Source organism: Salvia splendens, chromosome 14 (assembly GCF_004379255.2).
Source record: "Salvia splendens isolate huo1 chromosome 14, SspV2, whole genome shotgun sequence".
Taxonomy (NCBI): Eukaryota; Viridiplantae; Streptophyta; class Magnoliopsida; order Lamiales; family Lamiaceae; genus Salvia; species Salvia splendens.
In genome coordinates, this window is record NC_056045.1 from 22,766,276 (window position 1) to 22,827,223 (window position 60,948).

The following is a 60,948-nucleotide window of genomic DNA, read 5'->3' on the forward strand; positions in this document are numbered from 1 at the left end:
CTTCTTCGGCCTCCCGTCGTCGATCTTCTTCAAGTGATTGTTGCAATATTTGACGCATTTGTTCAAAAGGATCCATTAGTTTGATTAAATTTGGGAGAAGGAAAGCAGAGTTGATTTGAGATGAAAATTGGGGTGGAAATAGAGAGGAATAGATGTGTGTTTGTGATTGAAATGAGTATGAAATAGGAGTATTTATAGAGTAAATAAATAAATAAATAAAAAATACAAAACGGATATAAAAAAACGGTCACATTACCGTTGCAAAAAAATATATATTAAATTTTCGGATTTTTTAAAAAAAATTGAATTATTGCGTCACCGGGACGAAGCCCACTCGCGGGGCAGCGAGTGGGCTTCACGCGTCGAATGAGAGGCCGCCACGTCGCCTCGGCGCGTGGCGGAACGTTTCGTTCCGCGTTCCTCCGGAACGGAACGCGACACGGCATAGGAACGGCATGGGCACGGAATGACGACGGAACGGAGCCTGCAACGCGTGCCGCCGCGGAACCGTTCCGCCGGAACGGCATAGGAACCGCAACGGCATAGCGTTGCGGGTGCCCTTAGTAACCCATGAATTACGACAACTAACCAACAAATAATCAAATCTGCATGATTATCTCTGAATATATGCATGTGTGTCTGTATATGTATCCTTAGAGAGAGCTTTATTTTCAGAATAGTGACTTTATTCGTTGCTGCAAGGCGCTAGCTAGGCAGCCTTGATTCTTACAAAAGTGAAAACCCAAAGATTCTTTGTCTGCAAGGTAATGAAATTTTATCTTAATAGGAAGATTGATGTAATAATGAATTTTTATGTCATATTTCATTAGTTTACTCCAACTGATTATTTATTTGTACTATCTCGTGTCCATGAATATCGTGTGCAATAATTTTGTTAAGATTCAAATTAATACTATAGCATTAATGCTAACAATAAAAGTAGTATGAATATACTAAAAACATTTATTTCTCCCAGTATTATTTATTAATCCACAGAACCAAGAATTTAGTAATTTCAAAAAGTGGAGAATACTAACATTATTCCAACTTTCAAATATATATTTTCTGATTGGTGAATATAGTAAATATAATAGACATAGAGATAGTCGACTTTTACGACTTGGAAATTTTGGATTGCGCCTGTCTTTCAAAATGATTGCAACATTATTGATGCTATCATCATGTTTAAAGAAAAACTTTTATAGCCTTGTTTATAAAATTTTATTTGACTACTATATCCCTATTTTTTTAACATTTGATATTATACTGATTATTTTATAGAGTGATGCTAAATGACCATATTATGGCGGGCCATAATCAGATTTTTAATTTGAAAACTGAGTCATTTAATGCACTTAGAAAGTATCAAAATTTTCAAGACTATGCTACCCCTTGCCTTAATTTATCCAACAACATTTTCCTTTGCCTTCAATAAAATGTACTTACGTACGCTTTATACTTAATATTTCTTTCCTTATTTTTCAGATTTTTAATTTTAAAAAGAACTAACAATATTAAGTACATGCAGTATAACATAATATTATAACTTAAATATTTAAATTCCTTTTAATGTACATGTCTAAAGTGTAGTGTCATGTTTTGCACTAATAATTAAATAATAGTAATACTAATAATATATGATAAATTAATATAAATCTAATGATATAAAGTAAAATACAAAGTTAATATTTGAAATTAATGATGGTTTAAAAGATAATGTTATGATAGTATAATAAAGTCTAGGACAATAGCAATAACATTAATAATAATAATAATAATAATTATTATTATTATTATATCACATTTAATTGTTTAAAATTATATTAAATTACAACTTTCATATGATTAGTACCCTGTCATATTTTGATGGTATCAATTACTTTTAAAAATATAAAATAATAATTTTATAGAATATACAATAATTATTAATATGTGTACTAAGTATATAATATAAATATATATAATTATAATGACTCTTGTTTGGTCCATTTTTATTATAAATGTAAAAAGTGGACATCTTAGGTGAGCCAAACTAAAAAAAATGTGTACATCTTAAATGAGAAGAAGGAGGTAGTACTAATTAATGCATTTAGTATATGTACTAATCAGTATATAACATTATAGTGTTATATTATCGCTCATTTAACGGTTATATCTCATTTATATATTTTCAATTGATCAGTGGTTTTTAATTAAATTCTATAATCTTGGAATCATTTATATATTTTCAATTAGAATATTTCTAAGGACAGTAGTACAATTTTTCAAGATTCTGATTCCCAATTTTTTTAAGATGTTATTTTTTCTAGTTTGATAATTTTCCAATCACAGGAAAAGAAAGTTGATAGAAATCTTATTCCTATGATTCAATTATTTAGGAATTTTTTTTGTCAACTTTACTTTTCCGTTAAACAAACATGACCTTGGTATAGTATATTATTCTTAGAGGTGATTCAATTAAGGAGGTGGAAATGGAATAAAAAAATGGTAAGATGTTTCTAATTAAAAGTAAGATCACTAATATATTATGGAAAATGAATATTTTTGTACTTTGTATTAACTTTTTAGTTTATATATTCACATTTTAAATATTTTTGATATTAAAATTTATTTTTAAACCATTTGTCAAACTATTTTCCTTTGTTTATAAAATTTTTGGTTCAAATTTAATATTATAATCAATTAATATCTAATATCAATTTACATATTTATAATTTTTAAATCCTATTGATTGATAGAATGTCCAATCGTTTATTTTTCCCAACTGATCTAATGAGTCCCCAACCAATCAATTTGAATCAATCAATTTTATTTCTAATTGATTTATCAATTTAAGTTAAATTGATAAATCTAAGCTTAGATCAACCATATGTCTAGTTATTTGATCGAATCTTCAATTTTTCCCACTATTTGCCTAATCTAGCAAGTTTTGGTAATAACTTATAGTAATAAGTAGATTATCAATTTATAAAAATTCATAATATTACAATATGTAAAACTATGATATTTCATATTATTAATTATAATAGCATCATATACGGTATATTATTTGCAACATTAATAATTCATAATATTATTAATCCATAATAATAACTTTATACAACAGTAATACAAATACATATTATTAATATTAATTAATATATTACACCATATTATAATATATGGATTAGTAGTTCATAATAATAATTCTATACCCCATAATATATTATGGTTATTGATATTAATGCGTATAATAAAATATGTACTGTATAAATTTACAATTTAAATATTTTAACTAATGACATTATGCAATAAGCGTACATACTTCATTGGTTCAAGATTAATTATGCATGACTCTAAATATCCGATAATAATTATTTTTGGGAAGAGAGTTGTAATTAATAGAGAGAGAGATTGATTTCAAATAGTATAAATTTGAAATGCAATGTAAATTCGCTCCCCAAAATTAAAGGAAAAGGGTGATTATGTAAAAGTACTAAAGAACTATCTAAAACTATTATTTTATTATATTATAATTTCCAATTATTTACAAAAATGCCACCGTGTGGCCAGCCATATTGTGGCCGCATAGCATTATTGTATTCTATAATACTAATATACTCTATGTTTATCTATTTGTCTATTACTTTGTCTAAATAAAAACGAATATTCTTACAAGTGTTCATTGTACATTAATTATTCTTACCTATTTTAATTTTTGAGGATAGTATAGTTATTCCTCTTAACTGTGTGTTAAGAGTTATCTAGTTTATATTTATTATTTCGTTTCTCTATTTTATAGGCGTGTTAAATCATTTTAATAAACTTGATATAAACCATTCAATTAAATCAATTGTAGTCTCATCTCCTACTGGCTACTGTGTAGTTACATAAATGTACCCATTATATAGATAAGGCGCTCTTTCAAGTAGGGAAATAAGCAAAATAGATTAGGTAATATATAACGAATTAAGTAGCATATGATACAACATATTTCCATTGTCAGAGCATAGCCAATTAATTTACAAAGGAAACTGACAATACCTAAGACCAAAACACACACACACATGATAGATAGAGAGTGTTCACGCGTATCCAAAAGGTGTCTAATTAGTGACACAGTAAAAAATTAAATACAAAATCAAAAATTCCTTCGAGTTGTTGTCTTCATATATATCACACTCGTCCCTTCCACTCTTTACGTGATTCTTGGTACTGCATAAATCTCTCTCTCTCTCAAACTTTAGAAACTTTTATGGGTTTCTGGGACATTGAATTCTTGTTTGGGTTTTTGGAAATGGAAGGTGAGAATGATTTGTTTGTGGAATTGAGTGCGCATGGAATATGGCGTCTTTTAAGAATCTTGTCCGATTTTGTACAAAAATACAAAACATGAGATATTCTTTCCAAACTATTACTACTACATTTGAGAAGGAAAACTATCTAACGTCGTCACGAGGATACGTAGTACTACTAATGTTTATAAGAGTCATATAATGAATTTTATTTCATAATACTCCCTCTGTCCGCTATTAAGAGTCTCATTTCTTGGCGGCGCGAGTTTTAAAAAATGTTAAGAAAAATGGATAGAAAAAGGTTAGCGGAATATGAGTCACACTTGTATATACGAGTATTAGTTTTAAATGAAATGTGAGTGGAATGAGTTAGTGGATGGTGAGACCCTATTACCATTTATAGTAAAAGTGAACCGAGACTCCTATTCGCAGATGGGCAAAAATGAAAAAAACGGGACACCTATTCACGGACGGAGGGAGTACAAAATTATTTTTTTGGTTGATAAACGAATACAAATGTAAAGACAGTGAACCCGAGACCTTTAACCATTCTACCATTAGGTCAACGCACGCACACTTTTAACACATTGGACCAGTTTAATATTCGCATCCATCCCTTATGTTTTTTTTTTTTTTTTTTTTTTTTTTAAAAAAATTAACTTCATATATTTATATCATATATATGAAGGAGGAAATTACAAATCAACTCCTATAACAAGGAGGAAAGACAAATTACGTCACCCTTATGTTTAACTAAGATTGTTTATTAGCCATTGGATCTGAGATTCGGATGATTGATATTATGGAATCTGTATTTTAATATATATTCATGTAGAAGGTAATTTAAGATATAACAGAAATGTGTAAATACAAATGTGTTAAGATCTAAAATTTCTCAAATATTTAAAGATTTTTTAATCATAAAAAAGAAATGTGTCAATACGAATACAAAAATATACTCCAACATTGTTTTGAATTTACATCATTATACCATTGAATTCACATAATTAAAACATTGAATCCAAGGCATCAAAACGCAAATTGCTTGAACTAAGTCAAAACTCGCGAGAACTAGTTTATTACCATTGTTCTCTCATCACTTAATTCATTACACAATATGTTCCTCAAATATTAATTCCAAGAAGAGTAAAGATAAATTAACAAAAATTGTATATACAAAATACCCTTCAAATTTAAATTTTGATAAGACTAATTTAATTTGATTTGGGAGCATCATTAACTACATATATCTATGACTAATTTAACCCTATTCTTATTAATTTATATTGTTTAAAAAATATGTAGTAATTGAATTTATTATTAAAATATTCACCTTTATTATTATATTCATAATAATATTTTAGATAGAATATTTATTCATAGTATTTTGTTAAAGAATAAGTATTTATTCATTTTATTTAAAATATCACAATGATGTGAAGCTAAATATATTGTTCCCTTTCTACAAAGTAAAAATTGAGCTAAATACTCTTTTATTTGTAAATTCTATTTTATTATGTCATATATATTTTTAAAACCATTGGTATTTTACGTATTGATTTTTAATTTTGCAAGTATTTACATATCAGTTGATCTTTCAAAGGGAAATAAATTATTAGTTTACAAAATAAATAAATAAATGTGCCATTTAAATTCTTTAATATTATATTTATTTGTCATAAACATTTTTTATATTTTTTAAAGATTTTTTATAATATTTCTTTATTTTATATATATATATATATATATATATATACATTGATAAGATATCATATATTGAAATCTTTATGTAATTAAGAAACTATAAATATTGAGTGATTTTATGAGGATGTATGACATTGCTATGAATATTAATTAATCATATAATATAGGTCATTCGATGATGGTAGATTGTTGGACTCAAGCACATATAATACAATCTTCTAATGTATAGCTATTGGTGAATAAATTGATAAGATCATGAAAAATTAAAATTATACGATAAATCACTATAATATTTTAACTACTGAATTATTTTAATATTAATTCCATAATTAATTTTTTAGTGTGTTAAAAAATATCGCAATATGGATGGTCCGATGATAGCAACATGTGGCACCTAACATGTGACATATCCTTTATACGTATATAACTACCAGATATATTGATACAGTTTATTGAAATTATATAAATAAATTTTAGACTCATATTATAAAATTATTTTATAATTAATAGTATTTTGTTTATAGTGCATCAAATGATAATATAAGAGGTAATTCGATGATAGAAGGTTGTCGCACTCAACGTCCACCTATGTCAGTGACATATTCTTCAAGTGTATTAGCAACTAATATTTTCAAAACATATAGTATTAGATAATTACTTCATTAATATAATTTCAATTTTCAACAATAGTATAAATGATCATGTATTTTTTTTTATATTTCTCCATGTGCTATACTACTATACATAAAATATTTGAAATACCAAGCTTCAAATTAGATTCCAAATCACAAAATTTAAAGTAGTTGAAAAAAATGAAATTAAATATAATGTACATGAGAGATCCAAATTTAAAATGATATAATTTAATTAGTTATTAATATAAGGATAGTTAAAAAAATTGATGAAAAATTAGTTTATACTACTAAATTGTTTTATGGATAAAACACGTTAAGTAATTGAAAGAAAGGGTAAAAATATAATGCACTAGCAAAATTAATACAAAAATAATTTTATAATATAATTTATTATCATATTATTTTTTAATTTTAAAATTTAATTTAATAAATTTAATTTAATTATCAGTATATTCACTGTCTTTTTTTATTTTGTTTTTTGTATTTGTTTTAACCTGTTTTCATATTTTTTTTGTTAAAGTTAGAAAAAACATAATGTAAAATATTTGTTTAAAATTCTGAAAATAAAACATTTTTGTTAGAAAAAAATATATGTTTATTCTTTTTGAGTTTTGGTTAAAAGTATTATATTCATTCTTGAATTAACATGAGGGGTTATAATGTAAAACTAAAGTACAATTAAAATAGTTAAGTTCCTTAATTTTTGCATATGATAGAAAATGACAAAAATACCCTCAATTTGTATATACAATTTTGTTAATTTATCACTACCCAAGAAGAGTAAAGATAAATTAATTAATTATAGTGGGCGTTGAGATTATTAATTACTAGCCATTTAATACAACTAAATTTGATAATTTTGAGATTATTGATATACGTGACAATTTTGTTAATTAATTAATTGTCACATAGTATCTTAGTAGAACTAGCCATTTAATACAACTAAATTTGATATTTATGTATTTAAATAATAAAACTCTGACAAAAGAAGACATACGGGCAGCTCTTTTTTGAAATGAAGCCTCTACAAACTCCGGGGCCGGATGGGCTACATGCACAATTTTTTCAATCACAATGGGGAGTGGTTGGAGACTCCATATGTCGGATGGTCATGGGAGTATTCCAGGGAGCTACCCTTGAACCTGCCCTCAATAGAACCTCTCTGGTTCTCATTTCAAAAGTCCAAAGAATCGGAATTTTTAACGGAATTTCGGCCTATTAGCCTGTGCACAGTTCTTTACAAGCTCATCACAAAAGATCATTGTTAGGAGGATGGCTAATTTCATGAAATATGTGGTTTCTCCGAACCAAGTAAGCTTTATTGCTGGTCGAAGTATAACTGACAATGTGGTTATTGCTCAAGAATGTGTCCATTCCATGAATAAATGTAAAACTCAAACCGGGTGGATGACGATTAAAGTGGATCTAGAAAAGGCATATGATAGAATTCGGTGGGAGTTTTTGGAGGATTGTATGATGGATCTGGGGTTGCCTCAACAGCTTATTAATTTGATCATGGAATGTGTGTCCACAGCCACAATGCAGGTGATATGGAATGGTTCTCCTACGAGCGTGTTCAAACCTGAACGGGGTATTCGTCAAGGTGATCCCCTCTCGCCTTATCTGTTCGTATTGGGCATGGAAAAGTTGAGCCATAGTATTAATAAATCAGTCCAGGACGGGGATTGGGATCCTATTCGGCTGGCTCGACATGGTTCCTCGATCTCTCATTTGTTCTTTGCTGATGATTTAGTGCTATTTTGCAAAGTTGATATGAAGAACACAAGAACTTTAAAGTCAATCCTGGACAAGTTCAGTCACCATTCGGGGCATAAAGTGAGTGCAAGCAAAACTCAGCTATTTTTTTCTCCGAATACAGATATCAGTCTTGCGCAAGCCATACAGAATCATTTGCAGTTTCGCTCAGTATGTAATTTGGGGAAATACTTAGGGATCCCAATTTTCCATGGAATGGTCACGAAAAACAATTTTCAATACCTAATTGATAAAGTCCGAGCTCGGTTGAGTGGATGGAGTGCAAGTTCACTGTCTCTAGCTGGGAGAATTACATTAGCCAAAGCAGTGCTTACTGCAATTCCGAGTTATTGCATGCAGGTGGTCCTTCTGCCCGCTGCAGTAATTACAGAAATTGAAAAGCTTATTAGGCATTTCGTATGGGGTGCCTCAAATGGTAAAAAGAAGCTACCACTTGTGAGTTGGGTTTTTGTGTGTCAGCCTATCAGATCGGGTGGCCTTGGCATTCGCGACCTCAGAGTCCACCATAAAGCATTTATGGTGAAGTTTGGTTTCAGATTTATTTCAAATAAGGATGTTTTATGGGTGCGAATATTAAGGAAGAAGTATAAGATCGATAAAGAGTGTCCAGCTACAATAAAACGAGTCAATTGCTCCTTTCTCTGGGGCTCCTTATCGCAAGTCTAGAATGAGGTCCATGATAGTGTTTTTTGGTCGATTGGTAATGGGAAACTCACAAAATTTTGGCTAGATGTGTGGATCCCAAGTTTAGGGCCATTAGTCAACCATACGGTAAGTGATGCGATTGTTGAAGTTGATGCCTATGTTTGTGATTCTGTGGATGAGCATGGGAACTGGAAGTGGGCAGATTTAAATCCTGTTATCACTCAGTCGGCAGCTATGCAAATTGCTAGTGTATGCCCCCAAATGAGGAAGCAGGCGACGATCTTTGTGTTTGGCGGTGGAAATCAAATAGGAAGTGCTCAGTGGCGGTAGCATATGACTATTTGTCTCATGATCGGTGGGGTACAGAGGATAATTGTTCGGTCTCGATCTGGAGTTACAAAGGCCCTCAGAGAGTTCGGCAGTTTTTATGACTTGCTTTCAAAAACTGATTACTTACCAATGTTGAGAGGTGTCGCAAACATATTACTGATGATGCAACTTGTATTGTTTGTGGGGGAGCACAAGAATCCATTGATCACGTCCTGAGATGCTGCCCGACTGCCTCTTCTGTTTGGAGTAAGATAGTCCCAAGAGATATTTGGTTCAGGTTTATCTCTATCCCATTTGAGGCTTGGTTGATTGAAAATTTGAACTTAAGCAAAGTAGTAGATGGTTACTCTTGGAGTAGTATATTTGGTTTAATTTGTTGGAGACTATAGAAAAACATGAATGATAAAGTGTTTGGGGGTGAGACGTGGTCGGTGGATAGCATGATAAGCCAGAGCAGGTATTGGGCGCGAGTTGTGCAAAACTATGTTACACGCAAAGTCAAGACCAAAGTTCCAGTGAGCAAGCTAGGTTGCCCCCCCCCCCCCCCAATGTCAGGTAGCTGGAAGCTCAATACGGACGGGGCAGTGAAGGGAGTATCTCCAGTGGCATCAGCCGGTGGTGTTATTAGGAATGATGTCGGGGTCTGGTTTAAAGGATACTCCAGGAGCTTAGGCCATGGCTCGATAAATTTTAGCAGAATTATGGGCCATATATGATGGTATGCAGCTTACCTGGGACAACGGAATACGAAGTCTTGAAGTCGATAGTGACAATCAAGCAGTGGTCTTTATGATTAACTCGAATAGAGAGGATGGAAGTTGTTTCGGTCTCATTCGAAATATTTGGAGTATGTGTGACAGAAAGTGGTATGTGGTAATCAAACACGTATATCGTGAGGCTAATTCAGTTACATATTTTTTGGCAAGCTGGTCGTCAGGTCGGGATATAGGTATGTATTTACATGATGAGCCACCAATTGGGGTAAGAAACTTGTTATTGAGCGATCGTTTGAGAACCTCATATGTTCGAGCTGGATAGGCTGTAGTATTTTCTTAAGGGCTATGCACTCTCTTGTAACAAAAAAAAAAAAAAACTCCATGGTTTATGCTTGAATACAATTATAAACATATTTGATTGCCAAAGCTAAATGGCAATGATTATTTATCAAAAACATTTCGACATGGTCTGCATCAGAAGTTTCCTTAGGGGAGTGAACACAACTAAATTCTAGGTAGATTTTCTGATAAGAAATATCAGAAATTTGGTCAAAAGTGAATAGTTTGGATTTTTCTAGGTTTTAAGGGTACGATGTAATCTGTAGGTAATTATATGGTTTCAAGGCATTGAAGTTTGAGCTTTTTTTCTTTTGAAAATAGTATTATTAGATGTTTTTATATGATCCCTCCCAGAAACAGTAAAAGGTAATAAGTTCAAATTTTAAGCACGTATATATATAATATACAGACAAATAAATGTTCAACAATAATATACGATTAAATGATACACAGACGCATATAGATACCTATTAATCACCAACACACACATATATATACATATAGAAGTTATGATGGTAACAAATGAAGTTAATTAGAATTGAGTAATGTGGTACTGGCTTGAATTTATTTTAAAGGAATAGAATTACACAGCTTTTACTAATTTTATATTAATTCTTTTTATTTACAAACTATGCAAAAAGCAAGGGGAAGGCAACATAAAAGAAGAGTAATTAATAAAGGACCTGCATATTTTTATCCTTCCAAATATGTTTGTTTCTCAAACACATTGCCTTTTATATTTTGAACTTTTGATGTTGTTTAAACCAATCATATTCGCTTATAACCTCTCCAGAATTTTATTTTAACAGAACAATAAGTAAAGATTCAACATATAATTCAAAAATATGTATAAATAGCATCGAATCTCCTTTAGCTCGAACGATTGTTCATAAATTTTAATTTGGAAGTGTAGCTAGATTACATTAAGAAGGTAACATATTTAATTTGTACGAAACGTTTATACACGATGTATACTCACTCATAGGTGCAATTAGTCTAGCAAAGTAAAAATTAAACCAATTTCACTTACACACGATGTTTACTCAATCCAAGAATTTTCTATTTGTGGTCATTCTTGAATATAAAAGAGAATTTCTAACTTAGATCTCAATTTCTAACAGCGAAAAAACTGACAGAAATCACACATTCATCTTAACATTAATCTCAGTCAGTACAGAGCTAGTAGGCATTTTACGCTACAAAATAAAATTTGATGATCCCCAAAACAAACCAGAGAAAAAAAAATAAAAAATTTAAAACCTACCAATTTCTAGGGCTTTTTCAGCCGAACATAGCCATCATCATCATTCTTCAAATTTCAATCTTCTCCTGCCTTTCTCTCTCTTAATAGAACAATTTTCGAGATCATTACAATGGAGTGCTCGTCGAAGAAGCACTGAAATTGGAGAGCTCTGTCCAATTCGTGTTGGAATTCCATCTTTCATTTCCATTTCCAGCAATTCCTCCCATCAATTGCCTTGAAATATTAGGGTTTTCCTCCATTTTCACCGACGCTAGCTGACTCAACAGCGAGCTCGAAAACTTAACCCGACTCGCTTCGTTGTTCAGAAACCCTGACTCGCCGCCGTGGAATTGGTAATTCTCCGCCTCGAAACCACCGAAGAAAGGGTGCTGCTGCAGCCGCCACGGCTCAATTCCACCTCCGCCGCCACTAACGCTGGACAGAAGCGAAGCCATCCCTCCTCCGCCGCCGTTGAATCCCATCGGCAGGCTGTAGTTCAAGCCCATGTTTCCGGCGAAGTTGTCGGTGAGTTGACTCAGCGGCGACATGAACCGAAGAGGTGGGAACTGCGGCGACATGCCGCTGGTGGATGTGGAGGTGGTAGTCTGGCGATCGTCGCTCGCCGGGGAGGCCTTGGACTTGCTGCTGCGCTTGTTGCGGCGGCAGCCTCCCCCCACGGGGATGTTCCTCAAGGCGCCGCCGCGGGTCCAGTAGCGGCGGCAGGTCTTGCAGAAGTGGCGCGGCTGAGAGAGGCTGTAGTTGTTGAAGTAGCAGAATTTGGTGTTGGTGGATTCGCACCGAGGGCATTTTAGGGATGAATCCGGCATCGGCACGTTCGCGATGCGAGCCCGCTCCGACATCGTGCCTGGCCGGATCGATCCGCCATGGGGCTGCGCAGGAGGCGGGGAAGGCTGCGCCTGCGCTGCCCCCTCCGGCTGCTGAGGTGAGAGTAGATGGTGGTTTGTGCCAATTATATGATGATTTTGTGGCTGAAAAAATTGGAAAAGGGGAAAAGATATACGGAGAGAAAATTAAAGATGTACTAGTAACAAAGACGTTATGAAAAAATTAAATAAAAAAATCGAGTAGATCAAAAAACAAAACAAAAAAGGAGTGAAGAATATTTATCTTTTGAAATTCTTGCTTTATTGGCATAAGATCACATGAAAAATGAAATAAAAAATTGGAATAATAATAACAAAAAAAACCCTAACCTGATGCAAATTGGATGGATCAAGATAAGCTGGAATTGAAGAAAAAACCATGGCTCCTTCTCTTTTGTAAAGGGTGTGTGGTTTTGGGAGCTATAGTGGAGAATCACATCAGCTGGAACCTTGAGAGAGAGAAAGATAAAGGAAGAATGAGAATGTAGGAGCTAAAATAAAGCAGGGAGCTTTATCATTGTGTATATATATAGATAGATAAAAAAATAGTTATAGCATAGGTACAGTGATTTAATAGAAATAAAGCACGTCCTAAATTGTATTCAGTCTGTCTAGTTTTGTTTGTTCGTTGCTTTTTAGGGTTTCAAGATGTTGCTGTTTAATTTATTACTTACTCTTTAAGCTACTTTTTGTGGTTGCTGCATGAAAAAATCTGGTTTTATTTTCCACGCCATCCATATTACTATTTCCCACATTTTCCTGACGCATATTATAAAAATTCGAGCATATGTAATCTTCCATTACTATCTCTATGTGTTTGAGTCTCATGCTTGGAAAACTTTAGAATAGTATATACACCTTAAATAGGATAGTTGTTTTTTCAAAAATAACTCTTAAAGTTTTGAAATATGAAATGGGATACTGATTGAGATACCATTGATTATAAGTACCTCTCAAAACTCACATATCAAGGGAGTGGACAATATTGGAGTACTTTTTACTGTATCATTAATAATAGCATGAATATACTTATACCTCCCCCCCACCCAAAAAAAAGATTGCATGAATAAATCGAAGAAATAAAGAATTTATTTTGCATTGAGTATAAGGATAAATGATACTCTTGATACATAATTTTATCATGAAATTATATGAAATTGTACACTTATTCGGAGACACTTATCATGAAATTATATGAAATTGTACAAGTTGTCTTTAAATATACTTATTTGATTTTATATAGCAAAATGTTATGATATATATAGTTTATGTGACCATCTAAGAACACGACTCGTTAAGTCTAGGTTAGTATTATTTGTTTCGTTTTATATATTTTATTATTCTAATACATTCAAAATTATTATTGACGTCATTGCTTTTACTAAATCACATAAAACCATAGCTTTGTTTGTCCTTTTCGTCTACATTATAAACTAAATATTTAAAATAACAAATCGGGCTTTATCTTATAAAATTATGATGTGATCACTAATAATTTTTTAAGATAATAAAAATAAATTAAATAAAAAAATAGTAATATGAACTAAACAAGAGCAATACTTACCGATAATACTCCTGTAAATGATAGTAAGTATAACAATTCTATATTCTTTAAGTTAGTACACATAAATATCGGCAACAAGTCCATTTCATGTGGCTTAGCAGAAGGCATTTACGATTTATTTTTTCAATAACATTATATGCTTTTTCTAAGAATCGCTTTATCTATAATTAGAAATATAGGTTCATGCAATTATGTACAATTCAACAAACATACTGGTATTGTTTTTTCCATGCAATCAATGAGCATATAATAAACTAGTACTAATGATTTGTATAGAAAATTGAAATAGCACATAAAAAGGAAAAAAAAAGGCCAATCTTGAGGAGAGTTGCTTTGATGGAAATAAACAGGGTGTCCCAACCTAATGAAACTTTTCTTCCCTCGACACTTTATTGGTTCCCCACCTGGCCAACTCCGAATTCATATTCTATTCTTTTTGACATAAGCATTTTACACGTATGAGGAAGTTTTTAATTTACTACTACTAATAATAAGTTTTAATCAATATGTTTTGCTGTTCTCATATTTTTAATTTACAAATTGAAACCATTAACTTCTATAAAAAAGAATCTTAAATATAATAAAATAATAATATTGTCTCCATCTAATAAAAACTTATCCCATTACGTGGATAACTTCTTGTTACGGAAAACTTATCTCGTATGGATTCAGTTAATTTATTGTTGCTCCTTGCTACTTTCTTGGCATTACATTTGGTTTGTGTGCTCGAATATCAATTGTTAGAGCATCCACAACCGTGCTCTTGCCAGCGGCACGGTTGTGGGCCCGGCCCCACTTTTTCTGCCTGCTCTCTGGCAAGAGCACAACATCCACAGCTGTGCTCTTCCGCAAGGACGAGCACAATTCAATTTAAAATTCAATTAAACAAAAACATTTCCATAATATTAAAATTCATTAAAAAACCACAATAAATAATACAAATTACAAATAAAATAAAAAGACATAATTAAAATCCTAAAAATTAAAAATTACATAATTAAAATACTAAAAATTAAAAATTACATAATTAAACTCCTAAAAATTAAAAATTACATAATTAAAATCCTAAAAATTGAGATTGAGAGAGTTGTTTAGTATAGTGTCATTTTTTGTGTTTGAAATGAGAGTATTTATAGATGAAAGTATGAATTTTGGGGTAAAAATGATGAAAAAAATGGATATATTTTATTAGGAAGTGAGGCAATATTTTTTTAATTAATTTTGAAAATTTCAGATTTTTTTGATTTTTTTAAAAAAATAATAAAAAATGATAAATCAACGAGCCAATCAGAGCATGCCACGTCGACGCCTTGTGCTCTTGCCGCTGGCACGGCCGTGCTCTTAGCTAAGAGCACGGCCGTGCCAGCGGCAAGGACGGACGAGCAGCATTCCACCACCGTTGGGGATGCTCTTATGTGCTTGATTTGGGCGTTTTGATTGTATACAGTATATACTCCATTGATTGGATCTTCTATAGTTATTTTAATGCTTAGCTTGTTATTTTATGTGTTGGTACTTGTTATTCTAGTTGGTTACTACGAGTTTCTTTTTTTTTTATGTATATTTTGTGGTTTGGATTTTATATTTAACTGTTGTGACTTTGTTTAGTCTACCGATTGATGGCCTGAGCATTTTCTTTTCTATTTAAGAAATGCGTGGTGGCTATTATAATTAAGTTGTGTACAAATACACTAGTATAAATCGAAGATTGAGACAATTTTTAAATTGAAAAGGAAATAGGAGAAAATTGTTGGATGGGGAAAATACATGTCTAAATAACTTTAACTAATCATTCTTAATAGAACCAATGCGAAAATCATTTGTAACTCAAAACAAATTTCAAGATTTTTTTGTAAATTTAACAGATTTTCAATTTTCGGCATCCCAATGTTTTTTTTTTTGATTTTTTAAATTAAAATATAGAGCTAAGTATTTCAGAAATTACTTTTTCGTTATACTGCCAGTGCATCATATTATATAATTATGCGGTTATTTTAAAAAGAGTAAAGGCTAATTTTGGTCTTAAATATATGATGAAAATACGAATTTAGGTCAAAATATTATTTTTTGAAAAACAGGTCCATAACAAATGAAATCCTTGTCGGAATGGTCCTTTTTTACGGTTCCGTCAAAAAACTAACAGTCATGCCACTGTACAATTAGCATTGACCGATAGTTTTTGTACGGAACTGTAAAAAAAAGAACTACTTCGGTGACATTTCATTTGTTATGGCCATGTTTTTTCAAAAAATGAATATTTTCGAACAAATTCATATTTTAGTCATATGTTTAGGACTAAAATTGACCTTTTACTTTTTTTTAAAAATATAATTCGATAACTGATCTCGACATGATTTCAAATATTTAGACACATGCAAGTGCAAGTTCTTGAAATTAAATTTAAGGAAATAGGGAGGCAAGTCGTACTCCTATCGACACCATTTAATACATTTTGTATTATTAACAACTTTAATTAAATAACAAACGAATGAACGATAGGTAGTTAGGTACGTAGATCTATTGAAGAAATAGAAACCTAAGATTGGCCACAATACATGTCATCTTTATTATACAAGGGACTGGTTGTACCCTGTAGTTTCATATATCCACTAAGCAATAATTAGTTTGTACGTACCATAAAATAATCGTGTTTGTTAATAGAAAAATGGATTATGAAAAAATGGATTATGAACCTTATCTGTTCACTGAACATTCTGCGCGATATTCATTAAAAAAATGGATTATGAAATTTCAGAAAAAAAAATAATGGAGATAAATTTTCCTATAATTTCTTCAAGTTTATATAATGCATTATACATTTTTTTCTTGAGAGAATTAATACAATACTTTAAACTCGAATATTATATTTTAAAAATGAATCGGATTATATGTGTCTGATAATTTCAAATCGAAGCGTAAATCATGTTGTGCTTTTATGTTGTGAGGGTATAAATTGATTAATTATAAATAATGTCTGATTTTTTATTGGTTAACATTACCATTTCGGGCCGTTTATTCAAAGTTTCAAACTATTCATTTACAAAAATTTACCGATTATTTTTACAGTGCCTATTCATTAGGCTGAGCCCACAAGGCATATTAGGCCCAGATTTGTTGGTACGGCGCGGCTCGATGCATCGAGCACGTCCGTGCCAGCGAACAGCCCACGTGTCAGCCGTCTATTGGCCAACGACAATGTCGTTGGCAATTTGATTTTTTTTATAAAAAAATCAGATTTTAATTAAAAAATCCGATTAAAAATAAAAAAATATATATTTTCCCACTTTCCAAAAAATTATATCCGTTTTCTACCTACTTTTAATTTATTTTTCAAATTTTTTTTCCAAAAATACACATTTTCATCTATAAATACCTCCACTTCCATACCAAAAATTCACACAACACTACACAATTCTCATCTAAATTCTCTCATTTCTATTCTTACAATTCTCAATCTTTCTTTCACTCACAACAAAAAAATGTCCGGCTTCGGCGATCACCCCTCCGGCTCCCACGGTTGGAATCCTGATTGGTTCGGTTCACAACCATTTCCTAGTCCGAAAACGGAATATTCGGCCCCTCCTCAAACCCAAGATTCGCAAGTTCCGGGTGGCTACCGGCCTTACCAGAACGACGACCGAGATACCCCTGAAGGAAAATACGGGTGGACACCCGAACCACCCGTACCTAGAGCGGGAGGGAGCGGCCCCTCTCAAACTCCTCATCTTCCTACTCGTGGTGTCCGCACCCCGTACACTCCGGGGGAGATGGAGCAATTATTCAAAGCGTACTTGTCAATCTCCTAAGATCCGGAGGTTGGCATGAACCAATCCGGTGACCATTATTGGTGGCGCATTTGTCGCTGGTACAATCAAAACCGTCCGGCTGGAACAATCGAGCGCAACGAGAGTATGGTGAGTGATGCCATATACAAAGGCAACGAAGAAATCCAAAAGTTCCAGGGGTATTACCTCCAGGAAGAGCGGTCGGTGGGGAGCGGCCGGAGCGAGCTTGACATCATCAGTTCCGCCTTGGCGACCTACCAATCCATGAACTACAAGCCGTTCAAGTACCTCAACATTTGGCAGGAGACGCGGGCGCATCCGAAGTATAGGGGAGGCGTATCATCCTCCTCCAGCTCCTCCTCCAAAAGGTCGAGGTCGGTATCCCTATCCGACGCCGGCTCCAAGGATGTGGCTAGCCAACTTGCCGGAGCTAACTTGGGTAGCCCCGACGCCGGCTCGAGCAGTTCCCAACGCTGGCCGCAAGGAAGGAAGTAGGCGGCGGCCAACCGCCGTCGTGCCGCGACTCCATCCGCCCCCGCTCCCGCTCCCTATGTGCCACCTCAACCCCCACCAACTCGTTGTGGGGGATTTTGGCCCAACTCAATTTGGCTATAGGTTAACTATGACCCCCGAGCAACTTCGATTGCATGTGGCGATGATACGGGGTCTCCAAAGAACACTGAGGGTAGAGCCGGATGAATAGTCATCCACGGGGGTATTTTTTATTTTTTAGGTGTTTAATTATGTAATTTTTAATTTTTAGTATTTTAATTATGTAATTTTTAATTTTTTTGTAATTTGTAATATTATTTCGGGTATTTTTAATGCATTTTAATTTTGTGGAAATGTTTTTATTTAAATTGAATAATAGAATGGTGAGACCCTTGAGCTTGTCCTTGCGGAAGAGCACGAATGTGGATGTTGTGCTCTTGCCTAAGAGCAGGGAGTAAAAGTGGGATCAGGCTCACATCCGTGTTCGTTGGCAAGAGCACGGATGTGGATACTCTAAAGTGATAAATGACGTGGCACCTCAATGTAGAACTCGCTCTCAGCCAAGGAATGTTAAATGACCAATTAAGATATGGACCATCATTAGACGCCAAACAATAAAACAATTCGATGGGTATTAATATATGAAACTTCAAACAAATTAATGAATACATCAACATAGCAATAATTACATTTTCAGTTTTTTTTTCTTTTCTTTTAGCAAAACCAAATTAGATTTTGTCGGCCGGCTCCGAAACTAACAGTATTTATGGTGCATAGAAGAAATTGAAATACAAATCCAGAACATGTGGATAATGACAGCATACATATTTTTGAGGATATTAATGTGTCCATTGTCCAATATAGGGAAGCCCATATGAATGAATAGTGGAAAAAAAAAACTAAAATATATCAGAATTATTGTATCAAAAAAGAAAAATATATTAAATTTATTATATATTAAAATTTTCGAAACGATATGGTAATTTATTAAAAGCTTTTGATACCATATAGTAAATTTTTATTTACCACGCCACAATGAAATTTCGATTTTACAGTATTTTACAGTATTCCGTTTAAAGATGCTACTAATAAAAATTATAGAGAGACAAGGAAAAACCAAGTCATCTAATTTTACAAGTCAAAACGGCGCCGTCGACTTTGGCCCGGCGATATTTGGTGCCGGCTTTTACCACTCCACTTGCTTCTATAAATATCATCATATTTCAACATTTGCAATTTCTCCCTCTCAAAAATAACGCGTTATTTTCCCCCGTTTTTTTTCATGTTTATTCTTTTCTGTTTGACTGTGTCTGCAGAAAACTTGTTCAAGATAAAGCAGTAATTCTCGTGAAAATTGGTAGATACGAGGAGAAAATTTTCTGCTCTTTGAAGGGTGATAGGTTGAATTATTGGGAGGAGAAAACAAAAGATGAGGATTTTGAGAACAATTGATTCCTCTTCGTGCCCTAGTTTGTGTGGATTTATTGTTGTGGAAGCTTATCCCAAAAGGTATTCTTCCAAGATCCCTTCTGATTTGGTTCTTTTCTTGGGCCTTGGCTTCATAGATTGGTAATATACGTCTGAATTTTGATAGATACAGAGGCCAGTGAGCTTCAATTTACTAAATTTCTCTCTTCAAATATTTTTATATTTATGGCATAGAATTAGGAGAAGATGCAAATATTAGTGTCTTTCTTTAGGAATATTTCCCTTGAGCTGAAATATGGATTTGGTGGGCTTGATTCAGTGTTTCCCACCTGTCTTTGGAGGGCTTGAGGAGATTGGTGGATTAGTGTTGGATGTGGTCTTCATTTGATTTTCTTGATATTTATTAGGGGTAATATCTCTCATTTCTTGTTTTTTTCTGGGATTTCTTCAGCTTGATTGTCCTTTATTTTCTAGTTCCTTATGCTCTGTTTTATAGTACTATGTAATTTGGGTATGGATTTCTTTTTTGTTTGAGTTTGAGGTTTAGGATTTTGGTTGATGTGTGTGTATTGTTGAGGAGTGGTTTAGATATGAATAAATTTAGGGGTTTGATGGAGGTAGGAGTTTGCAGCTGGGATTGACACGATGGCTGTTCTCATATAAAGATTGCATTTTGTTTAGATGCTATTTGGGGGTGAAATTAGTCAGTCCAACGCCTAACATCTCACCAAATGGGTTCATTTTTTCTTTATTGTTTGTGATGGGTGATACACTTCTGACTAGTTTGTAAATGGAGAATCATCACCCTTCAACCATCTTGTCCATGGATTCGAGTGCCTCATCCTCCCACGAAGAACTAGACCTTGAGATGAATCGCCAAGATATTTTGACCCGCCCACCTGATATCAACCTGCCCCTTTCAGCCGAGCGAAGCCCCCCTCCACAGCCTTGGAACCCTGAACCATGTGATATTCTTGATGTTGGGCTAGGTACTCAAATATATGAGACCGAGAGTTTCCTTGTCGCCCCCAAGGTTGGGAGGAAATGTGCCAAAAGGGTTGATAGTATCTGGGGTGCTTGGTTTTTCTTTAGCTTTTACTTTAAGCCTGTGCTGAATGAGAAATCTAAGGCAAAAATAATACGGGATAGTAATGGGGTTTCTGGATTTGATAAATCCGACCTGCAGCTCGATACATTCATGGTTCAACATGATGTGGAAAACATGTATATGTGGGTCTTCAAGGAAAGGCCTGAGAATGCTCTTGGGAAGATGCAGCTGCGTAGTTATATGAATGGGCATTCTCATCAAGGGGAGCGTCCCTTCCCTTTTTGTGTGGATAAAGGCTTTGTCCGGTCTCACCGGATGCAGAGGAAACATTATAGAGGTCTTTCAAACCCTCAGTGTGTTCATGGAATTGAGGTTGTTCCCTCCCCCAATCTTATGGCTCTTGATGAAGAAGATCGCAAAAGATGGATTGAGATCACAGGGAGGGACGCTAACCTCACCATTCCACCTGAAGCTAGTGACTATGGTTCATGGAGAAATCTACCAAACACTGAGTTTGAGCTTGAAAGATCTGCTCCAGTGAAGGCCAATCCACAGTCCCACACGAAGAAGCTGCTCAACGGATCTGTGCTTAATCTGTCGACTCAGCCTACCAGTCATAGCAACGGGGACGTCCTTGACCTCTCGCCTGTCAACAACAAGAGGAAGAAAGATTTTTTCCCACAGGGGAATGATGAAGATTGTTTTCTGGCAGTGAATGCTCCGGACCGTGCCCCTGATCTTGAAGTTCATCCAAATGGGCCTCACTGGTTGCATGAGTTCAGTGGAGTGCTGAGGAATGCCTACGGCCCTGTCACAGCTGCGAAAATAGTCTATGAGGATGCAGACGGCTATCTCATTGTTATCAGCCTGCCTTTTGTAGATCTTCAGAGGGTGAAAGTCTCGTGGAGAAATACCATCACCCATGGAATCATTAAGGTCTCGTGCACAAGTACTTCTCGCACACCATTCATCAAGAGACACAACAGGACGTTCAAGCTTACGGATCCATCATCAGAGCACTGCCCGCCTGGGGAATTCGTTAGAGAAATCCCACTTTCAACTCGAATCCCTGAAGATGCCAACATAGAAGCTTACTATGATGGGCCGGGAACAGTCCTGGAGATATTGGTGCCAAAACTGCGCGAGGGGCCTGAGGAACATGAGGTCCGGGTCTGTCTTCGGCCTCACCATGGAGGTAATGATCTCAAACTGACCTAAAATGACATTCTTGGTGAGCAGGGTAGTCGTCGGAGACTGACATTGTTAATCTAAGGTTGTAGACGAATCGAATCCAGTATGGTTTATATTATTTGTTATATTCGGTTTGTGAAGCTCTTAAAATGCTGTGGTTTTTTGTGCCATGCATCTAGTTTGATTTAAGTTGTAGTAATTGTTTTTGTTATGTAAGTTATAATTGAATTATTAGCTGATTGCCATTTTTTTCTTAGCTTCACTTTGCCTTTAACAATCTTTGGTGAACATTGTTGTTGATTCATGTTTCTCAAGTGGAATGAATACTCTCTCTCTATCTCTATGAACCACATATTGGTGATAAGAAAAGATATTAGATGGTGTTGACGTGGGCGGGTGGTCCATCCTAGAAAATTATTATAGTACTATAATATATTAGAAAATCGAAAACCAGTGTCGAATTTAATTTCAAGAAAGTTGCACCAATGGTTGAAAAAATATTTGTCTGATGATAAAGGCCTCTTGCTTATTAGCGAATTGCACCTGTCGTATTGGATGTGTGGTCCCTTATTATTTTTCATATTCCACTTCCTCCAATAATTCAACTTGGTTGGTTGGAGTGGTTGGCAAGGAAATAAATTAACAAAGCGAAGAGAAAAACGCATTTATTATAATATCTGCGAGACATGACATATTTTTTTATTTATAAAACACGGTTCTTCTTTCTTGTTCTTTTTGCTCCAGTTTTCAACTAAACAAAGTTCAAACTTGAAGACTTACGGATTCTCCAAGAATAGCTGGGTCGATTGTGATTTTAGATCCACATATTTTTAGAAAACAGAAATGAATCTTCTCCTTCGAAAAATTAATAAAAAATGTATTCTGTATTCAGATGAGAATATACGAGAACGCGACTAAACTGCCTTTCCAAGCGCAGAGCAGAAACCCAATGAAAATCTCATATACGTAAGTAATTTCTCGGACGTTGGACAAAATAAAACGACCATAGATAGGCTCATAAGAAGACAACTTGTTTTACGATAATTTAAAATGGAACATCTGTGTGTAAAATCAAAGAAACAATAATAGCACAGGGCAGGGCTAAACTTAGAATCCATGGTATTAAAAAACATTAAACTTGATTCTGACAAAACGGCTTCAGAATCAATCTTGTCCCAGCTAAAACAAGGCATAGATAGAATAACACATGGGTCAGACACCGCGACTGATTTAGTCGACCTCCTCTATCTTGGGACCAGCACTGCTGCCACCACTGGGGGCAGGCACATCATCATCATCCATTGGCGCCTCCCCACCGGCCCCTTGGTACATCTTCGCGATGATGGGGTTGCAGATGCTTTCCAGCTCCTTCATTTTGTCCTCAAACTCATCAGCCTCAGCCATCTGGTTCCCGTCAAGCCACTGGATGCTTGACTCGATGGCATCCTCAATTTTCTTCTTGTCAGCTGCAGGGAGCTTTGAGGCAATCTTCTCATCCTTCACGGTGTTCCTCATGTTGTACGCATAGTTCTCCAACGCATTCTTCGCCTCAATCTTCTTCTTGTGCTCCTCATCTTCCGACTTGTACTTCTCGGCCTCCTCAACCATCTTCTCAATCTCATCCTTGGAGAGCCTACCCTTGTCATTGGTGATAGTGATCTTGTTCTTCTGACCAGTGGTCTTGTCCTCAGCAGAGACATTCAAGATACCATTGGCATCTATGTCAAAGCAAACTGTGATCTGTGGAACTCCTCTGGGAGCAGGAGGGATGCCGGAGAGTTCAAACTTTCCAAGCAAGTTGTTGTCCCTTGTCCTTGTTCTCTCACCTTCGTATACCTGAATCAATACACCAGGCTGGTTGTCTGAGTATGTAGAGAAGACCTGTTCCTTCTTTGTGGGGATGGTGGTGTTCCTTGGGATCAAAACAGTCATGACACCTCCAGCGGTTTCCAAGCCAAGAGAGAGGGGAGTGACGTCAAGAAGCAATAGGTCTTGGACCTTCTCGTTACCCTCACCACTCAAAATAGCAGCTTGGACAGCAGCACCATAGGCAACTGCCTCATCAGGGTTGATGCTCTTGCAAAGCTCCTTGCCATTGAAGAAGTCCTGCAACAATTGCTGAACCTTGGGAATTCTGGTGGATCCTCCAACAAGGACAACATCATGCACGGTGCTCTTGTCCATCTTGGCATCCCTCAGACACTTCTCAACTGGTTCCATACACTTCCTGAATAAATCCATGTTGAGTTCTTCGAACCTAGCTCGTGTGATGGGGGCATAGAAATCAATACCCTCGTACAGAGAGTCTATCTCAATGGTGGTTTGAGCAGTGGACGAAAGAGTCCTCTTCGCCCTCTCACAGGCTGTCCTCAACCTTCTCAAGGCCCTGGGGTTACCGCTGATGTCTTTCTTGTTCTTCCTCTTGAACTCCTGAACAAAGTGGTTGACCATTCTGTTGTCAAAGTCCTCACCACCAAGGTGAGTGTCACCAGCAGTGGCCTTCACCTCAAAGATACCCTCCTCAATCGTTAGAAGAGAGACATCAAACGTTCCGCCTCCAAGATCGAAGATCAACACATTCTTCTCTCCAACGCTTGTTGCCTTCTTGTCAAGACCATAAGCAATGGCAGCAGCTGTAGGCTCATTGATGATACGCATCACATTGAGGCCAGCGATAACTCCAGCATCCTTGGTGGCTTGACGCTGGGAATCATTGAAGTAAGCTGGAACAGTCACAACAGCATTCTTCACTGATGAACCAAGGTATGCCTCGGCAATCTCCCTCATTTTCATCAAAACCATTGATGAAATCTCCTCAGCAGCAAAGTGTTTCTCCTCGCCCTTGTAGTTTACACTGATCATAGGCTTATCACCAGGTCCGGAAAAAACTTTGAATGGCCACAATTTCATATCACTCTGAACCGAGGCATCAGTAAACCGCCTTCCAATCAACCTCTTAGCATCTGCCAAATAATAAAAAGAGTGTTATCAATCTTCTACCCATAATGAAGACCAATTCTCTATACAATTTGGTATTTACACACATTTAAACATGCTATAACTATCACACAAGAAAGATAACATTCAGCTGGAGTGAATTAATAGAAAACTAAAGAAAGCAGATCATTCGTCTATATTCCAAAAGGTTTAAGGTTGGGATTTTCATTACTTTAATCATCTATATCTCATCGCTGGAATAGAATATGACAAAATCAATAGGATCGAAAATGCCCTCGCACAGAATCAGATCTAAGGCTATTAAATAAAAAATCAAGACAGATAAATGCTCAGCAACAACCAATTTAAGATGATTCTAATTAGAACAGATAGTTTACAACTTAAATTAAAATCACAGATTGAACTAAAACATATACCCGATCCCAAAGTACTCAAAATCCAACGAGACTCGATAAATCAACTGAACAACAATATAACACAGACCTAGGAGAATAATTGAGAATATAACATAGCTCTTATAAAACGGAAACAGTAATAAACGTAGAGAAAAACAATCCATACCGAAAACTGTGTTGATCGGGTTCATGGCGACCTGATTCTTTGCGGCGTCACCAATGAGGCGCTCGGAATCGGTGAAGCCGACATACGACGGCGTGGTCCTGTTCCCCTGGTCATTGGCGATGATCTCAACACGGTCGTGTTGCCACACGCCGACGCAGGAATAGGTAGTTCCAAGATCAATTCCTATAGCCGGACCCTCACCCTTTCCAGCCATTGTTGTAATTTACAGATCTAATTCGGCCAAAAAACTGAAGGAAAACTAGATTTGAAGTTTAAACTGAGAGGCAGAGCCAATTAACATGAACTGGTATTTATATTCGAGGGTGGGAGCTTAGTCTGACGTTCTAGAATGTTCCAAATCTGTTCAACTCGTTTTGAACTTTTTCTACTTAGCCACCTGATTCGAGATCTGCCGACCACGCAATTGAACTTTTCCCACTTTTCCTTTTCGAATTGTTTTTCTTTTAATTTTGTAATTTCCTTTTTAAAGATCTTCTTCTACAAGGGAAGAAAGATTTATGATCAAATTTAGTGCTTGTCTATAAGTTTCTAACTTTTCGCTAAATTTTGATTTGTTTCGACTATTTATATATTCTTATTTTTCAATTAATTAAAAGTTGACGTTTATAATTTTAGGACTTATATATCAATATCGAGCATCAAACAAAACGACCCTGCATTATTAGTGGTGAAACAATCATATTATGATAAGTTAAATATTTTTATTTTTTGATTTAAAAGTATATACTTTATCTTTCCATTAAATTTTGTCACATTTTAATCGGACACATGTTTTAATAAATGTAATGGAAAGTGAGTTGAAAAAGTTAGTCCTACTTTTAAATATTAGTTTTATAATAAAATGTGTGAATATAAGTTAGTAGAATGTGGGATACACTACAAAATATAATAAAAATTGAAATATGACAAATTTTGTGGAACGGAGAAAAATGAAAAAAATACAAATTTTCAGAGACAGGTGAAATATAAAGAAAATTTGAGATTATCAAAGGTGGAAGGGCTACAACAAATAAAATTATTTGAATTCTCCTTCCACCAATGTGATCCATTCTGGTTAACAACCGATAGTATAACGTAAAAAAAATCATACTATGTTAGCGTTAAAATCTTAATTAATTGTAAAATCAACATAAATCAATAGATTAGTGATTTAAAATTTACATGTATATTTAAATTACGTCATTAACCTAGCTTTTCCGCAAAAAATTTCTCAATTCACATTTTCACTTTACATTGCTATTCATCCATCTAAGAATCCAATGCAAATGGATTATTTTGTCAATGTATTAGTAGTGTATTATTGTAATATTCTCTCCGTCCTATTAAAGATGTTTCACTTTTCCTTTTAGTTTTTTTTCCATTAAAGATGTCATATTTTTATTTTTTTTAAAAATTATCTCTCACAATAATATAAATATTATATTTTTTCTTTTCACCTAAAATACAAAACAAAATCTCCTAAAATTTTGTGTCATCTCATAATAAGTGTGATATTTTTGTGGAAAGGAGGAAGTACAAAATTCAAGCACATATGAACACTATCAAACAGTAATATATCATTCCAAAACTTCTAGTTGCAAGAGGACATTGTCAAAAGTAATGATTTGGGGTCGAACCCACAATGAGGCAAAATGGTAATTATGGCTAGCCATAATAGGGCATTATGGTAATTATATGTGAGAAACATATTAAAGAAGTTAATAACTCTATTTAATGTTTATGTACTTTTACTAAACAACCCTTTACCAATATTGGAATTCTTCAATGTACTTTTTGGAAATGGCGTGAAAGATTGAATCGGCAAAATGGAGATATAAAGTTAGTTTTAATTTATTAAAAAATTATTTATTTTGATACTTTCATACTAACATTTAAAATCAAAGATAACTTAAAATTAATTTATTTATATATTATTGATATAGTTGTGTGTATACTGATTAGTATGAAAATTGTAATATCGTTACAGTACATTCCCGTCCACAAAAAAAGATTATTTTTACTATTTTGGATCGTCCACTGAAATTAGACAAATTTCTAAATTTAGAAAGTTTTAAACTTTTTAATAATATTAATAATTTTGAATCCACAATCCACAAACATTTCTTCTCTCTTAGGGCATCCACAGTGGTGCGGATGTCCCGGCAGACATCCCCGCGGACATAAGGACTTGCCACTGCACTGCCACGTCATAAGGACTTGCCACTGCACAGTGGCGGACATCCCGACAGACTTTCCACATTAATAAAAATTCACAAATTCACCAAATTAAATAATTTAAGGAATTAAACAATTTACGGAATTAAAATTTACGGAACGATTACGGAATAAAAATTTCATTAAATAAAAAAAAGAAAGGTACATTTAAAAAAAACTAAAAAAGTACATTTCAACAAATAAAAATTTCATCAACGACGACCCCTCCGATGCCATACTTCTTCAATTATATCGTTCTGGAGTCGAATATGAGCTTGTTTTTGGTGCATGTCGGCAAATGCACGGACTCGCTCGACCTCGTCATGGGGTATACCCATACGTACATTACCGGTGGCAACGTCGTGGCTTGGACCCGCAGCATCAGCATCAGCATCATCATTTGCCCAATCCGTCAGTGCTGGACCTTCATCTTCGACAATCATGTTATGCATGATAATACATGCGTACATGATATCGTCGATGCTCTCAGCATACCACAGCCGTGATGGACCCTTCACTGCCGCCCATCGACTCTGGAACACACCAAATGCCCGCTCCACATCCTTGCGCGCTGCCTCCTGACGATCCGCAAAATATACCTTATTTTCTTCTGTTGGGCATCTGAGCGTCTTCAAAAAGACGGGTCACATAGGGTATATCTCATCAGCCAAATAATAGCACATGTTGTGCTGGTTGCCGTTGGCGACGAAATTGACGGCCGGACCGACGCCCATGCACTGGTCGTTGAAAAAGGGCGACGACTGGAGGACGTTGATGTCGTTGTTCGACCCGGCTACTCCAGAATAGGCATGCCAAATCCATAGCTGGTAGTCAGCTACCGCTTCAAGGATCATCGTGGGATTCTTGCCCTTGAAACCCGTAGTGTACACCCATTTCCACGAAGCGGGACAGTTCTTCCACTCCTAATGCATACAATCTATGCTGCCTAGCATCCCCGGAAACCCGTGCTGAGTCCCGTGCATATCCAGCAGGGCCTGACAATCTTCGGGGGTAGGCTTCCTAAGATACCTATCCCCGAATATCTCCCTAACGCCATGACAAAAATACTTAAGGCAATCGTGGTCAGTCGTCTCGCCGATGTGGAGGCACTCATCGAACATGTCGGTCGTGCCTCTGTATGCCAGCTGTCTCATTGCGGTAGTGCACTTCTGAATCGGCATGTGGCCGGGTTTACCAGCCGCATCCTCCCGCACTTCTGAATCGGCATGTGGCCGGGTTTACCTAATGCGCTTTGGTAATTGTGGTGATATTCTGGAATTGTTGGTTAGCTACCACGCTTTGGGTTGAGATTCTATCTAGACTGGAAATTAAGGTGGTACACTACTGACTAGGAGGTGTGAAAGATGATTAATAAGCAGCTGTGTATGTGAGATTGAGGGAACATTATGTTTCAGAAAATATCTGGAGGGTACGGGTTAATATAAAATGCTAAACGGAATATCAGAGAATAAGTGGTAGTTAGGTGACTAGGCTGACAGATCTGTAGGGTACCAGCAGAAAAAGGTAGAGAAAAGTAAAGGACAAAGCAAAAAGTAACTAAAAAGCAAAAGTGGTCCCAAACTTAGATGTAGGTGTTATCTTCTTCCACATGAATAAACTCAGATAAACAAACCTAGAATTCATCAACTAGAGTTTCAAATTAACAACTCACGAAAACAGATCTAACAATTAAAACTCCAAATCAAAAGATTAAACTAGCGAAACCGAAATTACGCTCACTGGGTAGCATGCAAGGTGGCAGAAATCATGTGAACTAAGCCTTCGCACTTAACACTTAAATCTAAATCTAACATCAAACTCAATTCACAAACTCAGAACGATCAACTTAGAAATGAAAATATGCATTCAACACTTGGAAATTACAGTAGCAACTAGATCTACACTATCTAGACAGAAAGAAACTGAATCAAACAGAAACCGATGCATAAAAACAACTTCATAGTAATAAAACGTCTAGATCTCAGCCAAAGCACTTCAAAGTCAGCAAGTATTGAAAATGCAACAGATCCAACGTAAGAAAAACAAGTAAGATTAACTACGAAAGCAATTAAAGATTGTTTTGCTACTCCGGATGATGAAACGACTGTCGCTACGCGACGAACTGGCTGGAACGAGATAATGTGGAACTCCAGCGAACTGGTGAACTTCAGGTGACCATGGCTATGGCGAGGAACGAGAAGATGTAGGACAATGCTGAAAGGAATGGTCTACCGAGAGAGAATTCTAACTAAGTGTAGAGGTCCTAAAATTGATGATGTCTTCTCTCTTCAAGTGGCTTCTATTTATATGGAGGCCTGCCCTTGATTTTTAGGGTAGACTTTCTTCATGTAATGACTCTTTTGCCCTTGTTTGTGGTTGATCTTCCCAGCAATCCTTCTTCTCCATCTCGAGACTTTTTGACATGCATACTGGTCAGTATAGCAACATTCTGATGCCCTTTTCACCTGAGTTGTCCGACTCTTTCCATACTGACTAGAACTCTTTCCCTGCACACTTTAGCAACTGTTTTGCAGATATAATCCAATTATGCACGTTATACTGACCAGTAACCAAGGCCTAGAATACGACTTATCAATCAGTTTGTAGGTTTAGAATTCAGTTGCTTGATCAAGCAGACTACCCAAGAGTACTTAGTCACTCCTTATACCTGCTCTTACTGGAGAGAGTTAGGCATGAGCAGTGGAATGTCGTCCACCACGCACGCCTCAACGCCATCTCTGAAAGGTTTCACCCTATGCCCATTCACCAAAAAGGAAGGAATATCAGGATCGCTTCCTTGGAGTTCGATTGCTCCATTTGCTCGTATGGTATAGGGGCTTATCCACCTTGACCGCAACTTCCCAGGCATCAGCTTAAGCCTTGATTGGAAAAGCAGCACCTTTTGCCCCACCTTAAGCTCATTCTTGCGAAGGTTCTTGTCATGCCACATTTTTGTCTTCTCTTTATACCACATGGCAGAGTCGTAAGCGTCAAGGCGGAGCTCTTCAAGCTCCTACAGCTGTAACTTCCTTTCTCCAGCGCAAGTCTCAACGTTCAAGTTCATCTCTTTGATTGCCCAGAAAGCCTGATGCTCGACTCCCACAGGCAAATGGCACATCTTCCCGAATACCAGACGGTAGGGGGACATTCCAATTGACGTCTTGAAAGCGGTTCTATAAGCCCATAGTGCGTCCTCCAGTTGACGACTCCAATCTTTGCTCGTGGGGTTCACCGTCTTCTCCAAGATAGCCTTGATCTCTCTGTTAGATACTTCAGCCTGGCCATTTGACTGCGGGTGGTAAGGTGTGGATAGTCAGTGGTGGACGCCATATTTCCTCATTAAGGCTTCAATAGTCCTGTTGATGAAGTGAGTCCCTTGATCTCTCTGTTAGATACTTCAGCCTGGCCATTTGACTGAGGGTGGTAAGGTGTGGATAGTCAGTGGTGGACGCCATATTTCCTCATTAAGGCTTCAATAGTCCTGTTGATGAAGTGAGTCCCTTGATCAGAGATGATGGCTCGCGGTACCCCGTACTGGGTAAAGATGTTTGATTTTAAGAACTTGGCCACCTCCCTGGACTTACACGTCCTTGTCGCCTTTGCTTCTATCCATTTGGACACATAGTCCACTGCCACCAGGATGTAGAGATTGCCTTCAGATGAAGGGAAAGGCCCCATGAAATCCATTCCCCATACATCGAATATCTCGCATACTATTATGGGGATCTGTGGCATCTCATCTCTTGTAGAAATTCCTCCAGTCAGCTGGCATCTTGGGCATCTCTTGCAGAACTCGTAGGCATCTTTATGGATGGAGGGCCAGTAAAAACCATTGTCAAGCACTTTCCGCGCTGTCTTCTTTGGACCAAAGTGACCGCCATAAGCTAGTGTGTGGCAGTGGACCAACACGTCATCTTGTTCCCAATCTGGTATGCTGCGTCGGATGACTTGATCCGCCCCCATCTTCCACAAATACGGATCATCCCAATAGAAGTATCAGGAGTCGCTTTTGAGCTTCTGCTTCTGCTTCTGTGCTCTCGTGGATTCATCATTTCCAGGTAGCTCGCCTGTCACCAAATAGTTAGCCAAGTCCGCAAACCATGGCTCCTTTTGCCTGTGTTGGATTTCTCTCCCTCGGTCAGCTTGATTAATTCTCTTAGCTCGGTTGATCCATTGAAGGCTGGACGTTGACTTGACTAGGTACAAGTGTTCTTCAGGGAAAGCGTCAAATATGGCTTCCCCATTATCTTCTTGCATAATCCGGCTTAAATGATCAACCATTCTATTCTCGCTCCCATTCTTGTCAACTGCCTCCCAGTCGAACTCTTGTAATAGGAGGACCCATCTGAACAGACGGGGTTTAGACTTCTTCTTAGCCAGGAGGTATTTGATCGCCTCGTGGTCTGTGTAGACAATCACCCTCACACCCAGTAGGTAGGGCCTGAACTTCTCAAAAGCATAGACCACTGACAGCATCTCCTTCTTGGTGGTATCATAATTCTTCTGCACTTGATTCAGAGTTTTTGACGCGTAGAAGATAACATAACTCTTCCCATCGATCTTCTGACCCAAGACTGCCCCCACTGCATAGTCGCTTGCATCGCATATCACCTTGAAGGGGTGACTCCAGTCGGGGGCACGGATAATCAGAGAGCTGATCAGTCTGTCCTTCAATAGCTGGAAGGCGGCTTTGCAAGCATCAGAAAATTCGAACTCCACATCACTCTGGAGCAACCTTGTCAAGGGTTGGGCTATCTTCGCAAAATCTTTGATAAATCGTCTATAAAAGCCTGCATGACCTAAGAAGGCTCCGATCTCCTTTTGATTTGTCGGATACGAGAGTTTCGCTATAACTGCCACCTTTGTTTGATCCACTTCTATCCCTCTGCTTGACACCACGTAGCCTAGGACTATTCCTTCGGTAACCATGAAATGACATTTTTCAAAATTCAGAACCAAGTCCTTCTGCCGGCACCTTTCCAGTACTCTGTTTAGGCTATTTAGCCCCTGATCAAATGTGTCCCCATAGACGGTGAAATTGTCCATGAAGATCTCTATGCGGTCTTCCAACAAATCAGAGAAGATGCTCATCATGCATCTTTGGAATATGCCCGGGGCATTGCAGAGGCCAAACAACATCCTTCTGTAAGCGTAGGTGCCGAAAGGACATGTGAAAGTGGTCTTCTCTTGGTCCTCTGGATTCACCGCGTACTGGAAATAGCCACTGTACCCATCAAGGAAACTGAAATATTGCTTCCCCGCCAATTTATCAAGCATTTGGTTAATGAATGGCAGAGGGAAGTGATCCTTCTTTGTGGTCGCATTCAGCTTCCTGTAGTCGATGCACATCCTCCACCCAGTGACTGGTCGTGTTGGGATCAACTCATTTTTCTCATTTTTACAACCTGTATTCCTCTCTTCTTCGGCACCATATGTATTGGGCTGACCCAGTTACTATCAGGGATGGAGTATATGATTCCTATGGAGACCAGCTTGACTATCTCCTTGAGCACCTCTTCCCTCATGTTGGGGTTGAGTTTGCGTTGTTGGTCACGGTGCGGTTTAGCTCCTTCCTCCAATCTGATGTGGTGCATGCACAAGTCTGGGCTGATGCCCACCAGATCTGTCAGCTTCCATCCTATGGCTTCCTGGTTGCGCTTTAGTACTTCCAGCAATCTGTCTTCCTGCCCCTGGGTCAACTGACTGTTGATGATAGCTGGCATTGTTTCGTCTTCCCCTAGATAGGCATACTTCAAATGTGCTGGAAGGGGCTTTAACTCCTTCGCAGGTTTCGAGGCTAGACACTTGAGCCTTCCCGCTTGACTCAACTGGTCGCGGGTGCTCGCAAAAATCCATCATCGCTTTCGCAATGGCTTGATCATCCATTTCGCCAACGTTCATGGCTTCATACCATTCGGCGACTTCTCTCTCAACCTCTTCATCTGCAGCGGTGTCAGTGAACTGCCTCTGTAGGAATTCATCTTCCAGATATTCCTGTACTAGCAGCTCAGTCACATCTACTGAGTACACGTTCTCGCTGTCTGCTGGCCTCTTCGTAGCTTCATCAATATTGAACATGAACTGCTCTCAATTGAAATCCAAGTTGATCGTCCCATTACGGACGTCGATTATTGTGCTGGACGTAGATAGGAACGGCCTTCCTAGTAGAACTCCACTTGACTCCCTTGCTGCTGGCTCTGTCATCTTGATGACGAAAAAGTCTGCTGGGTATAGAAAATCATTCACCTTCACGATTACAACTTCCAGAATTCCCTCTGGGTGAATGCAAGATCTGTCGGCCAATTGTATCATGATGTCAATATCGACGAGTTTGGCCTCTCCCAGTTTCCTATAAATGGAGTATGGCAGAATGTTGATGGATGCCCCTAAATCACACATGGCGTGCTCCACTTGAATATCCCAAATTGAAATCGGGAGCGTGGACATTTCTGGGTCGGTCTTTTTCGATGGGAGGTCACTCCTCTTGATCACGGCAGAGACTTTCTCCTCTGTAATCATTTTCCCTTCTTTGTTGACCTTCCCCGCCAGGTAGTCCTTTATAAACCTGCTGATTGGGGCCATCTTCAATGCCGTCGAGAGTGGCACCTTGACTTCCACATCTTTGAACATACTGGCCACGTCGAATGTGGCGTCTCTCTTCCTGGTCACCATTCCGCGGTATGGATATGGCTTGACCTTCTCGGCTTCTTCTCCTTGACTCTCTTATGTGGTCTCACTACCCACCTTCACTTTGCCTTTCTCTTTCCTTTTCGTTTGATCCGCTCCACTGGACTTTCCTTCTTCTTGGTGGCTTGGTCCAGGTATAGACACTGGGGACACTGCAGGTGGGCTGGGGCTCTGGTACACCTTCCCTGACCTCAGGGAGACTTCGCTAATGTTCTCACGCCCAGGTTGCTGCACAGTAGCAGAGATTTTCCCTTCGTTCCCTCTCAGCTCTCCCAGCGACATGGCAACTTGAGATAACTGCTTCGTAAGCATGTCCAGCGCCGCCCTTTGCTCCTTCTGAGCCTCCTGAATTTCTCGCATCGCATCATTAGGCTGGTGCGGAACCATCATTTCTCCTGGGCCTTCATTGGGGTGCCGGTTATATCTTTGGTTTGATGCCCCCCACCATGGTTTGGCTGAGCGTAGTCGGACGGCCCATAGTGCTCTGGCTGGTATTGTGGCTGGTTATGCTGTTGGTTGCCTCTTTGATGTGGTGGGACATAGCTATCCACCTGGTTGTTCGGTTGTCTCCCTTGGTTGCTTGACTGGGGGCGTTGATGTCTGCATCCCCAGTTTCCCTCCTGCTGTCTGCTTGACAAGTTAGGTTGTCCTCCACTGGACCAGTTCCCTTGATGACCGCTTGACCAACTGCCTTGTGGTCCACCTGACTAGTTCGCTTGACCACCCTGATCTCTCTTGGTTCCGAGCGGGCCAATTGGGCTGCCCTTCAGAGGATTGTATTTGTTGCGTGGACGGTTGAGGCGGTTGCCTTTGGTTCTGATCACTCCACCTGAAATTGGGATGGTCTCTCCACGGAGCATCCCTCCGCTTTCCCTGGATCCAGTTGCCACTTGCGTTCCAATGACCGATGGCATTCACCTGAGGTTGTGGTTCCGCTTCAGGAGGGAACTCGCAATAATAGTAATGGTGCTCTTCCGGTGGTGGTGGCACATAAGGCTTCTCCTTGGGTACAGGCAGTGGAGGCGCTCTGGATTTTTCTATTGCCTCTAGCACCTTCTTCTCCATTTGCTCGAATCGAGCCTCCAGCTTCTCATCACTTCTTCCCTCCGCTGCGTGCACGTCCCCTCGTCTATATTGGCCACGGGAGGTTTCATATGATCTATTCACTTCGATTAGTCTCTCCAAAATACTCTTTGCTTGACTGAATGGGGTTTTTGAGAAATCCCCTTGGGCTGCTAGGTTGAGGTCGTTTTTGCTGTCCACCGTAAGTCCGCCATAGAAGGTTGAATAGACCTCACGATCTCCTATCTTGTGGTTGGGGCATGCTTGAAGTAGTCCTTGAAATCTATCCCAATGCTGGCCTAGAGGTTCATCATACTCCTGTCTCACCTCTGTGATCTCTCTCTTCAGGGTTCTCGTCTTCGACGCTAGGAAGAAGCGGTCTAAGAATATCATGCGAAATTTGGCCTATGTTCTGATCGATCCCTGGCAACCTCGATAGCTAGACTCATGCATCGCCCTTCAAGACGAAGGGTATAGCCTTTAGCCTATAATCCTCCGAAGTCGATCCAGCCGGCACAGGCTGAATATCACAGTATCTGCAAAATTCTTCCAGAAATGCGTAAGGACACTCCTTCGAGAGGCCATAAAAATTTGACAATACGGCTAGCACCCCTGATTTGATCGCGATCGTCCGCATTTCTGGAGTAATAGCGATGCCATGGTGGGCTCCTTCTCGTCGTGGGCATGTAGGGAGCCGATTCCTGAATCGTTGTCGATGAGGGACATCTCTGATTCTGCTTGCTCAAGTGGTGGTGGTTTAGGTGGCGCGTTCTAATCTCCTTCTTCCTTGCTGGTCAGCCGCATCCTCCCGCACCCTCCCGTATCGACGCTTTAAAGCACCCACGATACGCACAAAGAGCGGACGATGCATCCTAAAACGTCTCTGGAACACGTTCTCCCCAAATCGTGGCTCCGGTGTGAAGTAATCCTTGTACAACCGACGGTGTGCAGCGAGGTGGTCCCTGGGTACTATAGATCGACGATGGATGGGTCGAGGTACCGCCGGCGCCAAGGCAGTGGTTAATTCTGAATGAGTGGTGACTAGATTTACCCCTTCTTCCCTTGGCCAGTTGGACTCAGTTTCATTTAACTGCGGAACACAAAAAATAAAGAAAAGTTTATCTACACTATTCACACCAAAATTCTTAACAAAACTCCTCATAAACTAAGAAATAAAAGAAAAGAAAAACAATTAACTATATGTACACTAAAGTGTCATACAACAAATGTATGCAAAAACGCCATCCATCCCCGGCAACGGCGCCATTTGATAGAGGGAGAAGATGAGACTATGACTCTGACAAACTCCATTGATGAATGCTGAAGCTTGAAAATTCGTGAATGCAATATTTAACTTGAAATCAAGAACGAAAGCTAAGAAAACTGAGATCTACGCAAACTGGTCAGCGGGACAGGGTGACAGAAACAAGCAGAAATGAATTCCATGCATTTTTTGAGGAACTTAACCCGATTAAAACTTGTAAACACTCCAAGAAAACTTAGATCTAACTAAGCAAAGCAGATTCAAGCACTTAAACAACAGAAATCAACGTAAAACTACCAGATCTAGCTACTAGGCAGAAAGAAATAATAAGCAAGCTGAAACCCAAAATAAAACCACAATAAACTTCTATGCATTCAAGATTATCACCCAAAAGATGTTCCAACTAAATAGCTACTGGAATCAAAGTCAAAGGCAAGCAAAAGTACTTAAACTAAGAAATCTTAAAAACAAAGCAAGTAAAAGATTGTTTAGCTCATCTGAAACTGAAACTGGAGGAATTTCTGGAACTACGGCGGCTGGAATGAATCAGGCATGATACTCCTCGCCGGCAGGTGGTCGGAATCTTCAAGTCAGGCTGCTGGATTTAGATGGAACTAAGAGCTAGTGGAGCTATTCTCCTCAAAAGTGATGTAGTAGTGATGATAAGTCCTAAGTGAAGTGGTGTCAAAATTCTACCCTTTTCTTTATGTTCAACTCCTATTTATAGGGTGGCTTGCCCTAATTTCTAGGGCTTTCTCTTCATGTTGAATGACAATTTTGCCCTTCTTTAGATAGGTGATTATTCCAAGCCAGTCCTTCCTTCTCGTGTCTAGTTCTGTAGCATTCATCCTGGCCAGTTTGCGTATTTTCTGTTCATACTAACCAGTTTGCACACTTTTCGCAACTTTTTCACTCGAATTCCTTCTGAACCTTTCCTCTTGATTTAGTACTTCAACCTGCACACTTTAACAACTATTTTGCAGATATTATCCAATAAAGCACCTTATACTGACCAGTAACCAAGGCTGAGAACGAGACTCATCAAACTGCTCACACTTAACACATACTTGTCCTCAAGTATGAAGGAACAAGCTAAATAAAAATAATGAGTTGAGTTCGCAAGCCTGGTTACCTCCCTTCACCGACCTAAGACTCTAAAACTTAAAAGACTCTTCAACACATAGATGACTCACAGAAATTAAAAAAACAAGAAAACGGATAAAAGAAAAAAAAACTCATAAACACATTACACAAGCTATATTTTCAATCAATCCTCCCCCTTGGGTTGAATTAATCCGGCTGTAAACAACTTCGAAATTCTACCACCCTCCCCTTCACTGGCTAGTCTATCCGCTTGTCAAGATCGCCACTCTTATAAGCCAAAAGCTAGGTTCGCTCAGTCACTCATTCCTCACCAGAAATGTTAGGACTATTCTCTCAAATTGCTGAACCACAGATGCTTCGGACTCAGATCTCACGTGCGGCTCCTGAAGGGCTTTAAGGCTTGTAATGGGGCTATTGGTTTGTAGTGTTTGGGGTGGGTGTTCCTAAGGCTCTAAGGTACGAAAACTACTACTTTATTTTTATGTGGGGGAACTGTGTGTATCTGGGCTTTTGGCTGTTGCTTCTCTTTGGCTTGGCGTTTCCTGATATTGACCTCCAACAGGTCAGTAGCTTCTTTGTGGCTTCGTCACCCTTATTCCTTCTTCCTTCTTTTTGTTGTCAAGTGTTTTCGACCATTTTCTTCAACATATTTTTTAAATATTGCTTTGCCACCCTTATTCCTTCTTATTTTATTTGGACCCGGAATTTTTCCTGGTCGATTTTCTCCTTACCTCTCGATTTCTTTCTCCAGTTGATTTTTCTTGTACGTCCTCCTGGCCAGTCGCCTTCTTGCCTTATGCCTTGCACACACACAGTCCCAGTGGCTAATGGGTTATATCTGGGTATAGATTTGGCTAGAAAGAGGGGTTCTAAGGGTGGTTTTTTTTGTTTTTTTTGCATGGGGGGGGGGTTTCCTAATGTCTTCAGGACTTGCTACACGCGGTCACCTTACCCTAGGCATCATGTGGCAGCCACTCTTTTCTTTTTTTTTTAAATGTTTAGCGGAAAGTGGTTCCACTTTAGGCTTTTAACTCACCATTTTAAGAGGGCTTTCACAATTGGCTTCTAATCGGGTTTTTTCTTTCATACTTGCATCCTCTAGACTAGCCTGAATCTAAGAAAGGTGGTTTCTACTCTTGGTGTGTTTTATTTCCATCGATCATCTCGCCTTAAGATTGTATTAGTTGAGTTTTAAGCCCGTATTTTAACACCTAACCTAAAAAAAAACTTAACCTAAACTGACTTACTAGGGACTGACTCGACACATGACAACACATATATACAATTATACTGGCCATTATCTCCTCCTCCCACTTCATCCTTGCTTGCCTTCACGCAAGTTTAGTGAAGTGGAAAACAAGATGACCAGTATCTAACACATAGAAGCACAAAAAACCAGAAAACACATAACACATGGAAAACATATTATATATGAAACTTCTCACACTTAGACTATGCAATAGGCTAAGTGGGAGAAGAATAACGAACATAGAGAAACACATAGACAATGTGGAACAAGAACTAATATGCAAAACATACTATGTCAACAAAAACTTCTAACACTTAGACTATGCAATAGGCTAAGTGGGAAAAGGTATATGACTCACATAAAAAAACACAAAACAAAGACAACTTCTAACATCCTAAACACATATAACGTTGTAAACCTTCGTCTTCTCAGACTTAGACTATGGAATAGGCTAAGTGTTATGAATGAGGGTATACGCATGCTAAAACATGTACAAAAAAAATAGAAACAGCACAACTAGAAAAAAAAACTCAAGTTTACTGCAATTAAAAAGAAAGCTAACTGGTCAGTTGGTAGGGTCGGTCATCTTCTCCTCAGGATCCTCTTTGGTCAGGAGCCTTGTGCAGTTTCCTTCTCGGGTTCCTTTGTTGGTACACATCAGGGGTGTCACTCTTTTTCTTATGATTCTTGAAAGTCCCCTTGATTTTCCTCTTTTCCATGGGCCGCAGACGATGGTTGCTGGGGACCTTGCTCCCGATCAGTTTGTGCACTTGTCCCAGCTTCTTGATGATAATGGCCGATAGGACCACCCTTGGCTTCTTGGTCTCCTTCTTTTGCTTTCCTGCCCCATTGCCTTTTCTCTTTCTTTCTTGGTTGCATTTTCCTTCTTTGTCTCGATTTTCCTGTAAGTCAGTTTCTGGTACTGGTGTCTCTTTCTGGGCAACAGGGATGACAAGTGGATTATCGATGTTAGCCTGTCACGACCGCACTTTGCTAATGATAGCAAAAGCGGGAAATCCGTGACTAATAAGCGGAATTAACAAAATGAGGAAAGAACTCAAGGGACTTGCCGAAAGGCCAATCAATTGATACCACAAATTAGAATCCAAGTATTTGATACAATCTCATAATAGAATAATTTGACATGTGAACTGAATCAGAGTTCAATGATGAGACATTACTATTCTCATTTAACAAAACACAGCGGAATAGGTCCCTACTGAACGACTTCGTGTATGAAGACACGAACCGTCGAGAAATCCACACGATTATTTAATAGCATCGACTCCGATCAATTCTTCTCCATCTTGACGTTCAACCTGCACATTTATAAATACATGCAGGGCTGAGTACAGGAGTACTCAGTGGACACGTGCCGAAAACAAAACATACAAATATAAGTTGTCATCCATCAACAGTATCACACGGGGGTGTTTCTTAAAAGGCCCGAGCATACTAAATTCTTTTGTGATCTTAAAAGTCCGACTGCAGTCTAAGTTCTTTGATGTATCCAACCATGTCTGCTAATCTAGTGTGCCGTGAAGTGGCCACCTTCAACAAGCACCCTCGCCGGCCAACCTCTCTAGGATGGCTCACGACTCTTCAACGTGTACACAAGTCTGTGTTGGGATTTTACCCACTCTCAGGCCCGAATTCGATTTACGTTTTGGGGTTACCAAAACAAAATAGGCACTTAGCCTCACAGACAAGCTTCATCAAAACAAACATTTATGGCATGACAACATCTTGAAATAATCGCAGTTCCATTTTGAGAAAAGATGATATTTCATAACTTCAAAACATTTGCTTTATATCCACACTATAGTGCTGGATATTAAAAGAAAGCCCACCTGGTATGCTTATCTCCAATTAAAATTCCTCATTTGGCATCACTTGCCCTTGTATAAATTCTCCTTTAGAAATAAATAGCGTAACACGCTAATTAGTACTCGAACTATTTTTCTGAAAAAAAAATGCATGCATCCTATAGGATAGCATCTATCTCTTAGTCTCGGCTTATGGGATTTTTCTTAAATCCTAACTCGGCTTCATTTCTCAGCAGCATTTAATTATTCGCTTTACGTATCTTGGAGAAATTCTATTATCTCTTAAATAGTAAAATATGGATTTTTAAAATCCATCTTTAAATTCCTTCTTCTTCGGATTTTTCTTAAGGCCGCCCATGGCGTCGCGGGGCGACGCCGGTCGGCCCTTCGCGTCTCTGCTTTAATAATTTCCATCTCAGGAACTCAATAAATTATTCGGGAAAAATTAAATAATTCAACTTTCGAGATCCATGCTTGAATAATTCTCAGCCCACTTCCCTTGCTAATTTATAATTTCCTTACTTCTCCAAATTATTCTTTATTCCATCTCTCAATTAAAGGACGATACTTGGCCCAACCATTTAATTTAGGCAGTCCACTTTACTCCCTTTTTATTAAATGGGACATAGCCCAACAATTAAAACTTATTGGCCCAAAAACAAGTAGTGATCGACCACTACTACTATTTCAATTAGGGCCCAACCCTAAAAGAAACAGTCAAATATACTCCATCCCCATCGGCCCCTTCCAGAATCCTCCCCAATCATTCCCCCTTTTTCTTCTTTCTTCTTCATCTAGTCGAGATCTCCAATTTGAGAAGAGCAGCGGCGGTTCCGCGTCGCCAACTGTTGAATCGGCGAATTTCTGATGTTTTGTGAATGCAGGAAAATACAGATCACGACACAAATGATTTTACGTGGTTCGATTTACTGAAGTAAATCTACGTCCACGGGAAGAAGGGAGGGCAAGATTGTATTGCTTGATCTGGGATTACAGCTTACAACACAGACTTGCTATATGATATTTTATCTCTAGAGAGCTTAACCTTTTTCTATCTGATCTAAGTTCTATTTATACATTGAACTAAGATCGTGGCTTGCATCACCACTCATGATGGTTGTGGATGTCGTGGAGGTCATGGAGGTCCTGCATGTAGCGTAGGTCATGGCCTACGATCGTGGCCTGAGCTGACACCACGTGGTAGTGGGTGTGTTGGAAGTTGTGGAAATCCTGTATGGGTCCACTAACTCCTTGTTCGGTCGAATACTGAGACCGAACTGCTTTGGTTGCCGATCTGAGAGTAGAGCTTGATGCCGACCTGAGAGCAGAGCTTGATTGGTTGGCTTTTACCGAGCTGTAGGCTGAGGCCGAACTCTTACTGAGACCGAACTGCTTTGGTTGCCGACCTGAGAGTAGAGCTTGATTGGTTGGCTTTTACCGAGCTGTAGGCTGGGGCCGAACTCTTTGGTAATGCCGAACTCATACTCTTCCTTGGGCTTTGGGCTGATGGGCCGTCACTGCTGTTGGGCTTGTTTAGTCTGTACCCCATCACTACCCCCCCCGAAAGACGAAGTGAATCAATTCGGCGAAGCGAGTCACTTCGGCATTCTGGATAAAGGTACGGGGGAGGCTGACGTCAGGGGACGTGCCTTGCATGTGACTGCATTAAATGCGACAGTAAAATCCGGCCGTTGAATCCTGGAAAGGTGGGATTCGAAACGGTGCGACGATTTTGAAATCTTCGCCGAATCTGATAAATACCTCCCTTCTTCATCATTGAAGCACTTTTGCGACTGCTTCTTCTGCACTCTATCTCCTTTGCGTAAAAGATTTCCTTCTGCTTTCAAGAATTTCTTCAGAATTTCTTCAGATTTTGCAAAGAGTAAGAACCATGTCTTCTTCTTCTTCTTCCGAGTTAGGTAGCGGTAGGAAAGGGGGCAAGGGGTCTTCTAGCCGGAAAGAGTCCGGAGAGAAGACTGTAGAATACTTTCACAGCGTCTTGAGTAAGGACACCGTGATATCTCTACACGAAAAATATCTTCTTCCCGGGGGGAAGGCGGTGGTTCCCGACGATGATCATAGGGCTAACGACCCGCCGGAGGGTTATGCCACCGTTTACGAAGCCTGCTTAGAATGCGGGCTTCGTTTCCCTCTTCCCCCACCTTTTGTAGAGCTTCTTGATTTTTTTCAACTCCCTTTAGGTCAGGTGACTCCGAATTCTTGGAGGCACTTGTCGGCTTTTGCTGCCGAACTCCGTAGGCTAGATAAGGATCTGTCTCTGCGGGCAATCCTTAATTTTTTCCAATTTAAAAGGAAGGGATCTTGGTTTTACTTGATCCCCTTACAGCCTTTTAGGGCATTCTGCAAAACCAAGTGGCCGAAATGGCAAAACCGCTTCTTTTTTTATAATAGGACAGCGGCTCCGGGCTTTCCCTGGAGAGGGCCGAAGTCCGTGATTCCTCATCCTCGGTTAGAACCGTTGGCCGAGCTCGAGGGCGAGCTCAATAAGATTCCTATGATTAGGAAACAATACTCGGAAACTGAGCTCGTCAAGGGCGACCTCGTGTTCAATATCTCGTCTTCGGACGAAGAAACTGAGGGTGAGGATTTCTTTTTTATGCTTTACTGCTTTAGCAGCGAAAACTAACCTTGTTTCCTTGCTTTTCGGCAGTGTACATGCTGAATAAGGCTAGCCGCAAATCTTCGGAGTCCAAGGAGCCGGAGAGGCCGAAAACCACCAGCTCGGCGTCTGATGCCGAGAGGACTCCGAAAAGGCAAAAAACCTCTTCGGATCCGAAGGAGCCGGAGTCGACTTCGGCAAAGGGGAAGGGGAAGGCCCAGAAGCCCCCGAGAGCGCCAGAGAAAGACGTGGTCTTGGCGCCTCCTTCGGAACATATCTGTGAGCCGTTTTTATGGCCCACGGACTTCGCCGAGGTGAATTCTCTTCTTGATTTTATGGCCTTGCTTTTTTCCTGTATTTTTTGTGGCCCCTTTGTTGACTTTTTTCTTTATCCATTTTCAGAGGAACGATATGCTCTCCAAGCTCGTCGCCGTCGAACTCTCCAAAGCGTCCAATGACTATGCTGAGATGCAGAGGAAGTTGGCGGCTGCTTGTCATCGGGCCGAACAGGCTGAGGCTAACTTTGAGAAGGCCAGAGCTGCTAGGATTTCGGCCCAGGATGAAGCTCAGTTTGCCAAAAACCAGCTCGTCATCCAGCGAGAGCAGACGAAACGGAGGGATGCTGCCGCCGTGGCTGCCCAGGGGGAGGCTCTCCGTGTTTACACGGAGAAACTCTTTTTGAGCAGCCAGTTCTCGGCTTTTGTCGGTAGTCTGGTAAGGCTAATTACCGATAAGGGCGAGCAGGGGGCCGACGTCGTGCTGCCTCTGTACAGCCGAGAGATAGCAGCTCGGCTTCAGAATCTGCCGCTCCTTGAGGAGCTCGCTTCATCCTCGGTCCTGCTTTCTGCAGACCGAGTCCGGAGTTGTCGAGCTGATCGGGACGAGAACCTGGAGGCTATCTTTGCCTCCGTGGGACCCGTTTCACCCGCTTCGACTTACAACGGAGAGGGTGAGGCCGAGCCGCTGGAGCCGGAGGCCGAAGTCGAGCGGGCCGGGCATCCGGAGAAGGAAGCCGATCAGGAGGCGGAGGCGAGGCCGGCAGGATGCGAGGCCGAGGCTGAGGTAGCTCAGGAAAAAGGAGCTGAACCAGACCGAGGAGCCGGAGACGAAGCTGGCGGAGTATGATTTCGTCTCCCTTCTCTTAGTCTAGTTTTCTTCCTTGTAAAAATGGCCTTGAAGCCCTCCTAGTGTAAAAAATTTTCCTTGTGGATAAAAAATTCTCTACACTTGTCTTCGTATAGCTTTTCGTACTCGCCTTTATTCCTGTTGTATTTTACTATCTGCTCGGTACAGCTGCCGAACTAATATAGCTGCTTTGTACTCAAGGAGATGGAGATACTTCACTGGAAACGGCTGTACTCTTCGGCTTTAGACGAAGCTGAGAAAAGAGCTATAGCCGATCAGACGAAGAATGACGAGCTTCTGGCTCGTTTAGTGAAGCTGGAGGCCGATAATAAGGACTTAGAGTCCGATAAGAATGATCTGGAGGCCGAGCTGAATACGACCATTGCTGAGAGGACTGCGTACGAGGATTACATCCGTGTGCGCGGGGGAATGACCATCTCTGAAGTTCAGGAACGAGTTGACGAACTGTGGGAGGAATATCATGTACTCCGGAGGAACAATGCGCTGGAGAGCTCGGCTTGCCAACAAGTTGTGAAATCATTACGGCGCTGGGCTTCTCGGTACGACATCATTCTTTCCCGGCGTCCCGCAATTGAGAGATTCCTCAGGCATTTCCCGCCAACAGATGCTAGTACTCCAGTTCAAACCTCTGATTCACTTGCTCAAAACCCTACTCCAAGTCAGCAACGAACTCAGGGACAACCGGAGACGTCAAGTCGAGGACGGACTGAAGTTCGCAGAGGAGCTGTGGTTATGAGTGAGCAAGATCGGCAAATGCTTCGTGAAGAGACTCTTCGCCGCCGAGGTGCTAGGGCTTCCCGGGCTCAGAGAAGAGGTGGCAGGTCGATTAGAGCATCTCGTCGACCTGCTTATTCTGCGGCTGCCTGGAACGCCCGAACTCAGCTTCACGAGGATTTTGTGAATAGATGGCTCAACTTTAGCAACCCTGGACAGTAGAATAGTCCTTTGTAATAGCGTAACGCCATCTCGTAGGGTAGCGGAGTTGTGTGCCGAACAAGATTTGAAAAATGAAATTTTGTTTTCGCTTCTAACACTCTGTATTTACAGCTTAGCGAAAAATTTCATCGTACTTGTCCTCGGTCTTATGAAGTAAACTTCTTTGACCGGACTTGGTCCTTGGTCTTATGAAGTAAACTTTTTTGACCGGACTCGTCTTTGGTCTGATGAAATAAACATCTTTGACCGGACTCGTCTTTGGTCTGATGAAATAAACATCTTTGACCGGACTCGTCTTTGGTCTGATGAAATAAACATCTTTGACCGGACTCGTCTTTGGTCTGATGAAATAAACATCTTTGACCGGACTCGTCTTTGGTCTGATGAAATAAACATCTTTGACCGGACTCGTCTTTGGTCTGATGAAATAAACATCTTTGACCGGACTCGTCTTTGTGTTCTAATTTGGCGATTTTTGTCGCCGGGATCGAACTTTCCCTTGTCCTAATTCGGCGAGTTTTATCGCGTGGATCGGACTTTCCCAGTTAACCGAAGTGGTCTTATGCAGTAAACCTCTTTGACTAGACATGGTCGTCATCGGTCTTATGAGGTAAACTTCTTTGACCGAACTTGGTCGTCCTAATTCGGCGAGGTTTATCGCGTGGATCGGACTTTCCCTTATTGCAGTTCGTTTCAGACGAAGTGCATATTTCTTAAGCCGAATTGTGGTCTTGTATCTTCCTGAGAAGCTTGGACTCGCAATCGTTGGCTTATTGCAGTTCGTTTCAGACGGACTGCTTGTTAAGCTGAATTGTGGTCTTGTATCCTCTTTAGAAGCTTGGACTTCACAATCGTTGGCTTATTGCAGCTCGTTTCAGACGAACTGCTTGTTTAAGCTGAATTGTGGTCTTGTATCCTCTTTAGAAGCTTGGACTTCACAATCGTTGGCTTATTGCAGCTCGTTTCAGACGAACTGCTTGTTTAAGCTGAATTGTGGTCTTGTATCCTCTTTAGAAGCTTGGACTTCACAATCGTTGGCTTATTGCAGCTCGTTTCAGACGAACTGCTTGTTTAAGCTGAATTGTGGTCTTGTATCCTCTTTAGAAGCTTTGACTCACAATCGTTGGCTTGTATATGTTCTAAGAAGGGGATCAGCCTTCGAAGAACAAGATACCTCAGTAACATTTGTAAGAGACGACACGCACAGAGACAAACAAAGACCAAGCAAACCAAAGAAAGCACATTGACCGAACAGGACTCAAGACTGACTGACCGGACTGTCTCTTACAAATGGAACTTTTTGAGGTTGGAAACGTACCATGTTCGGGGTACTTGTGCTCCTGACACGTGAGTCAATTTGTAAGACCCTTTGCCGAGGACTTCTGACACCCGATATGGACCTTCCCATGTGGGTTCGAGTTCGCCCAGCTTTTCTGCTCGGCTTACTTCGTTGTTTCTCAAGACGAGATCTCCCACTTGAAATTGCAGCTTTTTCACCCTTTGGTTATAATACCGGGCTACTTGCTCCTTGTACTTGGCTGCTTTTATGCAGGCCAATTCTCTTCTTTCTTCGGCAAGATCTAGTTCGGCTCTCAGTCCGTCACCATTCATTTCTGAGGAGAAATTGAGTTCGGGGACTGGGTATGCCGATCTAAACCGGAATCACGGCTTCAGTGCCGTACACCATCGAGTTCGGCTCCGGTGTGACTTCGGTCATTTCGCCTGCCTCTGACTCCGGCTGCTGTGATTGCTATGCTTGATGGTGCCGAACTGATTGCTCGGCACTTTTAAGCGCAATCTGCAAACTCTTGCTCTTTTTTGATCACCTCGGATGACCGCTATCCCTCCTTTGGTGGGGAAGGTGTTCGGCGAGGAAGCCTCTGATCGCTATGATCGGGCTTCTTTTTGTCTTCTCTAGATGAGCTGTCTAAAGACCGTTTTCGACGGTCTGCCTCCTCGGCACGAGAAAACTTGTCCGCAATGTCCCACATCTCTTGAGCTGTTTGCGGACTGCATTCCACGAGCTTTCTGTAGAGAGCTCCGGGCAGGATTCCATTTTGGAATGCCGAAATGACAAGTAGATCATTGAGATTATCCACTTGTAGGCATTCCTTATGGAATCTCGTCACGAAGTCGCTGATCTTTTCGTCGCGACCTTGACGTATAGAAAGCAGCTGAGCCGAAGTAATCCGGGCTTCCGCTTTCTGAAAGAACCTCCTGTGGAAAGCATCCATTAGATCTCGGTAGGATCTAATGCTGCCTTGAGGAAGGCTGTCGAACCACCTTCTGGCGTTCCCGATGAGCAGCTCGGGGAACAGCTTGCACATATGGACCTCATTGAGACCCTGGTTCGCCATATTATACTGATAGCGTCCCAGGAAGTCATGAGGATCCACCAACCCGTCATAAGTCATTGACGGAGTTCGGTAGTTCTGTGGCAAGGAAGTTCGGGTGATATCGTCCGAGAACGGAGTCTTCAATGCTCCGTACATGGCGAACCCGACACCTCTTCGGTATGGAGGAGATGGAGTTCTCCTGTGATTCCGGTACCGAGGATTCTTTCTCCTGGAAGACATGACACTACTGCGGTAGTGACTGTCTCGTATGGAGGGAGAGGGAGAATCCGCCGTTTTCGTCTCCGGCTGCTTTTGGCTTTTTTGCAGGAAGGTTAAGAATTCCTCCTGCTTTTCAGCCAAAAACAGCTTGACAGCCTCGTTCAAATCGGGCTGCTGGGAAGACTCGGTGTGACGGCTTTTGAAGCGGCTAGTTCCTTCACCGTGAGAATAGGAGGTAGTCTCCCGAGGCTGTTTTCCGGACCTGCGGGCTGGACTAGCTTCCTCATGGTTTTCACGAACGGTATTACGGGTAGTGTGTGATCTGGTATGCATTTTTTTTTTTTTGGGGTGGAAAAAGGGTCAAAAATTCGCTTTATCACAAATTTGGTTCTCTGGTTCCCACAGACGGCGCCAGTGTTGAATCGGCGAATTTCTGATGTTTTGTGAATGCAGGAAAATACAGATCACGACACAAATGATTTTACGTGGTTCGATTTACTGAAGTAAATCTACGTCCACGGGAAGAAGGGAGGGCAAGATTGTATTGCTTGATCTGGGATTACAGCTTACAACACAGACTTGCTATATGATATTTTATCTCTAGAGAGCTTAACCTTTTTCTATCTGATCTAAGTTCTATTTATACATTGAACTAAGATCGTGGCTTGCATCACCACTCATGATGGTTGTGGATGTCGTGGAGGTCATGGAGGTCCTGCATGTAGCGTAGGTCATGGCCTACGATCGTGGCCTGAGCTGACACCACGTGGTAGTGGGTGTGTTGGAAGTTGTGGAAATCGTGTATGGGTCCACTAACTCCTTGTTCGGTCGAATACTGAGACCGAACTGCTTTGGTTGCCGATCTGAGAGTAGAGCTTGATGCCGACCTGAGAGCAGAGCTTGATTGGTTGGCTTTTACCGAGCTGTAGGCTGAGGCCGAACTCTTACTGAGACCGAACTGCTTTGGTTGCCGACCTGAGAGTAGAGCTTGATTGGTTGGCTTTTACCGAGCTGTAGGCTGGGGCCGAACTCTTTGGTAATGCCGAACTCATACTCTTCCTTGGGCTTTGGGCTGATGGGCCGTCACTGCTGTTGGGCTTGTTTAGTCTGTACCCCATCACCAACTCCGCCTCCCTTCTGTATTCCTACACGTTTTCTCCCAATCTCCATCGCAAATCCCTAATTTAGGAAGTTAGGGGTTTCGTCCTTCCTCCGGCGAAAACGCCGTCGTCTCGCTCCCTCCGGGGCCTCTCACCTCCGGGTTCCCTTTTCTTCACGGCGAAGTTACAGATTTGGGGCATCGCCTCGTCCACTCTCCCGTTCCGAAGGGAACGCCAACTCGGCCGACGCCGAAACTTCATCAACTCCTTTCACCGGGCTCACCGCCGCGACAGCCGAACCTTCGAGCTCTCCGTTCCAGCGGCGACGCCTCCCGGATCAGTAGCCGCCGTTTCTTTTTCTTCTGTCGAGCGCCACCTCTGTCGTTGGTCATCGTCGGGCAGCCCCTCGCACCAGCTACGTCACCCTTTCTCCCTTACTTATCTCCGTTAAATTCCGAATTTTCGACTGACGATTCAGTTCAAACTTGGGTGTTATATTATTTTGTTCTTCACTGGAAAGGGCTTGGTATTGTTTGCTATACTAAATCCTGCTCCTATGGTTCTCATTCTTGGGGTCTACTGATCTGGAATTACTCCCTACTTGACTAAGCACTATTATCATCTCTCGGTGCTTGCTCTTCATACTTGCTAGAGTTATGAAATCCTAAGGCCATGTGTCTATGTCCTTGGCTATATGTGGTTGTTGGTCTACATGATGCAACGAGTGTGGTGGTGTTGAGGTGATTACCTCACTTGGATGATTTCTCTCGGCTTGTCGGGGCTGCTCCTATCTCGCTGTCTCTCCTTCCTCCCTTGCTGCTCCTTTGTTCCTTGAACCTTTGGGAGTCAAAAAGTGGGAGGAAGAGGGTGGTGATGGGTGGTATTTATAGCCGAAATTCCTTGGCATTTTGTGTCTAATTTGGGATAAAGATTCCTTCACTTTTGAATTTGAGCTTAAAGCTTCTATGTGGAGAGCTCCACTTTCTATTTTGAGCTAACAACTCACTTCTCTTTTTGAGTTGAGCTAAAAAGCGTTCTTGCCAAATTTGTGTAAGCTGATATCAGCCTTGGGTTTTGTGGAATAAAATCTGATTCACTTCTATTTTCGGCTAAGGTTTCACCCTCCTTTGTGCTAGTACATTTGGCCTCTTTTGCCAAAATCGTGATAGCCTTGGGGAGTTCACTGTTGACTGATCTTGGGAGATTGAGAGGATCACATTTGCAGGGATTTGCTGTTTCATATTTCCACCACTAAGTTGAGCAACTTTCCTTGCTTGACTTGTTGAAGTATATGATCTTTCACTAATTTGGTATGTGACTTCTTTTGCAGGTTTGAGCTGGCACTTTGGAGTCTTGCATCTGCAAATTCGAGAGAGATGGTGGGGAAAGAGGAAAAGAATGGCTTCCTACAACTCTTTGGTTTGATTGCCACTTGTAGCTAGAAACAAGATCCTAGGCTTGAGCTTTTAGAGTAGCTAAGAATAGCAATTCACCTTTCTTTGTATAAAATCATGTGCTAGATGCATCTCCATTATTCATGAAATTGTATTTGCTTTTCTCCAATAAATTCCAATAATCTTTTATTTCAATTCTTGTCATCGAAAAAGGAATCCTGGTTGCACTTAAACTTTCCTCCTCAACAGAATACTTAATTCGATTCAACGTCGGCGATTACAATCGACTCACACGTCCTTACAAAGAGGATTAGGCTAATAAATTCGGCTTATCCAAATAAAACGGATATCGAAATTCCGGGGCGTCACATAGCCTCCTGTACTGGCTGGGCGAAAGTTGCAGTCGGGTTCTCCCCAGGTTTTGTAGGATAACCCCCTTCCTGGATAGTAAGGGTCGATGACGGATGTCCAGCAACAGCAGGGGTCTCTAACTTGGTTGTAGCATGTTTTGGATCCTCCCCAGGTTTTGTAGGAGGTCCACTATCTTGCTGGTCAGTATCAGTGTCCTTGCTCTTCTTTTTGTTGCAAGGAGTCTTGTCCTCCTCGCTTGAGATCTCTACAAGACCATGAACCTTGCTGGGCCCCTTCTTTTTCTCAATCCTACGCCCGATGATTCACCTCGATGCACGCTTCAGCCCTTGTTTTCTCTCTGCCTTCTTCTCGGCCAGTTGATGAGCCCCAGTGGCTCTAGCGAATCTTGACTTCTGACAAATAGTCTTTTCAATATCCTGGTCAGTAAGCGTTTGGCTACTGGTTAGATCACACCATCTTGGGTCACTCCTCTTGGGTGGTAGCTTCTTTAAGACCATGGTTGGAGTGTTGCCTTCTATCACAATCTTTTCTTCCTCCCTTGTACTTCCAACTATGTACACCTTTATATTTGTACCGAATGGAGGTAGCTTTACAGCTTGGATGCAAGGAATGGTCACTTCAAGTTTCCCAAAGATAGACATGTAGTCTACGGGTTCTCTCTCTTTCCTCTTTTTTACAAAACAGTAAGGGAATGATTTTTCTTCCTTCACCTCTTCATCAGGTTCTTTAGTGGTTTCCCTTGAACTCTCTTCCGGACCTTGATTGATTTGAGGTTCAGCAACTGGTTCAGTTTCATCATGACCACTCCTCGTGGTCAGTATGTCCCTCTTATCCTTCGTCTTGCTTGATTCCCCAAATGACTCCTTCCGTTCAGGCTCCTTGTAGGATGTTCCTGACCACAATGTCACCTTGCTCACATTAGCCTTGTCAGGTATGTGCACCGTAACTGGGAGCCTTTTCGCATTCCCACAAATCTCATTCATCGAACTGGCCAGGTAGGACAGTTGCTTATTCAGCATGTCTATATTTTCCTTATGCTCTTTCTGGGCGTTTTGCATGCCTTGCACCACTTCATTATTCGACTGAAATTCACTCCTCATGGTTTGCTGGTAAGCAAGCATCTCTCCCATCATCTCTTCCATAGATCTTCCTGACTTGTTTTGGTGTAGGAAATGGTTAGGGTTTTGCTGATGGTGGGGATTATACTGGGTGTTAAGGTATGGGTGGTAGGTATAGTTTGGCTGATTTTAACGAGAGGGGTACTGGCCGAATTGGTTAGAGTTGTGGGGTTAACTGTGATTGGGATTCAGGTGGTGTAGGTAGGGATTTTGCTGGTGATGGGAGTTATACTGGCCATTGGGATGCGACTGGTAGATGGGATGGTTTTGTTTGTAAGGGTAGTTTGGCTGATTTTGGTGTGAAGGGTACTGACTGAACTGGTTGGGGTGGTGATGCTGGTTAGGGTTAGGGTAAGGGTGATTTTGGCAATGTTGGGGTGAGTGGGATTGGTAATTCTGGTTTCCCATCTGATATTGTGGCACACATGTGGTATTTTGATATGGATTTGGTGGGTGCGGATTATGCTGGTTTCTTCCTGACCAGTTCGGCTATGAATCTTGGGGTCCATCGTATGCATTCTGAGGTGGGTTGGGCTGGTTAGAGTTTCCCTCTCCCCATCTAAAGTCCAGGTGTTCTCTCCAAGGCGTGTCCTCCTGCTTTTCAGGATTCCAGTTCCTATTTGAATTCCAAAGCCCAGTATTATTAAGATAGTGATCCTCTTGGGCAGTTACCATGGTGGCATTAATTGGAGGAACTTGCGGTTTACTCTTCTCAATTGCTGACAAAAGTGCCCTCTCGAGCTTGTCAATCCGACTCTCTAATTGATCATTATTTCCTACTGCAGCAGCATTCGCCATACCTCTTTTGGACAAGAGAGTACGTGGATTGTCATAGGCTCTTTTCGCGTAGAGAAGTCTTTCCATGATTCTCTTGGCCTCACTAACTCGTAGTTTGGAAAAACTTCCTCCATTTGATGAGTTCACTAAGTCCTTGCTCTCCGCATTCATCCTCTCATAGAAAATCGAGTAAATTTCTACTTCCAACATGTGGTGGTTTGGGCATGCGTCCAACAGAACCATGTATCTTGACCAGTACTGACTCAGGGTCTCATCATAACCTTGTGCAACTCCTCGGATTTTATCTCTTAGTGCACTTGTCCTGGCCGCTGGGAAGAACTGATCCAAGAACATCATCTTGAAGTCAGACCAGGTTCTGATACAATTTGGCGGCAGCCTCTTGAACCAAGTATTCGCCTCCCCTTTAAGGGCAAAGGGAAGGGCCTTCAGTCTGTAGTCGTCTTCGCTCGACCCCGCTGGCCGCTTTAGAGCCTTGCAGATTTTGCAAAATTCATGCAAGAACTCGTATGGGCTGTCACAACTCCTTCCCAAGAACACAGGCAAGATGGCCATAATGTGGGGCTCCACGTAGATTGCTTCTTGTCCTAGGGTCGTGACGATTCCTTGCGGTGGTTCGCCATCCAAGTGAGCGTACAACGAGCTTATCTCGGGATCATTTTCCTGGTCAGCCATGTTGGCTTTCTCCTCTTCAGTTGCGGATATTGATTCCGGTTCACTCTTGATGGCTGTGCTGCGATCCTCCTCACCGCTCGCATCCAAGTCAATAGGCAAGGCAGTGGTTAATTCTGAATGAGTGGTGACTGGATTTACCCCCTCTTCCCTTGGCCAGTTGGACTCAGTTTCATTTAACTGCGGAACATAAAAAATAAAGAAAAGTTTATCTACAATATTCACACCAAAATTCTTAACAAAACTCCTCATAAACTAAGAAACAAAAGAAAAGAAAAACAATTAACTATATGTACACCAAAGTGTCATGCAACAAATGTATGCAAAAACGCCATCCATCCCCGGCAACGGCGCCATTTGATAGAGGGAGAAGATGAGACTATGACTCTCTGTGTGCGTGTCAACTGGCCAGGAGGGTACCTAGACCTAGCTGCGTCTTTGGATCTGTGTCTATCTTCCCTATCAACAAAAAAATACCTCAACCCACTTCTACTGGCTAGTATAGTGGAGTAAGGGTCGAATCCTATAGAGATGGATGTAGGCGAGATACACTTGCGATGACATTCTGGGAGCGGTTGGTTAGCTACCACGCTTTTTTGGGGTTGAGTTTTACCTAGTCGGAAAATGAAATGGAACCTATACCCCTCCTGACCGGTAGGTCAGGGTGGGCTCTAAATGCTGCGTGCTAAAAGAAATTAAAGTGCGTGTGTAAATTAGGGTACGAGTGTGCATGTGAGAAGCTACTGGACGAAACTTACTAAAAATGGCTAGACAAAAGGTAAAGGGAATCAAAGGACATGCTGGCAGACTGTCTGCTGGGTGTGCAGAAAAGCAGAAAAAGTGCAAGTACAAAAGCATAAAGCAACAAAAGCAACACAAGTGGTCTCATTCTTTGATTGTGACATTTTCTTCTTCACCAAGCTAAACTAACAAAATCTGACAAACTACATTGATGAATGCTCAAGCTTGAAAATTCGTGAATGCAATATTTAACTTGAAATCAAGAACGAAAGCTAAGAAAACTGAGATTACGCAAACTGGTCAGCGGGACAGGGTGACAGAAACAAGCAGAAACGAATTCCATGCATTTTTTGAGGAACTTAACCTAATTAAAACTTGTAAACACTCCAAGAAAACCTAGATCTAACTAAGCAAAGCAGATTCAAGCACTTAAACAACAGAAATCAACGTAAAACTACCAGATCTAGTTACTAGGCAGAAAGAATTAATAAGCAAGCTGAAACACAAAATAAAACCACAATAAACTTCATTACATTCAAGATTATCTCCCAAAAGATGTTCCAACTAAGTAGCTACTGGAATCCAAGTCAAAGGCAAGCAAAAACAAGTACTTAAACTAAGAAATCTTAAAAACAAAGCAAGTAAAAGATTGTTTAGCTCATCGGAAACTGAAACTGGAGGAATTTCTGGAACTACGGAGGCTGGAATGAATCAGGCATGATACTCCTCACCGGCAGGTGGCCGGAATCTTCAAGTCAGACTGCTGGATTTAGATGGAACTAAGAGCTAGTGGAGCTATTCTCCTCAAAAGTGATGTAGTAGTGATGATAAGTCCTAAGTGAAGTGGTGTCAGAATTCTACCCTTTTCTTTATGTTCAGCTCATATTTATAGGGTGGCTTGCCCTAATTTCTAGGGCTTTCTCTTCATGTTGATTGACAATTTTGCCCTTCTTTAGATAGGTGATTATTCCAAGCAAGTCCTTCTTTCTCGTGTCTAGTTCTGTAGCATCCATCTGAACCTTTCCTCCTGATTTAGTACTAACCAGTTTGCACACTTTTTGCAGCTTTTTCACTCGAATTCCTTCTGAACCTTTCCTCCTGATTTAGTACTTCAACCTGCACACTTTAACAACTATTTTGCAGATATTATCCAATAAAGCACCTTATACTGACCAGTAACCAAGACTGAGAACGAGACTCATCAGTTACGCTAGGCGGAATGTAAACTAACTACTGGATCAAGTAACTCATCATGCTGGAAAAGGACTTAACTACCTAGGCTTGCTACGAAAGCACAAAACACTTTGCCATTCATCATGATTAAACACTGGATCAGAGACTTTAAAGTCGAACTAGATTGGAACAGTAATCAAGATGACGAAAACAAAATAACTCCGATTTTTATACTCAATGCTCAAAACAGAACTGTAATCATGCGGAATACAAAAGATCGATTCTTTAACTACGAAACAACGAAGAATTGAACTTAAGCAGCTAAAACTGGAAAGTGGTCCCCCGGCTAACTGCTTGATTACTCCCTTGATCAACCCACCCGATTTTTGGCCTTTTTCGCCTTCTGTACCAGCTTGATCAGTTTGGCCCTGTTGCCCTTGGTCAAGCGGCATTCCTGCACAATTAACACTCGCTTTACGCGATAAACTGATCAAGTAGCATACATTTTACCCCTAAACCGATGCATGAAATAGGCCTTATCAACGCCGGTCGGACGTCCGCCGGGACGGGCGCCATTGCGGATGCTCTTAGTACTTTTTTTCCATCTCTGTTACTTTACCAATTACACATTAAAACTCGTGTCATATAATACAGTTTAGTGCACGGAGATAATACAATTTTAATTAACACAATACAAAACAAATTACTAAAAAGTCAAAAAATTTAAACGCATTTTTTTATTCTTAATTTTTCTCTCTCTTCCTTTACTCTTTATTTTATTTACTTTATCTTTTTTTTTACTTTATTACATATCCTTAACACATTAAATATCTATGTCTTAAGTTTTGTGCCAAAAAAGAAGTGTCTCGGTTATGAAGGAATAGAGAGAGTAACATTAACAGTAACACTCCAAAATGTCTAACAATATGAATATTATTAATTGCGATTCTAAAAAATAACAATAAAAATAATTAGTAAATAAATAAGTATACTAAACCAAATGAGTAATAGAAATTTCTAACATGATTTAATGTTATGATCGTCAAAATTACCGACTGCTATATAGTATCACGAGTTCATATTAACAACGACTATAGTTCGATATCGCGTAGCACAATGTCATTACTTAATATATTTAATTGTAAATTTACATAGCATATAGTTTGTTATACACATTAATATATTTGGTGTATAAAGTTATTATTATGAATTCTTATTAATCAATATACTAAAATATGGTGTAGTATATTATATACTCTTGTATTAGTGTCGTATAAAGTTATTATTATGGATTAATAATATTATGAATTATTAATGTTGCATATACTATACCATATATCGTCAATTATAATTAATACTATGAACTATCATTGTTTTACATATTGTATTATTATGAAGTTTTATAAACTGATAATCTAATAGTAGTACTATAGCTTGCTAGATTAGGCCATTAGTGGGGAAAAATTTTGAAGATTTTATCAATTAATTGGAGATATGGAATGGTTGATCTAAGCTTAGATTTATCGGTTTAACTTAATTGAAAAATCAATTAGAAATAAAGTTGATTGATTCAAATTAATTAGTTGGGGTTTCATTAGATCAATTGGGAAAAATAAATGATTAGATACTCTTTTAGTTCGCCCCACAAGAGTATGCACTCTTGAATTTTATATACTCTTTTATCTCTAATAAGGTGAGATTCATTATCTACTAACAAAACTGTATTTACTTTTTTCTTTTTATATATCTCTCACTTTACATGTTGTGCATTAGATTTTTGACCGATCAAAAGTGCAAGCTCTTATGAAACGGAATGTGTATTATTTTCCATTATATATATAGAGAGTCATATTATTCACAAATCTAGTCTTAAAGATCGAACTAAAAACCAAATTAGGGCAATCCATTTTCTTAATCTTGTGGTTACGATTAATTTACAATTAATTTAATATTTTATTCAATAAAACTTTTTTCTTTTATTATTTATTTTTAAAAAAATTTAATTTTTTTTTTAAAAAAATTAACTCTCAATAAAAATTTGCCGGAGTAAATAATAAACTATATTCACTAAACAATGAACTAAATAAACGTATGTTATGAAATAATTTTGACATGTTATTGAAATACATTAATGATACAACAATTTTTTGTGTTAAACGTTAAGCGGTAGTAATGAACTATATTCAGTAAATAATGAACCTAATGAACGTTAGTAATGAAGTAAATATGACATTTTATTGAAATACAATGTTAACTGTGTTAAGCGTCAAGCAGTAGTAATGAACTTATTACTTCATTCAGTCATGCTATTACTTCATTTCATTAGTTTATTACTTCATTCCATTAGTTTATTACTTCATTCAGTCATGCTATTAATTCATTCCATTAGTTTATTACTTTATTCAGTCATGCTATTACTTCATTCCATTAGTTTATTACTTCATAATGTGTTATGACATAATTATCTTTCAGTTGAAGTAAATTCGGTATGTAATGAATGCAAAAAATTACTTCATAACATATGTTCATTTAGTTCATTATTTAGTGAATAAACTAATGGAATCAAGTAATACCATGATTGGATGAAGTAATAAGTTCATTACTACTGCTTGACGTTTAACACAGTTAACATTGTATTTCAATAAAATGTCATATTTACTTCATTACTAACGTTCATTTGGTTCATTATTTACTTAATATAGTTCATTACTACCGCTTAACGTTTAACACAAAAATTTATTATATCATTAATGTATTTCAATAACATGTCAAAATTACTTCATAAGATATGTTCATTTAGTGAATATAGTTCATTATTTACTCCGGCAAGTTTTTATTGAATAAAAAAATTAAAACAAAATTTAAAAAATAAAAATAAAATATAAAAGTTTTTATTGAATAAAATATTAAATTAATTGTAAATCCTAACCATAAGATTAAGAAAATGGAGGACCCTAATTTGGTCTCTACTGGATTTGTGAATAATGTAACTATATATATATATATATATATAGAGGGTTGTGATCAATTGAGATTTTTAGCCTAATTGAGAATTGGGATCCATTAACCGTCACTCATTATTATTAAATGAGTGGTCTAGAATTTGCCACATAGAAAAAATATTTTTAGATTTATTAATTATAAAATTGCAGAATGATAATTTGATGTTTTAATTATGAAAAGGCAGACCGGCTGATCTCTGCCTCGGCAAGCCCCTCTCCGCTCCCTCCCCTCCTCCGCCACCATCGCCTCCACATCTCCGCCGGCCCTGTCGCCCCCTGCCGATCCGCCTCCCTCACCTTCACTCACCTCCTCCACTCCCGCTACAGGTCCAAATCGGATCTGGCGTCCTACACCGATGACCCCGCTCACGTCAGCGTCGTCAATAATTACGACAAGCCAGTCGTTGACGACGTCATGGCCGTCAATTGGGTGGCCGAAGGCTTCTCCGGTCCGGTGGCGGTCCCTCCGGGGTCGTCGCTGCGGCTGACGGTGATGAAGCTGAAGGAGGAGGAGGAGGCAGGGAAGGGTGAGATTTTGGGGATTGCGAGGGGGATGAAGGAGAAATTCGATTCGATTGAGCAGCTTACGGTTGGGGAGAATTTCTCGCCGGGGAGGAGCAAGGGTTTCTCGATTGCGTCGATTGGGGTGGTGAAGGACCTTGAATCGAATGCTAAAATTTTGGATCATGTTTAGAGGCTAGGTTCACTGTTTATCTGTATCAGCAGCTCTCAAATCAGATCCATTTAGCTAATTTCTGAAATTAGATTGTGTTTTTATGATTTTCTAGTTGCAATCGGTAGTTGATGAGCATATGATTTATCATTTAGTGATTGGAAAAATGTTGAATTTTTGGATCAAATCAAATTTGCTGATATTTGAAATTGAGTTGTGTTTTTATGATTTACTCATGCTTGTTGAACATTTGATTATCGTCGATTTTGTCATTTATTGATTGAAAAAATTGTTGAAATTGTGTTGGATGTGAGCTGGATTGGGGAATCAAGTTTAATTATAATGCACTCTAGGTGTTTGGTGATATTCTCAGTTGGGAATTAGTTGCTAAGAGTTAGATTTAATATTTAGTTATCTCCCTTTTTTAATGTCAACTACGCACATATAATGTCAACTACATATATAATCTATGTCAACTACACACATTTAATGTCAACTACATATACAATTCATGTCAACTACACATATAATGTCAACTATGTGTACAATCCATGTCAACTACATATATAATTCATGTAAACTACACATATATAATGTCAACTACATGATATGTCTCTGTTGACATAATAGTTGACATAAATAACGTTTGTTGTTGACATCGTAGTTGACATAATGTCTCTGTAGTTGACATCGTGCGAAAATTACAATTATGCCCCTAGTTGATATAATGTCTCCGTAGTTGACATCGCGCGAAAATTGTGAATGAATGACTGAAAATGCATCTTAGTTCTCAACTAGGCCCAAAAATCTCAAACTAACAGGACCCTATATATACTTAGTACACAAATTAATAATTATTGTATATTCTATAAAATTATTTTTTATTTTTAAAATTAATTGATAACATGACAGTGTACTAATCATACGAAATTTGAAAATTAATAGTATAATATTAAACAATTTAATGTGATATAGTAATTATATTACTATTATTATTAATTTTATATTAATGTTTTTGCTATTGTCGTTTATTTTATTATAATAACATTATTTTTTAAATTATCTTTAAGTTCAAATGTTATACTACTTTCTATCACTAAATTTATAGTATTCATTTATCATATACTATTAGTTATTAGTATTACGAGTACTTATTATTTAACTATTACGAGTACTTATTATTTAACTATTAGTGCAAATCGTGACACTATACTTTAGACCTGTACAGTAAAAAGAATTTAAATGCTATTATGTTATATTACATTTATTTGATATTGTTAATTTTTACTATTATAAATAAAAATTTGAGAAAATGAGTATAAAGCGTTATAAGAAGTTAAAGGTAAATATTGGTGGAAGTGTTAAGGCAAGGGTAGAATAAACTTTTACACTTTTAAAGTGCATTAAATTTGATTGTAATGGCTCAATTTTTTAATAGAAAATATGTTTATGGTCTGTCATAATATGACCATTTAGCACCACTCAATAATTAAACCTTTCATCCATTGGTCCTCACATTTTTCTTTCGGACACGGAAATTAAAAAATGAATAATTAGTTAACTAAATTAACATTTTAAATATAATAAGTATATACCCTAATATACACTTAGATTATCATATTGATATATAATCGATTACTCCTGCATAAACTCATTTTTTATGTCTATGTAA

General features: G+C 39.1%; 4 protein-coding genes and 1 long non-coding RNA gene across 5 annotated transcripts; 3 read left to right on the forward strand and 2 right to left on the reverse strand.

Moving 5' to 3' along the window:
* Positions 1-11,549: 11,549 nt before the first annotated feature.
* On the reverse strand, positions 11,550-13,041 carry LOC121763546 (dof zinc finger protein DOF2.4-like). Its single transcript, XM_042159585.1, has 2 exons — positions 12,877-13,041; positions 11,550-12,651 (listed from the first exon to the last, which is right to left on the reverse strand). The coding sequence occupies exons 1-2, from the start codon at positions 12,925-12,927 to the stop codon at positions 11,788-11,790; spliced, it is 915 nt and encodes a 304-aa protein (XP_042015519.1). The 5' UTR covers positions 12,928-13,041; the 3' UTR covers positions 11,550-11,787.
* A 6,521-nt stretch (positions 13,042-19,562) lies between these two features.
* Positions 19,563-22,310, forward strand: LOC121765494. Its single transcript, XM_042161674.1, has one exon. The coding sequence runs from the start codon at positions 20,606-20,608 to the stop codon at positions 22,079-22,081; it is 1,476 nt and encodes a 491-aa protein (XP_042017608.1). The 5' UTR covers positions 19,563-20,605; the 3' UTR covers positions 22,082-22,310.
* Positions 22,311-23,152: 842 nt separating this feature from the next.
* LOC121764773 (heat shock cognate 70 kDa protein 2) lies at positions 23,153-25,988 on the reverse strand. Its single transcript, XM_042160796.1, has 2 exons — positions 25,574-25,988; positions 23,153-25,017 (listed from the first exon to the last, which is right to left on the reverse strand). The coding sequence occupies exons 1-2, from the start codon at positions 25,785-25,787 to the stop codon at positions 23,285-23,287; spliced, it is 1,947 nt and encodes a 648-aa protein (XP_042016730.1). The 5' UTR covers positions 25,788-25,988; the 3' UTR covers positions 23,153-23,284.
* A 23,354-nt stretch (positions 25,989-49,342) lies between these two features.
* LOC121765892 lies at positions 49,343-50,925 on the forward strand. Its single transcript, XR_006042871.1, has 2 exons — positions 49,343-50,591; positions 50,667-50,925. It is a non-coding gene; the product is annotated as an uncharacterized LOC121765892 (long non-coding RNA).
* Positions 50,926-53,688: 2,763 nt separating this feature from the next.
* On the forward strand, positions 53,689-59,508 carry LOC121764364 (stress-response A/B barrel domain-containing protein UP3-like). The gene is made up of 2 exons (XM_042160399.1): positions 53,689-53,796; positions 58,785-59,508. Exons 1-2 carry the CDS (start codon positions 53,689-53,691, stop codon positions 59,295-59,297), a joined length of 621 nt encoding a protein of 206 aa, XP_042016333.1. The 3' UTR covers positions 59,298-59,508.
* The last annotated feature ends 1,440 nt before the right edge of the window (positions 59,509-60,948 follow it).

Excerpts from the sequence above, each read along its gene's own strand:
- LOC121763546 (XM_042159585.1), bottom strand. The coding sequence starts at position 12,927 with ATGGTTTTTTCTTCAATTCCAGCTTATCTTGATCCATCCAATTTGCAT. Across the intron at positions 12,652-12,876 it reads ATCCATCCAATTTGCATCAG|CCACAAAATCATCATATAAT; the intron begins GTTAGGGTTTTT and ends CAATTTTTTCAG.
- LOC121765494 (XM_042161674.1), top strand. The coding sequence starts at position 20,606 with ATGGAGAATCATCACCCTTCAACCATCTTGTCCATGGATTCGAGTGCC.
- LOC121764773 (XM_042160796.1), bottom strand. The coding sequence starts at position 25,787 with ATGGCTGGAAAGGGTGAGGGTCCGGCTATAGGAATTGATCTTGGAACT. Across the intron at positions 25,018-25,573 it reads CCCGATCAACACAGTTTTCG|ATGCTAAGAGGTTGATTGGA; the intron begins GTATGGATTGTT and ends ATTATTTGGCAG.
- LOC121764364 (XM_042160399.1), top strand. The coding sequence starts at position 53,689 with ATGTTGGCTTTCTCCTCTTCAGTTGCGGATATTGATTCCGGTTCACTC. Across the intron at positions 53,797-58,784 it reads AGTCAATAGGCAAGGCAGTG|GCAGACCGGCTGATCTCTGC; the intron begins GTTAATTCTGAA and ends AATTATGAAAAG.